The sequence below is a fragment of the Lissotriton vulgaris genome, chromosome 7 (assembly GCF_964263255.1).
Source record: "Lissotriton vulgaris chromosome 7, aLisVul1.2, whole genome shotgun sequence".
Taxonomy (NCBI): domain Eukaryota; kingdom Metazoa; phylum Chordata; class Amphibia; order Caudata; family Salamandridae; genus Lissotriton; species Lissotriton vulgaris.
Window position 1 is genome coordinate 109,488,469 of NC_141695.1, and position 72,089 is coordinate 109,560,557.

Consider the following 72,089-nt stretch of genomic DNA (forward strand, 5'->3'; position numbering starts at 1 on the left):
TCGATTAAGCACCGGCCCCAAGGACACATCAGATGATGGAGACAGGTGAGCCATCTATTAAGTAATGTCATCCACGTAGAGATACCGCCTGAGGGACTGAATGTATTACAAAGTTTTATCATTACTTCTTAGTGTAGACTTAAATACACTGGGGAGGAGGATAACCCATAGTTCTAAATATATAAATGTGTTCTCATAAATTATCTGATTTTTTTTAAGACAACGGTAAGTAGAGACAGGTTACACATACATAAATTCACTAAAATACAATACAAATGTACAATGTAAACATGATTAAAAAAACAAAACAAATTGGGCATTGGAGTTTCCCAAATTCACAAATCTACAGTAGAGTTTATCCCTAGTAACTCTCCAAACGATTTAGTCCTTTTAATACTTCACCAGGACTTTGTCAGCCCGAGATCTGCTCTGGTTTACCTGCATAATAAGGTTGTGTCTTTTTTCAGCATGAAACGCTTGTTAACCAGGCTTTGTTTCTAGGACTAAATTCTCATCACACCAATCTGTGGCAGATTGCATGGTACAATAATAATAATAATAATAATCCACATTTGTAAAGCGCGACAATCACCCGTAAATGTCTCTAGGCGCTGGGTGCCATCATGAAGATTAAGCAGGCTATTGCCCAGAGTCACATGGTGCTGGGCTAACCTGCCGCCGGTGCCGGGGATCGAACCGTGATCCCCAGATTCCGGTGTCAGTCGCACTGGCCGCGGCGCCCCACCTCTCCCCTGTGGTATAGGACTGTGACCACAAATAGGTAACGATAGTTAATGACTTTTTGTATCACATCCCACATATTGCTGAAGGTGGCCAAGCATCATGTTATGTGCTGTGACCACTGGTCACCGCTCATACATCCAACATCCTTCCATCAGTACATTATCCATGTCAGACTTCCTTGAAAGGATCTTTGAATGTAACTCCACTTGCTTGTACCGGAGAGCCGGATGATGTGCTTTAAACTATTTCTTTACACAGTGTTCTGGTTTGGTGCAGATGTATCTCCGAAGAAAGGAGCACCTGGCGCTGCTGAAACCCACATGATTTAGATAGGCGCAATCCGAGCCACCGGTTATGACAGTCCTAAAAATAAAAAATAAAGTCAAAATGTTAGAACAATGTTTAAAATGTTCACAAAAAATGTTTTTTTTCACAGCTACATGATTTATGCATCTATATTTACAGACTCAGAATATAATACCTATTGGACACCTGCCACGGTGTGGCAACTCTTCGTGTGAAAATAAAAGATGGACAAAGAGGATAGCCAGGGTTAAACTGGTCATCAAGCACTGGCAGCAGGGATCCGGTCTGACAGACTAAGGGGGAAATGTTGCACAGTCTGGTGCGAGTGGGGACCTTCACAGACAGCCCGCTAAGTCCACTGGCTATAATAAGGTTCCTTGGCTCGCGTTTGGTGAATAGGTCAGAGCAGCAAGGAAAACTTAGCAGAAAAGTGATGAAATCATGTGTGTATAAGCTACCAATCAGCAGCCACAATGGGAAAAAACACCAATATAAAAACAAGCATTGGCAAAACCAATATGGCTGGCCCTTTTATTATGCATGATTCTACACAAGCAAAACACTTTAAAAGCACACAATACCTTGCACATGAATATCCAATTTACCCAGTCTCTTGCATACACATACAAACACACAAGCAAACCCAATGCCCTTGCACACATACCAAGAATGGAACAAGTAGGACATTTTAAAATGGGTATGTTAAGTAGGGGTGGGCGATAAATTCTGCGCTGCCAGTGGAGTTTGGCCACTCCGCATTTTGCTTGTAATGAGAGTTTCTGCCAACCACCGCGTGGCAGAGTTTTTTTTATGCATGGCTTGCCGACAGTAAGTTGTCAAGCGAGAATCGGCATCCTTAAGCACAATTTTCGGGCAGCAGGAGAACACCCAGCAATATTTTCTCGTTGCAGGCAGTCACGACTGTTTGTGGTGAGAAAACTGCAAAGAAGCAGTGCCCTCAGGTGCACCACAAGGTGCACATTGTCCTGAGTTTGCAGGTCAGAACAAGCTTCCAGTGCTAAAAATCAGAGTGAAGTGTAGACTTCCAGCCAATCGTGGAACTCCACAGAATCTCATGGAGTTTTCATGTAACACCGCGTGGAATGTCCGCAGTGTGCGAGTTCCGGCCACCCCTAGTATTAAGCCCATGAGGCAGTTTTCGGCTCATAAGCAAGTCTCCAATGACTCAATCTCTTGTTAAAATCTTTGAGAAGTGCAATAAATTTGAAATTGAGAAATCAATTAAAAGGAAATAAGGGTAAGACAAAAGTGGGAGGCTGGATGCAAAACTGGTGCACATTACAGATTAAGACCGCAGAGAGCTACACAAAAAAATAACAGATAAAAGTAAATTACACAAGATGTATAGTACGGTGAGGAACAAACAGTAAACATTTGGAGAAAGAGCGATGCCACATTGATACAGAAATATAATTGTTCATAAACTGTGTTTATATGAATTGCCCAATTCTAAACAAAATAAATTAATCTGCAAGAAAGGTATATAAGCTTGCACTATATAAAATAAACTAATCTGCAAGAAAGCTATATCAACTTGCATTGAGTAAAGAAAATAAACTAATGAGAACTATGTATTAGGATAAATCCTTTAAAGGCACATTTAAGAGTTCATATTGATTAAGAGGCTCCAGAAATACCGCAGTCTGTCTTTATAGAACACTCCGAAAAACCAATGGCTGAAAGACTGAGCCAAAGCCTTCTACCTAATTACTCTAGATATGTGTTTTTTTCTGTATTATAAAAGTCTGACAGACATGTACTCTTACCGAAGTGTTGTGAAAGGTCACAAATTTCAACCCGCACAGGGTTAACTCAGCCTTTCAGCTTTCCAAGGGCAACAAACTGAGCACCATTAGGGTAATTTTATCACCTATAGTTTACAATGCTTTATAAAATGCTATATAGTTTTTAAAAAACGTAACTATTAATATAATATATTTTCTATCAAATACAAATCCACTGATGCACAGTAAAAAATAGATCTGGACAGAAACTTTGCCCCTCAAGGGTGTCAAACCTGATGGCCTAGAATAAAAATGTAATAGGTATCAATTCTTGAACTAGTATTTAAGGCTGCATGGAAAGTAAATGAAACAAGCAGGAGTTATCAATGCAGCCTTAATGGTATTTTATGTCCTGTAGTCTATGTTAACAAATAGTCTCTCATATTCCAAATCCTCTTTCAATGGTTTAAAGGTAGTGTTTTGTCACTGGGGTTTTGTGTGTGCTATCACCAAGGTATCTGGCAATGGCACTGTGCTACAGATTGCAATAAAATCAGCTTGCAGTCTCCTCCTTTTTAACACTTAAAAGATTCCTCCTTTTAAAAATCTGAATAATGGTTGCTCCCCAGAGCACACACTGACTCTTTATATCTGAGCTGGGACGTCACTCCTTTTAGTGTGCTTGACTGGTACCCATGCACCTCAGAGAGCAGTAGAAAGCTTCCACTACTACAGCCAGCTTTGAAGCAAAGGGCAGTGGAGACATGAGGTGAAACACCATTCCAAGAGTATTATTTCAGAGCACCTGCACCTCAACTAATTACATTTGTTGTGCATTCATAGTGAACTTTATATCAGTCTAAGCACTCTGCTTGTTTTCTTATGCCTCATATTCTTTTATTCCATAGAACATGTATGGCAGGGTGAAATAGGGGTAGGGAGGAAGAAAACAAAACTAAAAAAACAAAAAACAAAATGTAGTGGAAAATGCAACATTCAATCGAATTAAATGTCCCAAGAGGATTGCATGCATTACCTACTGTAACGTTCAAGCTTGTCCCACTATAAAAATGTGCCCCGCCTACGATGGACAAAAAAAGTTGCTTTCAATCACTGGCATCAAGCCTGCTGGTGTATTAGGCTGCTTTTACAGAAGATGACATCACAATCAGTAATGGGATACAAACTGCACTGATAAATACATGCAGTGCAGTCCAGTAACCACAGAAACCAACCAAATTAAGGTTCCCAAAGGTGAAAATAAAAAGCAGCAAAGCTCCACATATATGTAATAACCTTAAGTTTGGAGCAGGTAAAGATCACAAAAGCAACAGCTTTTTTTTTTTGCAACTACATAACATAAGCCTCGAACCTCTTGAAGACAAGAAATGAGGGATGAACATGGAGCAGCTTCAAAGTGCCTCTAGCTTACAGATATCATTCATCACAAATGGGAAGCACTGGTGAAAAGTACACCACAACTAAGAGAATGCAGGCTTGAATAAGTTGACAACACGTGCTCTTGGATCGTAACCCTCATTCGCTTCCAGTATATCAAAAACCCTTAGATTGTTAAATTGCGTGGGATTCTCCAGGTCTTCCATTTTATGGGCCGTATTCCTAAATTTCACCTCGTGTTTGCCCACTTGAGTTTGTGTCTCTTTTGTTAACTTGAGTAGACTAGCGGATCAAGTCCCAATGCCACTCAAACTCCATATTGTTTTACATTTTCTGCAGTACCACCTGGGTCACAAGATGGGAGGTTTTTAGAGCCACAGAATCTTTCCTGTGCTCATCCCAATGAAGCTGTAAACGTTTCAAGAGAGTGAGAAAGGCTTCTTGTGCCCCACCTCTTACTTCATCAATAGCAGTATCTCCTCACACCGCCTTGAGGATGTTGTTTCATTACTAGAGGAAGGCATCAAGACAGGTATAGTAGGCATATTGGCAGGCCACTAGAGGCAAGGCAACCAGAAAATATAAGCTGCCGTGCATTTATCTTTAGCTCACTGGTAGGTGTTAGTTTGATACCCTCAGGGTCAGAGAGCAGTTTATCATCTTCGGAGATCCATTGTCCACTGCATCCATTATGCAGCCACTGTCATCATAGCACAGAGAAGCTGGTGACTCAATCTGAACTGTTCTATTGCACAGCTGGTGGACATCTTTCTGCTTCCATTATGATCGGGCTTGGGAGCATATCTCAACCCACCAGAGCACAGGTCAAGACTGGGGAGGTGCGTGCCACTGGAAAACTTGTTGCAACTGCTCACAACAGATCAGGAATCCTTCCTATAAAGTTCACAATAGCCTTAGCCGGTATCACCTTTGGAGGAATGAGAACATCACAGAGGCTTTTGTCAGTTTTTATTGGGGGGGGGGGGGGGGTTAGTCTTTTTTTTCGGGCAACTAAAATGTTGTAATCTCAAATAAGATGGAGAGAATTTTTGGTGTGATGCTGCCCTCTTTGGCTACTTTTTGTCAACTATTTTCTATGTGCTGAAGGTTCTACACTTCAAGCACCTTTTTTTATCTTTAAATATTTAGTGTTATTTTTTTTAATTAAAAACCTGTTCATTGCATAATAAGCCAGCAAACTTTTATCCACCCAACAAGTACCACTGCTATATATTTCCTTATGGCTCTGTTTCCTCTTTAATGAACTACATTTTTAAAAGAGGACACTGATCAACCTTCTTGATTGACAATATACTCACATGGTGGTGCACCGCTCCAGTGGTCTCAAAGTATTGTATATCTGCCCAGCAGTTGGCATCCCACAACGGCGGGTGCCGAAGCTGATTGTGCACACCAATTCTGACTATACTACTAATCAATCACTTGGAGAACACACCAAGGAGGGGCAGCTATTGGAGTCTGCCGTTGGTTCTCTTTTCTCATTGTCTCTATAAAGATGCTTTGAAAAAATGCCGTTGGTTTAGGCGCAGTACTATGAGGGAATACTTCTCAGGCCAAATTACACAAACTGACAACTTGGTCAGAGAAATGTTTAAAATTGTCCAAAGCTTTACAAATCCCACTGCTTTGGACAGTATATATGCGCCCTCTCCTACCATCCTACAGTAGCCTGTCAGACTACTTTAAGGAAAAGATCCAAATGATCTACTCTGCCTTTATTCTACCGACACGCCCCTCCTCCCTCTTGCAAAGTCTAACTCCAGATTCTCCCAGCACCTGGTCTGAATTCCACCCTTTGCCTTTCGAGGAATCACTCATGGAGTTGTACAAGTCTAAGTCGGGCTCGCCAGGAGATCCTTGCCTGGCTCTTCAGACTATTGGCCCCTTGGCCTAATCCCCTTTTGAACCAGATTTGTAACTGCTCCCTGAAAACTGGTATTTACCCAGCTTCCTGGAAACAAGCATTTTTCCTGCCTCAACTAAAGAAACCAGGTGAGGATCCAGCGGAGCACAAGAATTTTAGACCCATTTCTCTCTTAGCAGTTCTGGTGAACATTCTGGAGAAGGAAGTCCAGCGGCAACTGGCTGAATTCCTTTAATTGAAGAATCACTTCCATGGCTTGCAATCGGTTTTCAAAGCTGGTTACAGCATGGAGATAGGACTCCTCGAAGTCTCTGAAACCATTTATGCATCTGTGGACCAGGGCACCTCAGAAATGCTCGTGCTGCTTGACATGTCTGCATTTTTTGACACTGTTGCCTTCCCGATTCTGCTGGAGAGGTTGAGACAGGTGTGACTTTGGGGTACAGCTTTGTCCTGGTTCCAATCGTTCCTGTAGAACCGCTCACAAAAGGTGTTTCTACGTCTCCTCCCAGAAACCCCTTGTTTGCAGGGTACCCCAGGGCTCTGCGCTGAGCCCGCTACTATTCAATGTGCATCTTGCCCCTCTGGCGACCCTGAATGGGGTGTGAGGATAGTCTCCTATGCTGACGAAACTCAGCTGGTGTTCTCTTTCAAATAACAGTCAGAGGAAGCCGTTCTTAACTTTAACCAATGTCTGAAAAACATCTCGGCCTGGATGAATGAGAGCTGCTTAATGCTGAGAAAATTGAGGTCCTGTTCTTCAGTCAGGGGGTACCACCACCCTCTAATCTTTGGTTGCCCTCCGAACTGAACCTACAACCGAACCCAGTGGATTCTGCCAGAAACTAGGGGTTCAAATTTGATCACGACTTCTCTTTCAAGACAGAAGTGCACCATGTCTCTTGAAAGTTAAGAACTTTGAGAAAATTCTTACACTTCCTGCCAGAATACTGCAGGAAGGCTATGGCCCATGCTCTGATGACCTCCCAGCTGGACTAGTCCAACAGCCTTTATCTGGTGTTGCCAGCGTATCTTGTCCGCAGGCCGCAGATAATTCAAAATGCTGTGGCCAAACTAATTAGGAAAGAGCTGCTTTGACATCACATTTCCCCACACTTGCTGCAACTCCATTGGCTTCCTGTTAGCAGGAGGAATACGTTTAAGGTGCTCACTTTGGCCAACAGAGCCACCAGAGATCAGGCCAGGGTTATATGAGGCCGAGATTGCAAGTGCACCATCATGACCAGACCCTGAGATCAAACCACCTGCTACTTCTGGGAGTTCCTCGCTTCCATAAAACCAGGATAGGAGGCAGATCCTTCATGGTGAAAACTGCGAAACTCTGGAATGCTATCCCCTCCACTTCCGTATGCTGGAGTCAAACAAGGACATTAGGAAGGCATTAAAAACCTGTTATTTAACCTGTATTACTGACCAGTTTGTTACCCCACACCACAAATCTACAATTTAGCCCCAGGACACCTCTGCTGAGGGAGACGGGCACTCTATATAATTCATTTATTATTATGATTATTATATAATCACCATGCAAACTCACCACCTACCAAACTCCTCAGTCACCTCCGAAACATGTCAACTGGCTCTATGTAATGTAATATATAATTTTCATACTTCAAAGCAACATGCAGCTTTCCTTGATAAATACATCCAGGGGCCTAAATACAAGTTCATAAATGGCTTAGCAAAAAACACTAGGACAGGGGACAGATCTGCCTTGTGCCCCCATATATTGCTGTAACCCAAAAGACCAACCTAATAGGTCTGTATTTTGTGAATAGGTACATCTAATGAACGAGGGATTATCAAAACAATTGAGTCCTCTTTACGGTCGTCACCCGGGTTGTAGCATGCAAGAAGAATGGTGATTTGAGAGTATGTGTGGATCTGTGAAGTCTGAATAAGCACAATTGGATTAATATGCATCATTTCCCAATGATCACTGAATTGGTGACCATGATTGGTGGTTCCAAATGGTTTTAAACATTTGATATGGCAGCAGCTTATCATCAGTTTGCTTTTGATCCATCTTCAAGACACCTATCTTTCGCGTCACCCATAGGCACGTTTCAATATTGCAGGATGCCATTTGGGTTGGAGTCAGCTGATGCCATTTGTCAGAGGATAATGTTTCAAATGTTTAGGGTTTTAAAAGGTATGGTTGCATTTCAAGACAATGTTTTGATTTTGGAGCGAGAAGAGCAGGTCAATATTGTAACAAACGTGTTGAACATAATGCAGGAAAGAGGAGAGGCATTGAGTCAAAAACATGCCACTTTCTGAGAGATAAGGAAGAATATTTAGTTCATGTAGTGTCTGAGAAGGGTGTAGAACCAAGGCCTGTGCTAGTCAAAGTCAGAATTGACGCTTCTCCATCAGTTGACAAGACTGGACCCAAGTCTTTTATTGGTCTTTGTGAGTTTTATTCAAGATTAATATCCAAATACATGTCAAAAGTAAAAAAACTAACCAACACTATAAAGAAAAGAGCTTCCTTTTTATGGGACAAAGGTTTTCAAGAAGCTTTTGAGTGGATCAAGTCTCAATTGATGGAATCAAGGTTTGTGAAACTTTGTGGTCAAAGGCTGCAGTATACGGTCACGGTTGATGCAAGCCGGTTCGGACTAGGAGCAGTACTCTCACTAGTTAAGGATGGTGTAGAAAACACATTGGATATGCTTCTAGAATGTTGAGAGGGTCTCAGATAAATGTTTTCAGTTATTGAAAAAGAGTTATTAGCCAGTTTGTGGGCCATTAGGAAATTTTACCCATACATATGGGGTGACCGGTTTATCTTGCGAACTGAACACAGTATTTTAGTAACCATTTGGTCAGGAGAGTTGTTGCAGTACAACTTTGAGGTTTTGTACCTTCCTGGGAAAAAAAAACCAAGCAGATTAGTTGTCTAGATTTCCGGTTGAAGAAGTAGATGTAGAAATCACTGAGAAAGAGGAGCAAAAAAATTGTTTTTAAAGCATCTTTTGTCTTAAATAATGTGTGTAATTGGTGAGGTTGAATGGACGGAAGAATTGACCAAAGGCATGTCTTTGGTACAAGTTAAGAGTTTTCTAAGGAAAGGGTGGCCAAACGAGAAAAATGTATCCTATCAATTTCAAACGTTTGTGAAAGTTTCTACTTAATGGTCAGTGGAAGATACTATTCTAATGTGAGGTGAGAAGTATGCACCCCAGACAGCTTGAAATAGAGAATTGTGAGTTGCAAATGAGGGCCATTTGGGCACAGCACTCAGTAAATGCAGGGTGTTGAAATATATTGGTGGCCAAGTATGGACAAACATATTAATGAGCTTGTAAGTGATTGTGTGTTAGGCAATAGTTGTGTGGAAGGTCTCAAGACTAGGAATCCAGCGTTGCAATCTATTTAATTGCCCTATGAACAATGGGACAAAGTACTGGATTCAAGCAAGCCTGGCTGAAGATGGCTGTAATGCCAAAAACCGGTCCTAGGAAGCTTGAATCCGGTCCAGGGAAGGCATGGCTTGGCAGTTCGGGCTGGACAATTCCCATGAGGCACAGGGTCAGACTGATTTGCATATGGCCATGTCTGAACTGGGGTGGCAGAGTGGGCTAAAGAACGGTGATGGATTAAACCCAGATCTGTTGACTGGGTGTGAGTGTTTGATTGGTTCAGATGCTCCATCCATCACCACCCCCTTTTGTACCGCTTTGTCTCCATAAGTTGGCAGGGTATGCTCAGACGTGGGTCCCTTGCTCACTTTGCCACTGGATTCAAGCAATCCTGGCTGAAGAAGGCTGTAATGCCAGAAACCTGTCCTAGGAAGCTTGAATCCGGTCCAGGGAAGGCATGGCTTGGCAGTTCTGACTGGACTGTTCCCATGAGGCACAGGGTCAGACTGATTTGCATATGGCCATGTCTGAACTGGGGTGGCAGAGTGGGCTAAAGAACGATGATGGATTAAACCCAGATCTGTTGACTGGGTGTGAGCGTTTGATTGGTTCAGATGCTCCGTCCATCACTACCCCCTTTTGTACCACAAAGTAGGCATTGACATTGTGGGTCGTTTAAATTGTTAGTCACAAAGCAATGTACAAAGTTCCCCAAGGTGGAGTGGTGGAAAACTAGAGTATGTTGAGTGAAGCGTGAAAAAGAGAGGGAGAGAAAAGCCAAAGAAGGGGAATACCCTTGTTGGAACTAAAACCCTCACACACCTAGCAAGCTAGATGTCATGCTTCATCATATGGGTTCTGCTCCTAGTCAGACTGGTGCCGCAATGTCTGACGGGCACCCATAAAGGGGCTCTTTATAGGAGATCTTTTGTTCCGGCCATATGGTGCAAGCGGGTGTGCGGGAAGAAAAAGGGTGTAGTCGTGAGAAAAGTGGTGAAGATTAAAAAAGGTGGGTCAGTCCACAATTAAATTTATTGGCGTGGCTGGCGCCCTTGGTTAAAATGGTGGGAGGGGAGATGTATGCTACGGGTGGTATTTAAGCTGTAAACCTACAACCCCCTGAACAGGTCAACATGTTTCTTGCCCGGATGGCAATTAGTCAGGACCTTAGTGAGACGTACTACACAGTGAGAAAATGGGTGTTCATACAACCTTATTTCTTGAGGTCGTATAAGGCAGGCAAAGCGGTCCTGCTGAGTAGGGGTGACCTAAAGGAAATACATAACAGAAAAGGCATTGTTGTGGTTCTGTTTATGTTACAAGGTCACACAAACAAAAAATTCAAAGACATACTCGTGGGTAAAAAAGGAACAGTGACTGCACAAAAAATGGCAGGGGCCTTCTCAAAAGGAAAAAGTGATTTACGATGCAAGGTTAAAAAAGTTAAAAAAGTTAAAAAGACGCTAAACAAGCGGCACGGGAGTAGAGGCACAAAGTAACAGATCTTACCCTAAGGGAGATCCTAAGGTGCCCCGCAGTCTGCTCCAGTAGGACCTGCACGTAAAGGTCAGGTACCTGGGAGAAGATGGAGAGTAGAGCAATGAATAATGCTCAACAGTGGTAGCCCGTGGTGGGTCAGGACTCACAGAGTGGAAATTGCCGACGGGGTGAGAGGAAATCGGAAAGACCATTTGTGCGCCGGTGTAGCCATAGGGAACCAAGTGAACCTAAGGCAACAAGTAAGCCAAAGTGAGCACCTAAACACTGAATCAGCTCAGGCTGTCACCGCGTACCCGAGCGGGAATCGCTGGGGAGCAGGTTCCAGTCCTGGCCAAAACTACGTCCAGGGCACAACAGAAGCACACGTTAAAAAGGCGCCAACAGTGGTAGCACTCGCGTCCAAAGGACAGTGTCGATCAACTGGAGGTGTGGGATCACCCTCTGTCCCATTGGCAAAACCGCACCCGCCATGAACTGAAGCCGGCTGGGTTCACGAGGCGGGAGAACGTTATAGGGAATCGAAGCAAACTTACCCGGATAGCGTGCGGTCAGCGCCACTAACACCTACCCCCACCGTCTGGTCAGGACAGAGCAGCTGGTAACGAGACCAGCGTCCATTTGGAGTACAAGTAGCTCCTGTCTCGCCGAGTCCGCGTGGGGGCGGAGCTTCAGTGGAGGACTGCGCATGCGTCAGAGTGGAAAGCTTCAGAACACTACAGCGAAGCCATCAGTGATGACAGTCGTCTGAACAAGGCGGCCATCTTGGGGTCGAAAAGTAAGCCGGTACATATCAAAGGGTTAGTATGGATGTGGAACCAGCTGGGTGAGAATTACTGTGACAGTGCCGACCATGGTACTGAATCATTGAGGCTACATGTGTCAAGTTGGAGGCGATGTACCCATCTCTGTTCGATTCTGAACAGTGCCCACTGTGAGATGAGAGGATGGGACTCTAAGACTAACCAGCGTATGTTGTCTGCCTGATGGCCCTGCTGGGTGTAATGTTCATACAGCCTGGTATGTGTCCTGAGACACCTGATGTTACTTTTGTGCTCCATGATGCGTAATTCACTTACTCACCTGGTACTGTTGCAGTTGGTATTACGCATCATGGAGCACAAAAGTAACATCAGGTGTCTCAGGACACATACCAGGCTGTATGAACATTACACCCATCAGGGCCATCAGGCAGACAACATACGCTGGTTAGTCTTAGAGTCCCATCCTCTCATCTCACAGCGAGCACTGTTCAGAATCGAACAGAGATGGGTACATCGCCTCCAACTTGACACATGCGACCTCAATGATTCAGTACCATGGTCGGCACGGTCACAGTAATTCTCACCCAGCTGGTTCCACATCCATACTAACCCTTTGATATGTACCGGCTTACTTTCCGCCCCTAAGATGGCCACCTTGATCAGACGACTGTCATCACTGACGGCTTCGCTGTAGTGTTCTGAAGCTTTCCACTCTGACCCATGCGCAGTCCTCCGCTGAAGCTCCGCCCCCACGCGGACTCGGCGAGACAGGAGCTACTTGTACTCCACATGGACGCTGGTCTCTTTACCAGCTGCTCTGTCCTGACCAGACGGTGGGGGTAGGTGTTAGCGGCGCTGACCGCACGCTATCCGGGTAAGTTTGCTTCGATTCCCTATAACGCTCTCCCGCCTCGTGAACCCAGCCGGCTTCAGTTCATGCCGGGTGCGGTTTTGCCGATGGGACAGAGGGTGATCCCACACCTCCAGTTGATCGACGCCGTCCTTTGGACGCGAGTGCTACCACTGTTGGCGCCTTTTTAACGTGTGCTTCGGTTGTGCCCTGGACGTAGTTTTGGCCGGGACTGGAACCTGCTCCCCAGCGATTCCCGCTCGGATACACGGTGACAGCCTGTGCTGATTCAGTGTTTAGGTGCTCACTGTGGCTTACATGTTGCCTTAGGTTCACTTGGTTCCCTATGGCTACACCGGCGCACAAATGGTCTTTCCGATTTCCTCTCACCCCGTCGGCAATTTCCACTCTGTGAGTTCTGAGCCACGACGGGCTACCACTGTTGAGCATTATTCATTGCTCTACTCTCCATCTTCTCCCAGGTTCCTGACCTTTACGTGCAGGTCCCACTGGAGCAGACTGCGGGGCACCTTAGGATCTCCCTTAGGGTAAGATCTGTTACTTTGTGCCTCTACTCCCGTGCCTCTTGTTTAGCGTCTTTTTAACTTTTTTAACCTTGCATCGTAAATCAATTTTCCTTTTGAGAAGGCCCCTGCCATTTTTCATGCAGTCACTGTTCCTTTTTTACCCACGAGTATGTCTTTGAAGTTTTTTGTTTGTGTGACTTTGTAACATAAACAGAACCACAACAATGCCTTTTCTGTTATGTATTTCCTTTAGGTCACCCCTACTCAGCCTGCCTTATACGACCTCAAGACATAAGGTTGTCTGAACACCCATTTTCTCACTGTGTAGTACGTCTCACTAAGGTCCTGACAAATTGCCATCCGGGCAAGAAACATGTTGTCCTGTTCAGGGGGTTGTAGGTATACAGCTTAAACACCACCCATAGCATATATCTCCCCTCCCACCATTTTAACCAAGGGCGCCAGCCACGCCAATAAATTTAATTGTGGACTGACCCACCTTTTTTAATCTTCACCACTTTTCTCACGACTATACCCTTTTTCTTCCCGCACACCCGCATGCACCATATGGCCGGAACAAAAGATCTCCGATAACGAGCCCCTTTACGGGTGCCCGTCAGACATTGCAGTGCCAGTCTGACGAGGAGCAGAACCCATATGATGAAGCATGACATCTAGCTTGCTAGGTGTGTGAGGGTTTTAGTTCCAACAAGGGTATTCCCCTTCTTTGGCTTTTCTCTCCCTCTCTTTTTCACACTCAACATACTCTAGTTTTCCACCACTCCACCTTGGGGAACTTTGTACATTGCTTTGTGACTATTCTCTTGGACCCCGTTAAAAATTGTCCTTTTACGGTTCCTTCTGTTGTCATAATCCTTTCAATTGTTTACAATCTTTGTCTAGATTTGCTGTGGTCTTAATAGACTACTTCTCAAAGTGGCCAGAAGTTAATTTTATTGGGAATCCTACCTCAAAAAAGTTACGGATTTGAACTAATGTAAGGGGGCACCATGCACCAATCCAGACAACCCTTATGGGGATTTAAGAGTTCTGAGACAACCTTAGAAAGCTATCCTTATGGTAGCTATGGAGAGCAGCCTTCAGGCTTAGTCTTGAAGGAATGTAAAGCAGCTTGTTTTGCCAGAAGGCAATCTTATAGAACAGATTAAATGAAAAGCACTACACCAAGGGGCAGATTTATGAAGGACTTGCGCCACGTTTACGCCGCCGTTGCGTGACGCAACGGCGTGGAAACGTGGCGCATCCCTGCGGCCTATTTACAACGTGACGCATATAGGCAGATGCGTCACGTTGTAAAGCCCTGCACCACATGAAACCTGCGTCAGGTTTCATGTGGGCGTTCTGTCGCAGGGTGGGCGTTCCCTCATAGGAAAGCCCCGTAAAACTGACGCAGTGAAATCTACAAGATTTCACGGAGTCAGTTTTACGAGGCTGCGTCAAATCCTTACGCCTGCTTGAAGCAGGCGTAAGGAGTGATGCACCACGTTATGTATGGGTGGCCTCTGTACATTGCAGGAGTTGCGTCACACTTGCGACGCTACTCCAGCAATGCGACGCCCGTATATCACAAGATGCGTCACGAATCTGCCCTTCCTTGCACCATGGTGCGCCGCATTGTAAATGCGGCGCATCTGTGGTGCCGCAAGGAGGGAATTGCGTGGCGCATCATTTCTGGCGCATCCCTGTTGATTTGCAGAGATGCGCCAGAACTCAAAAATCTGCCTCCAAGTATTTATAAAAATATGGATTTATTATAAACACCCTCTGGTATGTCACAATATCTCCAACATGGACATAAACACAATGTACACAATACTTACGCAAAGAAACACTGTAAATAGCAGGAATACACAGTGGATCCCAGGGGGGGACTAAACCATATACTAATAAAGTGGTATAAGAACCACAAATCGAGTCAAGACAGTGTCGAGAGGTGGTAGAATCGCTGGGGACCCAAGGAACCATCCTAGGTGAGTAGATAGGGACCGCATGGAGAACATATGCAGTGTGAGTACCCGACTGCGTGCTCCATACAACTCTACGGGTAAGTTGCAGTTGGAGTTTTAAAGATTAAGGACCCTTCCTAACGGACACTGAAGAAACCCAGTGGAAGACAGAAGGTTGGAGAGCCAGCCCACCCATGGATACTCTAGTACCCACACCAGGGAAGCCGGGTGCATTGATGTGAAGTGGTTTCGGAACCTGCAGTCAAACCCAATAGAGGACTTCAGGAAAGTGCCACTGCTGGAAGAGGAGAACGTGTCCGTTGGAATCCAAACATGGATTCTAGACGAAGAGTCCCTGAAAGCAGAGGGGACAGAGTCTGGGTCACTTAAGAGGGACCAGGGGCTCAGTAGACGAATATTCCTCGATGTAGGGTGCTTCAGGATAGTTGACGGCTATCTTCACTATGCAGCTGTAAGGACCAAGCTATGGTGAGGATGACCAAGAGCCAGGTACGAGCTGTTCCACGAAGAATGTCGAGTGCTGAGGGGTTGCTGTCCGGAGGAAGCACCAACAAGCCATGGCAGCAGCAAACCATGCAGGAAGTCAAGAAGGTTTACGGTTGGAACCAGCAAGGTCCAGGGGAGAAGCAGGGGAGTCAGGGCAGGCGCAGAACAATCAGGGGAGCCCAAGGAAAACAATGATGACCCTCAGTTGGACCCACAGGCTGGAGACACAGGACTCGGGAGAGGACTTCAAGCAGCTTTACAAAATAACAGTTCATGGAGCACACGGTGTGATGTGGTTGAAGATCTTTGCAGAAGAAGTTGCCATACATTGGGGCTTCTTGGAACCAATGCACTTGTGACAGAAATGCCCACAAGTATTTGCACTTGCAAAAGTACGCAGTGCACAGGGCTTCGAATACTGCAGCCTCCACGGGGGATTCAACCGCAGACTGATTGAGAGGGCAACTCATGCCTCGAGGACATAGGAACCCACCTCCTGTGTTGTTGAACCCTTTGGAGGTGTAGGAGCTCAGGATCAGCATACCCGTCAGCAGTGTTGCGGTGCTTGGGAATACAGGGGAGTGACTCCAAGGGAGATTATCTTCAGGTGTCTTGGATGCTCCACAGGTCCTACACAGATCCTGTACGGTGCATGGGCACAGACGAGGCCGCAGGGAGACGAAGTCAGGCCCAAACTAAGTCCAGTTAAGTCTAAAGTGCCCAGACGGTCACAGTCCTGTCTGGGAGGTGATCAAACCTCCCTGTGACAGGATGCCTATTCTTCCACCTTCCTCTGCTCAAGATTGGCCCAGCAGCAGAAGGGCAGGAATAGGTCTCTGGTTGGCAGCAACCATTTTATGCTGTCCGGATCAAGAAGGCTGGTACCAGGAGCACCAGTGACCCAACGGAGCCCGGTTCTGGTACTTGGAATTGTGGGGGTTTGATTCCCACATGCTTGATACCAAACACACTAGGATTGGTTTCAGCCAGTTTCGAGTTGTGCCCATCTATGTAGTATATGGCTCCTTCACTGACAAACCGGGAGAATGGATTCCGTAGGTTGTAGGAGGGGTGGGGTCCTGCTCATTCTGGGGCACCCTCTCAATTAGAACCCAGCACCCTGCTTTCAGGATTGTAAAGGCCTGCTACAGGGGTGACTTATAGGCTTTAAGTGCAGTGACTTAAGATATAGTAAACCTATATCTTTAGTAAGTGGTGGAAGCACAAACTCACACAGACTGCAATGGCAGGCATGTAGTTCTATTTTGAATGGTCTCTCATGGGTGGCATAATACATGCTACAGCCTATGGGAGACCTCTGGGGTGCTTATGCCCTGGGTACATGGTTACCGTATTCTAGGGACTTATAAGGGTACCCCAGTATCCAATCTGGGATGCACCTAAGTACTTACCACAACAGTTTAGGGAGAAAGCAGATAGACTGGGGTACTGGATAGCAGGATTCCAATCAGGCTAGTCACAAACAGCATAACATCAAGCAAAAAGTGGGGGAAACCATAAGAAGCAGATCCTACTTTCCGTTTCCTACACCAATCAAAAAATACATTTGTTGACAGTAATCTTATGAACTTATGAATAGCCAAAATGGGTTGGTGGAAAGTGATGAGTGTGTTCACAGGGGCAGTCGACACAGGGTGCCTAACCGCGATAGTTAAGTCAATCAAAATGTGGTTACATACATGTTTCTTCACAGGTTTCTTCATATATAGTTATTTGGCCATTGTCCTTATATCGATCTTTTGTAGATATTTTAGGATTAGGCTAGTAAAGTTAATTTTCATATATGTTAGTTTTATGTATGGTACGTTTCATGCTACTTTCACGTACACAATGCTTTTATTTTTATTGTAGTTTTTTACTGTAGGAGATTAACTTCTGTTTTGATACAGTCGATGCCGTGTTGTCATGGTGCACTATGTGCCTTGTCTATGAGGTCATGGTGTTCTGTGTCAGAATGTGAGGAGTCCTTCGTATGAGGAACACCAGTTACTGGTGGGTGGTTGACAGAACAAGAGGCATCTTCGGTGCAGTCTCTGTTATGTTTACCCTCATCACGGCTCGAGTGGTTTCTATAGATTACTCACCTATTGAATCCATGAGACGAGAGGCTAGATCTGCAAAAGTCTACATTATTCCTAGGGCAGGGTAAGTGGCATCATTTGTGTCAGCTACAGCTTGTTGCCTATCCAGGACAGGACACAATAGAGCTATATCTATGCACCATGTATGCGGATGGCAATCTTCTCTCACACGATCCATGCCCTAAGATACAGAGACAAGATGGGCAACAATCAAAGTAAAAGACGCAGTGGCAGCTCTTCCACTAAGGCGGAGGAGCATCGCCCCACTGCTTCAGCTACAAGCGGAATGCAAAAATAAAATGATAAAGTTTGTTATTATCATTTTGTTTCTTGCATTGAGCTTGCAGCTGAAGTCAGGCAGCCGGGCAGGGCTATCCCCCGTATCACAGCGGGAGGATTGTTGGCTGCACCTAAAGTGCACATGATCCTTTGATCGGCCAGACAGGGCCGGTCAAAGCATACTGCGCCCTCTGCTTGTTCTCCTTGCAGGCTGCATTACAGCCTGGGTGGAGAACATGCAGAGCCTGCCAGCCCCCGTCTGAACGCCGAACCATGGTCAGGCCCGGACTGGCCTTTGAGGGCACCGGGCAATTCCCCGGTGGGCCGCATGGTTGGGGGCCGGTTTTGGGCCCCTGGGGCCGTTTTTGTTACAGGGCCGTTATGCTGCAAAAACGGCCCTGTAACAAAAACTGCCGAAAACCGGCCCTGTCACAGAGCGCGGTGGCACATCTCCCCCCTCCCCTCTCCTCCCGGAGAGGGGGAGGGGGGCCGGCCGAGCACTTTGCCAGGGCCGGTTCTGGTTCCCAGTCCTGCCCTGACCATGGTGCTCAGACCAATCAAAACGCTGCTAAGGCAGCACTGTGATTGCTCAGGGGATTCTGGCAGGCTGGGTGCTTCCTGACGAGTGGAGAGGAGGACAGATGATGAAGAGGTGGTGGTCGGCAGAGAAAAGGGAAGTGCATTTTTAAAGTTATTATTTCCCTCCCCTCCCTCCGTCCCCCACCCAACCACCCCTGGTAATTAGCATCCATTACTGAAAAGAGGCAGAGAGCAATATCAGACTTGAAAGTTTTAGTCCAATTAAGTCCACTGTAAAAAATGGGGAAGCAGACTGGCAGTGAGAAATCAATATATCACTAGGGTAGTGCACTTTTACTTCTACCCACTCATTCTGCACCTTCTGAATCAGTACCAAAGCAGTCTCCTGTCTAGAAAGCAGGTCTAAGAGTGGACTTGCACAAGGAAGTCTTGCAATAAAGAGAGGGCATAGTGACCCTCACTGTGGATCTAAAATTCAGTTGGTCCCAGATAAAATGTACAATTACGCCAGCATGATTCAGAAATGTTGTACTTGCTAAGTGAAATACCGCCATAATTGCACGCACTACATAGCAAGATTTTACTGCAAACGCTCAGGAACAAAGTGAGCGGCCAGAATGGGGCACCTGTTGCTCACTGCACTTGTAGTGTTCATGCAATGCGTTCTCCTGTCAAACATTAATGCATTTAGCAGAAAAAAATAAAATAGCAGTTCATATAAATTAAGTGTTATTTCCAAACGTTCACAAAAGCAAATTACAAACCCTCCTGTAATCAATGCACACAGCATTATGGCCGCTGCCCAAACCACGAAAACAAAGCAGAGCGCCAGAGTCAATATTTGCTCTAGTGGAGCATGTCCTTCCTTCTGAAAAACGTGCCCGCACTCCATGAGGCCTAATGCACTCACCTGCCTTCACTGTGTCCTCAGTACATTTTCTACTGAGATTTTTTATTAGGCAACATGCGGATCAGGAGGTTGATGCTGCCTTATAGTCACACATTCATCAAAGTGCTAACACCTCTGGGGTACCTTCGTATCTCGCTCTGTCCACTGCTGAGTCACATTTTTCAGTAGCAGGGAGACTAAACAGTAGAAAATCAGCACTGACGAAGGCCCTAGACCCACGCGGGCTCCTAGCGAGGCCGAAACATTTTGGCACTTTGGAAAAGGGACAACTGAACAATCATATTTAGGAAACCCCAAACTTTTTTACTCATTTATCTAGACACCAGGTACCCTTCAAACAAAGCATATTGTTTGGGTATACCTGGAGGCATTTTTCCTATCACTCATCTGGTTCCCTGCATGACCAGTACTGATTTTATATAAGAACTCCCATCAAATCTTTGGTTGAGTGCGCCCGGGTAGTTCCATCTTACCTGGGTGTGGATAGTTGCCTATGATGAAGCATGTCACGATAAGTGAGTGAGGAGTTTACTCCAATATCTTTGGATACCCGAGGGCCCAAAGATCAAGTAAAGGGAGACCAATATCCCCACCGGGATCCCTCTTTTCTTCCTTATCATTCTTCTCCTTTTGAAAAGACTTGAAATCCTGTTTGAAGTTTGAGCTAGAGCGGTTGCTCTAATGTGATACGATTATAGTCGGGAGATTGCAACTGATCTGCTTATCTCTGTGAGAAGTTGGCCTGGTATGTGATGCTCACTAATTCTAGTGATCACCTTGTACCATGCCAAGCAACCCTTGTGATGATTGGTTGTAAGTCAACCTTATAGACCAGCTATCCTAGTGGTAGCGTGGACAAAGCACTCTTAGACTAAACTCTGAAAGGCATGTGAAGCAAGCTGTTTTACCATATACAACCCCCTTGAATACCAAATGAAAGGACACCACACAGATATATATTGAAAAAATATATATATTTATTAACTACAAATATCCCCTGGACTCTTTATGAGCACAGAAGCACAAGCGTTAAAACAAAACACAGTTTAAATACACAAAAGTTGCACAATATGGATGAGCCCTAGGGGCCACCTAAACCATATACTAAGAAAGTGGTATAAGAGATACCAATCGAAAAGGAAACAGACCTAGGGCCTTGGGAATCACTGGAGCTGATGAGGACTAGCAGTGACTAAGTCGGGAAAGGCCCGCGGGACTCGGGTGCAGTGTTTAAAGTGCACGCACTCACCAATGCAATGTCTATGGTGCGTAAAAGTTATAAAGTTAGTTAGATAGGAACCTTCTGAGTGACCTAGAGGAGCGAAACTTAAGACACAGACACTAGAGGTGTGTACCAGTGTGGGAACACCGGCGTTGCGGAGTTACCTCACCCACAGGACGCGGGTGCATAGGGTCGAAGTATGTCGGGTTTCGTCACGGTGGTCGATGGTGCTTGGAGATGGAGATGCTGCAGGCGGCTCGATGTGAAGAGTTCCGGTGGATCCAAGGGTGGATCTGAAGTCGTGAAGACCTGAAAGCAGAGGGGACAATGTTCAAAGTCACTAGCCAGTGACTACCGTGGAACCAGATTGGAACCAGGCGATGTCGTGTGCAAATAGGAGATGAGGTGTAGCTTCTCTCTGCAACCACGTGGACACGAAGAGGTCGAGGACGTCCAGAAGTTAATCATGAGCTGTCCCACGCAGGCTTCTCGCTGTTGGCGGTGTCGGCAACTTGATTTGAGCAAACAGGCATTGGCTAATGCAAGCCACGCAGGAATCAAAAAAGGCTTATCACTCGGACCAGCAAGGTCAGAGCGGGTGCTCCCTTTTACAGAAGTGAGGGCAAGTCTGGAGCAACCAGACCCACAGTGTAGCTTGAAGGTTTCGTCGCCAAGATGGCCGCTGATCACGTGGCAAGTGGCCAGGATGGCGCGTCGAGTGGCACAATGCAAAAGGGCCCCACGCAGATCGTGGAGATGCTGGGGGGGCTGATCTTCGGTGCAAGGGCTGCTCGGTGGTGGGGCTTCTTAGTCCCCAAAGCACAACGTCGAGGGTGCCTCGGATGCTGCGCAGTCAGCTTCTCGGGGGTCTTTCAAGAGGTCCGGTCCCACATCTCTCGATGCCTCCATGGGTCCCTTCTTTGCAGGGACTGTGAATCGGACTGTGAAAAGTCTGGGAGTCTGGGTCTTGTCAGGCTCTGGGCTCGGGCTCCGGCGGGAGGCGGCGGCAAAGCAGATGTTGAGTTGCTGGATGGTGCCTGTGTTCACAGGGTGGCCACTCCTAGGCCACAAGGGAGATGCTCTTCAGTCTTCTGTGCAGCAGAATGTCGAAGTCCAGTTGTCTTCTTAGTTTCAAGTTGATTCAGGATGATCTGAGGTGCTATGGCACTGCTCCCACTCTTATTCCCAATCTGAGGGGTGGATCATCTGCTAGGTCCCTCCTCTGGGTGGGACCAGGAAGGGGGGCAGTTACACCCTCTTTCCTTTGTCCAGCTCGTTGCCAGGCCTGGGTCTGGAAAGTCCCAGGAACGGTTTGGACTGGCTTATGCACGAGGACACCTTGTGTGCCCCGGGCATGTCTCAATCTATTCAGCCCTGTCCTACCCAATACACAAAATCCTGTCTGGGGTGGTGCTCGCACCTCCCAAGGCAGGAAACCCTTTGTCCAAGCCTCCCTCGCTGGAAGGACTCCCAGCAGCAGGAGGTCAGACTTGTGTCTGTGGTGGCAGCATCCATTTTGTGATGCTGAGGCTCTGGTTAACTTTAACCGGGGTTAAGGCTATGTACATGTCGTGTCCCTCTAGAAGGGTGGAATGCTATCCCGGTCGACAGAACTGTCGAGGGGATAGTATTCCAAATCGTATGACACCTTACCTCGACATGTTTTGATAAAGCCAAACCAAAGTTTGCATATAACCGCGAGGATTATAATGCACTTAAGAGTATATGGTATGGCAATATCCCGGAACAGCTAAGGGAGTTGTTACTGACAGCTGCAGACAGGCTCAGCTCATGCTAGAGCACCATCTCACATGAAACCACGCACTTTGCCCCCAGGATTTGCAGGGGCCTTCCATAGGAATGGCTTATAGGTTAACATGTGTCCAGTTAAGGTTAGATATAGGGATACTATATCTAAGCAAGAGGTGATTACACCAACTTAGGCCCAGCTGAGTGATCAGCCAAATGTGTCAAATATGGAGGCCAGGCCAGGGGTGGCACAATACATGCTGCAGCCCCTGGTAGGCCTTGGAAACACCTATGCCCTGGGTACCTAGGGTACACTGTTACAGGGGCCAATAAGGTGAACCAGTTCCAATTCATAATGCACCTAGAGTGCATTGGCAGTAATTTAGAGAGAGAACAGCAGGCTGTGGGTCTGATTAGCAGGCCCACAGCCACATTAAGTCATAAACCAGTGAAGCAAAAAGCAAAAATTTGGGGTGACCATAGGATAGCAGACCCTACTCTCCTACAATCTCTCACTCTCTTTTGTGTAAAAGAAACTTGTGGTACTGCCTGTGGAAATCATGGGGAAGGATTGAAAATCCAGAGGGAATGGACATCAGTATGACCTGCTTTAAACTTCTTGAGCCAAGGAGGCCAGTCAAAAGGCATTTCCATTAAACTTGTGTGGATATCCTGTAAGAAGCATTTTGTCAAAACAAAGCGTGCCTAAACACCACAAAAGATCCCTTGGCTATGGCCACCAACTTCAATGTATCCAAAGTAAGAAAAAATAAGCAATTGATGAACAGAATGCTTAACAATATCTAACATTCACCACGGTACAAACAGCTGGGCCTAAATACATTGTTTTATTTGCTTCCCATGCCATTCCAGTTTGAACCCAGCCATATGCAAATCAGTCTTGACCCTGCTCCCTATTGGAGCAGTCCAGCCCGAACTGCCGGGCCAGGTCCTCACTGGACTAGAAACAAACTTGCTGGGATCGGTTTTGGGGTATCACTCCACAGCAGCCAGGCTAGCTTGGGGTGGCATAGTGAGTAATAGAACAATAGCTTCAACCCAGATCTGTTGACTGGGGGTGAGCGGTTGAAAAGTTTCAGCACTCTGTCTATCATCATGCTGTGTTTGCTATGTTTGCCCTAAGTGGCAGGCGTGGGTCACTTGCTCACTGTGCCACTGTATTCAAGCCAGCCTGGCTGATGAGGGGTGATACCCCGAAACCTGTCCCAGGATGCTTGTTTGTGGTCCAGAGAAGACCTGACATGGTAGTTAGGGCTGGACTGTTCCCATGAGGAGCAGGGTCAAAACTGATTTTTATATAGGCTGTGTCCAAACTGGGGTGGCATAGTGAGCAAACAACAATGGATTCAACAAAGAATAGTTAACTGGGGGCGAGTGGTTGAAAAGCTTCAGCACCCAGTCTATTATCTTGTTGTGTGTGCTTTATTGTATCCAGGAACGCACTGAGGTTATGCTTTGCAGCATCCTGTTGATCTATGACCAACTATTTGAAGTGGATCAGGAATAGGAAATGTTACCTCCCTTAAAGGGTTTGAACGATACTTGCCAATTTTTAAGCACACAAATTAAAAAAACATACCCATTGGCCAATGCATTTCCGTCAAGCCACATCCATTTCCCATCTGGTCCTTTTTTCAGGCCAATCCAGTGATTGTAATCCTGGGTCTTAGAGAGGGCAAAAGCCTAAAAGAAGAAAAGCAAATGTCAAACTTTGCAAATAGTTTCACGTTACATGGGTCACATTTTTTGCCTGTGCACATTTATTCATCGGATTCATCTTTAGTTCTTGATCTACCACATCAAGACCATGGGTGCTGGGTGGCAGAAGGCATTACAACATAGTATGGTAGGGTACAAGAACTGATAATGAAAAAACGGACTGTGAAACATGAATGAGGTCAAGGGGTAATGACACGCCCAACGTAACAGTTCCTACTAATAATTGTACATTATCTGCCTGAAACTTGATAATTGACATGTACCGATTAGGTAAGGCCTTTCGGAAATCTTTCCTGGAGATCCCACTTAATGACAGAGACATACCCTATCATTGGTGAATTGCAACAGCATCATTGTTTGAAAGCGGAGGACGGTCTGGAGTGTCCAACATGAGCTCATACAAAAACTATCACAGGAAAAGTATGGTGTCAAATTCTTAAGTATTCCCATAGATTGGTTGGAAATGTGGAACTGCACGAGTGTAAAAGTAGGTGGGGTCATCCCTTCACATGAATATGCTGGACTTTTAACCAGACATCACTGATGTTCCCAGAGGCGTTAAAGAATGTAGCGTGTCCAAATTCTTCAGATTTGGCAAGTTTAGATCACCATAGCCAAGTCGCCAAGGCTAGTGTCCCTTAGCTTCAAACAATAAAGGGCTTCGGTTATTAAACTAGAAAAGACAGAAGTGAATTTGAATCTATTGAATAAAACATTACTGCAGGTAGGGTAAGGAACACATCTCCCTAAGCAAGGAAACTTTTGCTCAAACACAGATACATCATTTAACATTGGTTTCTGTAGCAAAGAGGTCTACACAAGTGGCCCTGCTTTGGATGCCACAACTAAACTAATTAAGATGATTGATGTGCAAGCTCAGGACTGCCTGAGCCTTCATAAGACTGAGTCGAAGGATAATAAACTTGAGCGAGACCTCATGGGCTTATTCAAAAATATGATCATTAGAGAAAGCGGAAAGTAATAGGAAGTTCGAATTAGACTATTTTGCTTATGCCAAGTCCTAATCAGCAGGAGGACTAACATAAGGCCATCCTCGGACGAAAGCTCAGGAAAGAACGAGTACAATCAGTCAACAGACTGTCTGAGTCTGCCTACAAGTAAACCAAGTGAGTTCAAGGATAAATTAGATACAGTCTAGACTGAGTTTGTTCAGCTAAGGCCAGGAAAACTCTGGCTCATCTCAAAATGTACTTGGCTTTTATAATATTTCAGGGTGCAGGGGCTACACATTTATGGTATGATATGACATAACTGGGTTGAACAAGCAATGATCCAATCTCACAAACCAGTACAATTCTGGTGAACGAGACATTTCAGCACCTAGTTCCTAAGGGATTTCATTGGTTAAGCTATGCATAACTAAAGAAACAAATTAACATTTTATGCAACCCAGAAATACAATGGCTTCTTCAGCTAATGAATGGCATACACAGGCATCGGGGCAACCATGCAAAGTGCCAAAGGTAAAACATCCTGGATATTTCTTCTTCAGGAGAAGACAAATATTACAATTTATATATCTGTACAGCCACCACAGGTGGGGCTTAATTGTCAAGGATTTAAACACACAGAGAAAGACTTGCTCACTTAAAATAAACTTTCACTATTTTCCTGCAAATATGAATGCCTGTCAATGCAAGCTGACTGTGGCCTAGGCATGTCAACTAAAGCAGATTTAAATTAGGTATTCTTTTCTAACACGTAAAAACTTTCCTACAATTAAGTAAAAGAGAAAAGATAACCTTCTTGTGGATATCCATCCTAGGAACAGTGGAGTGGTCTGCATACACCGGACTTTCAAGTGACCGAAGGCAGATATCCGCGTACAGTCCACTCCCAGGGTTCGACTGCCTGTTCACACTACAGAGGAGTTTGTAGCTTAAGACAGTTCAAAAAAGTTGCAATGGGTCCTGGTGCAGGTTGTAATATTGTAGATCTGGATTCCAGGGACTACACTGGTCTGAATTTCATTTACTTTTCCTTGGGCTCAGACCTTAGTACTGCTGGTTCCCTGTTGGGTAGTGGCGGGGGGGGGGGAGGGACTGTTGGGGACGGGAGGCATCTGCACTGCACATACAGGTCATATTTATCCATTAACCCTTCGGTTCAGAGAGTTTTGTATCTTGCCTAGTGGGCATTTTTTTACATATTCGCTCCATTTACGTTTCAGCTTCCATGACAGTTATTTCACGCCCCTGGATTGCTGTCAACATCTTATTTATTTTTGTTTTATTCAATGCATTTTTATATAGCTCGTACTTTACCCAAAGGTGTCAGAGCGCTTAACAATAGAACCAGGTACGTTACATGAGGAGAATTTTGCATATTTACACGTTACAGATACAAATGAGAAAGAAGAAAAAGTAAAATAAAAAAATAGATGGTGTTCACACAAAAAACACTTTAGGAAGAAGATTGTACAGGAATAGATTACAAATTTACAATATTGAAAGAACCTCCTTGAGGGACATGAAAAGGGATGTTTTAGTTCTGGAAGTGTCTTTGGAAGAGAAGAGATTTGACGTCAGTTTTGAAGGTCCGGGTAGAGGTGGTGGTACGGAGTAGTGGAGGAAGCGTGTTCCAGATTCTAACCGCATTGCCTGAGAAGGATTGAGCCATTGATCTCTCTTTTTGAAGGTGGGGGGCCTCAAGCAGTACATTTTCCGCATTACGAGAAGGTTTAGAGCCTCCAGAGATTTTAAGGTTATTCGCCAGATATCGAGGGGAGGAAGTGTGCGAGGCTTTGTGGGTGATACAGGCAGTCTCGTAAACTGATCTTGCCTCAAGGGGAAGCTGTCGAAGACAAGACAAAATGGGAGTGATGTGGTCACTTCTTTTGGCCTCAAACACAAAATGAGCCGCTGAATGGAGAGCGGATTTAAGAGGGGAAAGGTGGGATTTGGAGAGGCCAGCAAGAAGAGAATTGCAATAGTCCAATCTAGAGAGAACTAGAGATTAGGCCAGGGTTTTTAGGTCTTGCTCCAGAAAGCAAAGTTGAATCCCCCAGAGAAGGCGCAGTTGGTAATGTGCATTCTTTGCAATGGAATTGATGTGGGAGAGTAGATTGAGCCTTTTGTCAAGTATGACACCAAGGGATTTTGCGCTGTTGACAACGATAGGTTTATTGTTGACTAAATTCAGCTGATCCATCCAAGATTAAACAGGAGGGGAAGAGAGTGTGGTAGAAAGGAGGAGGAATTCAGTTTTGTAAGCATTCAAAATGAGTTGATGAGCTAACATCCATTTTTTATTAAAGCGGAGAGTAGAGTGGAGGATTGAGATATCGCGCGCGGAATACACCTTAAGGTAGATTTACGTGTCATCCGCATACAGATAGTAAAGGATCACAGATATACTTAGATTTCCCAATGGTTCCAAATCAAGAACAAAGTGGGTGCAAGGATAGAACCTTGAGGTATGCATTGACCTACCGCCAATGAAGGCGAAAGACTGTTCGCTATTTTGATCATTTGTTGATCTGTCCAAAAGGAATGAGGCGAACCATTTAAGCACTGTGCCTTCCAATCACATTCTCTGTTGAAGAGTGTTAAGGAGAGTGTTTTGATTAACAGTGTCAAAGGCTGCAGAAAGGTCTAGAAGAATCAGAAGACAAGATTCCCCCACATCGAGTTCACACAGCGCATCCTCTATCACTTGTAGCAGGGCTGTTTCAGTGCAGCAGTTTTGAATGAAAAAACACTGGAAATTGTCAAATAGATCATTATCCTTAATATGTAGGGAAAGTTGTTTCACTACACATCTTTCTGTGATTTTCGTAAGAAAAGGGAGGTTAGCGATGGGGCGAAAGCTGCTGGGGTTGTGTTGGACTTGGCCCTTCTGGCAGGTTCAACCCTAACTTTTTGCTTTTAATGGTGACCTGGTGATGGGGATTTTTGGATTCTGCGCACTTTCACTGTGTCCCAGTGGAAAGTGCGTGCGCACTCTGAGTGCGTGGAGTATGGTTGGCCTGCCCTCCCATAGGAATGCATGGGGAATGTATGGGTCCCTGGTAGTTCCTGATGCGTGGGGTGTACAGGCTCGAGTCTGGTATGTGCGGACTCGTGTGGTTGAATGCTGCGAAATGATGTATGCGGCGTGTATGTGTCTTGTGTGGAAGTGCCACTTCTAGACATGGCTGTGTGTGTGCTGTAAAAATGCTGGCATGTGATTGGCTGGAGCTGGCTGGGATGCCAGGCTCCAGGTCTCTGTGTGGGTCTGCCCCGGTGGTGAATGGAGAGAGTAGCGCCGGGAAACCTCCGGGTAGCTGTGCGCTTAATAAATGTAATAATAAATAAATAAATAAATTAGCATGCTGATGTGAGGGGAGGAGTGCACCTGGGTCCTGAATGAGGCTGGGTTATCCTCCCACAATGCTGGCTCCGCCCCCTGTGGTGCGTCTAATGACCCTAGGCCTGCCAGTGAATAGAGTGAGGGGCTGAGCACATCAAGGGTGCTCCAAAACCAGCTGCGACTGGTTTCTTCCCCAACCTGCACCTAAAGACAAAGGAATTTACAGTATAGGAAGGGGCTGTGTCCCCTTACAATTTGTTCTCTTCCAGGATCCTGAGGGGGCTGCTGCTGTTGCTGGGAAGGAGGACCGCCACTTGGAGTGCCTCCCTGCCTGGAGGCCCAGTGAGCTGGCTCTGGGCCCAGCCTTGCCCCCCCTGCCTACCTAGGAACTTTGCTGGAACCCTGTTGGGCTTATAGTGCCTGGGAGCGCTGTATTTGCTTTCTAGCGCTGAGAGCGCTGTACTTTTAGCCCCTAGCGCTTGGGAGCACTTTGCCTTCACCCCTAGTGCTGGGAGCGCTGTGAATTGTTCAGGAGCACTGGGACTTTTATCTGCAGCCCGGAGCTGCAGTCCGCCTTCTGGAGGGATTCCCCGGCGTGGGGATCCCCCCTTCCGCTTATTTTCGGCGCAGGAGCCCACTCCGCTTATTTTGCCGATTTTTGATATCCCCGGCGAGTGCCCACCTCGCAAGGGACCTTGTGTCGTTTTTTATGCCCCTCAAGCGAGTGCCCACCTCGCATTTGTGCCGCTCATGGCACTTCGCTCTTTATTTAATTCCCGAGGCAGCCCACCCCTCGAGAATCACCGCCGCAGCCCAGGAGTATTGAAGCCACTGCCTAGAGCGACCCGGAAGTGCTGCCTCCACCCCCCCAGGGCCGTGCTGCTATTGGCTGCTCTCAGCAGCACGACCCGGAAGTGCTCGCAGACCGAAGGAGAAGAGCCGGCGAGACCAGGAAGAGGTGCTGACACGAGGACAGGAGCGGCGCCGGCACCCGGGTCCCCCACGAGCTAGGGAAAGCCCTGGGGTGCGGCCAAGAAGGACGTCTAAGCATCCGGAGCACCAGAGGAGAGCCCCGTCGCAGACCCGGTGACTGGAGGGCCCCGTACTACCTTGGGAAGAGGGGGGAGGCATCGGGGCACATTGCCGGTGCCCTCCCCCCCCCAACCCCCCCTACTGGTGCTTTGTTTTGGAGCCCCGAGGCTCCTGGGGGCAGATTTGTTGAGCCCTGCGAGGCTCCCCGCCCATATGTGAAATTCAGAGCCCCGAGAGGCTCAAGCCGCATCTTTGTTCAGAGCCACGGAGGCTCGGGGCATTTCTTTGATTTATGAGCCCTGAGAGGCTTGGGGACAGAGTTGAAGAAGGAGCCCACAGAGGCTCCACCCAGGCCCATTCAATTTAAGAGCCCAGAGAGGCTTAGGTGACCTTGCTGTGTGTAGAGCCCAGAGAGGCTCAGGGGGACATTTTATTTCTTCAGAGCCTGCGAGGATCCCACGTTGGCCCCATCATTTCCCCCAACTGCCCAGCACTTTGTTGGCAACTGCTACTTTTAGGCCCTCGACTTTGGGACACAGGGCATCCTAGCCCCTGCGAGGCCAGTTGGCCTAAGGACAGTCACAGGTGGTGACTTATGCGAGTTGGCGCAATTGTTCTTTTGCTACACCTCTGAATGTGTTTTTATGCATCATGTGCCTTGTTCTTGAACCTCTGAATGTGTTGTTGATGCATCATGTGTATTCCTTCCTTACACCGCTGAATGTATGTTTATGCATCATGTGTTATATGCTTATACCCCTACAGGTATTGTGATACTTAGGTGGTTGTTCTTGCTAGTACAGGTGGTGCTAGTGAGGTCCTAGTTCCCTGCGTGACATGTTCCTAAGGTGGTTAGGGTTGCGGAAGTGGTACTTACCTGTTACCAGTAGTTACTGGTTGTGTGCTAAAGTGATTTTATAGTCTATGTTCTAAGTGAAATTCTACCAAGTGCTGAGTTCTAAAAGTGCTGATTCCTGACAGTGGTCCTGGTGGCCCTGTCTTGTATATATCCCCTGTAAATTCTGCCCATGCCTGTTGGCACATTGTAAAGTGTGTGTTTTTATCTAATGTGTTTTGGTGTAATAAAAAGGCTATTTTTATGTATAACCTTGTGTGGAGTTTCCTTTGTGGTGGGCCTTGGGTGTTGTTGCTGGGGGTGCATGCGCAAACACTTAACTCACATCGCCTCAAAGTTTAGCCTTACTGCTCGTGCTACGTTACCAAGGGGGTGAGCAGGGGTTATCTTGGCGTGTAACTCCCTTGCCCTGACGTGTAAGTGGTGTTCTCTGACTGACTTTGGCGCAAGCCCTGGCCTGCCAGGGATCCCATTTCTAACATGGGTTTTGTTTCGAGGATGCATTTGAGAAGGGCATCTTCAGAGAAGACGTCAAAGTTCTACCACATAAGGATTTGCGCTCATCAAAGAGGGTAGGATGAATAACCTGATCCACCAAGGATTTAACTTTTTCATCAAAGAATCAAGCAAATTCTGCTGCTTTCTTTGAAGAATCGTCAGGCTTTGTGGTTGAGGGAGAGCAATTAGGCTTTTGGAGGTCAAATCGTTTTTAGGGTCTGTTTTTGGCTGAGTCGAGGAAGGTTCAGAAGTGTGATGCTTTTTTCACGGAAGATGTGTTTGTGGTATTTTGATCCTGCTGAACGTAGAATAGAAAGATTAGTCGCGGATGGAGATTGTCCCCATTGTTTCTCTAGGATGCTCAGGTTTTTCCTTTCTTCATAAAGGGATTTATTGAACCATGGTGCTGAAAAAATAGGCTTTTTCGTTTTGCTTAGAAGTGGAGTGACATTATCAATTTCGACTGCAAGGACTGAGAGGCATTGGGAGGTAAGATCGTTGACATCCAAGTTAGGGTCTAACCTTGGAAGTGATAGCATAGCAGAATCACAAAGAGGGTCAAGGTCAATGTTTTTGGTGTTATGGAACTAGGTAGTAGTCCTTTTAGGTTGGCCAAGACTTATAGAGTGTGAAAGGTGAAGAGAGAAGGGTAAGTATAAGTGGTCAGACAAGTCTACTTGAATAGGGATAGCAATAGTAGGCATGTCTGCTTTAGATATAACACGGTCCAGAATTAGCCCTTAGAGTGTGTTGTTTCAGTGCAGTGTTGGAAAAGATCATTTTCTTGGCGAAAAGTGCAAGCCTATTGGCAGAAAGAGCCCCAATGAAGATTAAAGTCTCCCTGGAAAATCTGTTACTTTGCGAGTATTGGTCGCGGATGAAGTCGGTGAGTTCCTCCGAAAAGAAGAGCAGTCACCAGGGGGTGATAAATGGCATGAAATATGAAGGAGAAGCAGGGTTGCACTTGAAGCTCCAGAGACAGGGATTCAAAGGTACAGAAGGAGCTGTTAGGAAAAGCCTTAAGTTGAAGGGAGTTTCTAAAGATGATTGCAACACCTCCCCCATCTTCGTCTGTTCTGTCATTTCTAAAGATTGAATAGTCAGTGGGTAACAGAGGAGCAAACATAGTATGCGACGTGTCGTGAACCAGGTCTCAGTGAGGAAGAGAATGTAAAGATTGTGGAGAATGATGGGGTCAGAAATTTCCAATTTGTGTTTAATTGCAGATCTGCAGTTGTGGAGCAAACAGCGCAACTCTGACGAGACTGTTTTGGTGACGGGGCGTTTGGACTTTTGGGGGTGATAGGGATATTGTTCTTGAAAGAGGATACTAGGGTAGAATAAGGTGGATGATTAGTTCGGATAGAAGAGATGGTCAGAATAGTGCACAGAATAGACTTACCTGGAGAGGAAAGTGAAAGAGGGGTGGCGTTAGAAGTCTTGTAACTAGCCAGTAAGTTAGCCATGTCTGCGGAAGACAGATTGTGATTGGCTTTTTGGGGTGCGGGAGCAAGGTACTCCTCGGGAGTTTGGGGAAGTGAGTATTTGCTAAGGGAATTGGGTTGTTTGGAAAGGTGGATATCTTAGTGCTTAAGAGTGAGATGGTAGCTTCAAGTTGGGAGATAAAGAAGATGAGAAATCCTAAATTGTTTTCAAGAGAGAGAAGGGCTGAGCACCGAATGTTAGGTGCTCTATGGATACAGGAGGGAGCGCAATTGGCGAGGGAGAGCAGGGAGAGCAGGGAGGGGTGCGGGGGGTATTGGGGTGCAAGACTAAAAGGTGGAGATAGATGGAGGTTGAGAGAGGTTGTTGGTCCATCTGAGGTGGAAAGAGTTATCCTTGCTGATGTTGAACAGAGGAGAAGAATTGAGATAACATTTAGGAGGAGACAGGTGAGGAACGAGGAGGGAGGTCGGAATGCAGGGAGAGGAAAGAGGGGAGTCATAGAATGGCAGGAGGCTTGGGGAGAATAGAGGAGAAGGGGCTGGAAAGGTCACATAGGCTAGAAGAGGTGAATGTATCAGGACAGGAACCAAGCAGGGTGGGGGGGGGATAGGGCTAGAGGGTAGTTGGTTCTGCTAGGTCCAGGGGAGGAAAATGGAAGGGATTACCAAGGGGGAATAAAGGGTTGAGCAGCATTACTGGAGGAATGGGAGGATGAAGAAAGATGAAAGGGGTTTGTGAAGAATTCAGGGTACAAGGAGAGGGGAAGAGCGGGTAGGGGAGAAGAGAAGGGGAAGGGGGAAAGTATGGGAAGTTAGCTGGGGGATCAGGTTGTAGGAAAGGTGGATTAAATAATGGGGTGGTGGGCAGGATTAGAGGGGAGGAGGTAACATTGGAATACAAAGAAGGTGCAGAGTGGAAAAAGAGGGTTAGCCAGAGTTATGGCTGATGTGTTGAGGGGAAGTTCTCATTGGGAGAGGGGAAGAATGGGAGATGAGGGAGCATGGGGAAGGGAAGTGTGGGGGGCAGAGGGTCGGCCTGTGCCTCCCGGGAGAGCTGCCTATTGGAGTATAAGGGGGTCAGGGGAGGAGATCGGGAGTAAAGGCAAGAGCTCGATGAAGAATCAAGGGATGAAGAATCAAGGGAGATCACAGTCGCAGGAGTGGGGATTTAGGGAGGGAAGAGGTGGTTGAAGAGAGAGAGACAAGTGTCTTTACCTTGAATCAAGACAGTACCATTGTTATATAGTGAAATAGTGAGTGAGCCATTAAAACAAGTAGAGGGGGACATTTTTAGCTGCTGCCCATGTGGGATAGATGAGGAGGAGATGACGTTGAAGGAGTTATAGAAGCTGGTGGACGGTGAAGGGATGTTGTGAGTGAAAAAAATTAAGTCGTTTTAGAGCCTCCCATAACAGCCATTATGGAATTGGTCAACAAAGGGGAAAATCGGGAAATTGTTCAATGGTGTTATGCTTCGATCATTTTGCTGAAGCTTTAGACAAATTATGGTGATAAAGGATTTCGAAACAGTTATGTCCAGACTTAACTCGAATGGTTGCTATGTTACGAAAATTAGGAGGGTGGTGGCACTATGGTAGTGACAGTGAAAAGAAGTAAAAGAAGAAGTATAAGAAGAAGAGGGCACGTACTCCGGTAATCAAATTAATTATTTGATTAATGTGAGGTCACAAGGCATCAAGGTTAGCAGAGTAGAAGTCTCTGGTCCAACCAAACATTTACTGCAGCATCAAGGTGGGATATTAGGCCCTCAGTAATGCAATTAGGGGACAAGGGTCACAGTTTGATCATGCCAACATTTTGGGTTTAGGCATAATTGAGAGAGTGAGGTAGGCGCTCAGTTGGAAGGGAAACAAAAAACTGTAGGGTTAGCAGGAAAAAGTAACTAGATTGTCCCGTATATCTAATGGCAAAATCATTTTTAGGTGGGTAGATGCTCAGAGGACGCCTGTCAGTAACACAGTTGCGAGGAAACGATCTTTGGCCGCCATTTTAGGTCCAGGCATTTATAATGCCCTGGTTGAGCATAAAATGAGAAGATAGTAGAGCGTCAGAGACGAGTGACCAAAGTGGGGAGGATGACCAAATTCATCCCACTCTTACAGAAGTAACAGGATGGGTTGAATGTCAATTTGTAGTTAGATCCCCAGTGCCCCCCCAAAAGTATCTTTCACATGAGAAGCCCCACAGCTGCCCCAACAACATCAAGGAGACGGTACAGGGACTCCGATGGTTTCCTTAAAGTCAAGAGTGCGCCTGGTGTCATTCAGAATGGACACAGGCTGGTCAAAGGTACATTTCATAACCGTTACAAGATGGCCACCCCTTTAGCCATAAACAATCTGGATGGCAGAGAGACAGCCCTCCTTTCGTTTCTAAGGCAGGCATGGAGATTTCGTTTTGCTGCAGTGCCCTCCTCGTGGGTGGAAGGGTAGAAGCACCCATACGATTGAGGGTGGTTGGACCCTCAAACCCCCCCCTCCCCGAGTGTCCCTCAAGTGAGAGACCACCAACTGTCCCCATCAACACCATCTGCTCACCTGGAGAATATTTTCACAGCTAGCCCCCTGCTCCAGGCTGGGAATTCAAAGTAAAAAAATGCCCCTGCCAGCTGGTTCCCAGCACCCTTATCAGCAGAGGGCCAGCAGGAAAACAAGGAGAGCTAACTCACTCGTCGAGCCTCCACCCAAACACAAGAGACGAGTCAGGTCCTTAGCAGCAGGCACATAAGCGGATGCGAGCAGCGTGCCCCCACTGATCTAGTCAAGATCTCTACCGAGAGCCAGCATCAGAATCGCTCTAAATGACGGCCTGGTCAAGAAGGCCAAGACTCAGCACTCTGGAGGCTGTGGGGGCACTCAGTCTGTCGAACGCGCCTCCACGCTCCTGTCAATGATGGCTAGAATAGGCAGAGAAGTAGATGCTGCTGCAGGGTGGGTGCGGACCAAATTTATGAGCGCTCTGTGCCAGGCCGCTCTCAGGCATGCAAGAAAAAATGAATTGATTATTCATCCTCTTGAATTGGGAGGAATTTTAGGGGCCTCTTAAATACAACCAACCTTTAGACAGCTCCACCCTAATCTTGGTTTAGGGTACTGTCTTCCTGTGGGGTCCTTCATTAAGCTGCATTTAAAGGGGCAGCTCAATTCTTAAACCCAGACCAGGCTTCTCAGTCACTTACAGCTTGTTTCCTGTACCCTAGCAGTCTGAATAACACCCTTCCGGCCACGTGACTGAAGCACGCAGCCACGGTCACGTGACAGAAGCACGCCGCCACAGGGGCCTGTTCATGGAGGCCCCTAGAGGCATACACTTATTGTTGCATCTGAATGGACACAGGAGGAACGTAGCAATGACTGGCTGTCAGAAAAAAATTGGGTTGCTGATGCAGTAGCCAATGTACTGGGGTGTTTTCACACCCTTTAAAGACATTGGCTGCTAAGTGTAGATAAGCACAAGCTGGAAACCTCTCTGTGCACTGGTTCCAGCTTCACCTCCCTGTCACCGTGTGACTTCAGCTCCTCGCCTGGTGACCGTGTGAAGAGAGACTAAATCATGACACACAGTGGCACCGTGTGAGTTGGCAAGTCTGGAAGTATCCAGAGCCGGAGGGTCGTCTAGGATCTGTTATGGCTGTAACTGAACAGGTTTTTCAACAATCATCAAAAATCACAGGCAATAGTAGATAATAGCGAAGATTAGATGAATGCCAGAACAGGTTTTTTGTTTATATTACTACAACTAGAACAGTACATTTGAAACTCAACAATACACTGACAAGTGGAGGACATCTAATAAATATTGAGATGAGATCTGTACACAGTAATTGGGAGGGGTGAGGGCAGAGAAAACTTCTAGGTTATCCATAGGCAGAAGCATCACAGGAGAGAAGGCCACTCCTGGACTTTCATACAACTTACCTTTTCTTCATTACTTTTAAACACAGCCAGACCTGAAGATCGGGAGGCACATGTATTATTGGCAAATGGCCAGCTTCCTTCATCTTCAGAGAAAAAGAAACACATGCCCTTGTACCGGAACCATCCAGCCTCACACTGGCGGTCTTCTGTGCTGTTCACATCAATTGCAGGGGCAGGTTTATTAGCCGCAGAGTTTCCTTATAGTAAAGTAAAAAGGGACATGTAAATATATAACTTAAAAATAAAAAATATTTGTATATTAAATATTAATATAACTTACTTTTTGATATTTTAAATATAGTACATAATAAAAAACGCTATATCACATTAATAATATTAGGCACATTTATAAAGCGCATGGTTACACTCGGCCAGTGTGTCCCTGCGCTGCAACTGCACAGATTGTCACATCCAACGTAGCCAGTCCTAACTAACATGGGGGGAAGAGATGTGTTTTTAAATTTTTCCTGAAGGTGCCCTCCCGGGCCTCCAACCGGAGACTCAAGGGAAGTTTGTTCCATTACTGGGCAGCCAGCAGGCGGAAGGAGCGCCACCCATTCATACTCTCTTAATAGCGGGAACGCACACCAAGCCTGTCCCACCTGATCTCAGTTGGCACGTTGGGACATAAGGGATGAGTATCTCCGACAGATAGGAAGGAGCCGTCCCCTGAATTATACAGTGGCATACGCACAGTGCCTTAAACAGGACTCTCTCTCTTATCGGCAGCCAGTGGAGAAGAGCAAGCGCTGCTTTCAAGGAGGCCCTCCTCGGGCGCATGAGAAACAGATGAGCTGCTGCATTCTGTACCCCCTGGAGTCTAAGCATACACTTTGTTGTTGCACTTAGGTATAGAATGTTGCCATAATCCAGGCGGAATGTCACCAGGGCATGAACCATGGACTATTAAACTTCATTTTGAAATAAATCTTTAATGGAAATAGAATTCAATTATTTTCTGACATCTATATTCAAAAATAAATTTCCACCTACAGAAAAAATATGTCATATTTTTTGACCGGTCAGCCTTTGAGTGTTCCTCTACCCAAATGTTGCCTTCCGCCTTCCTTTTTCTGAGATCATTTTTGCTAGTATTAGGACTCTGAGAACTTTACCAATGCTAACCAGTGCTTGTGCTCTCTCCACTAAAGCATGGCACTATTGGCTTATCACCAGCTGGCATTTTAATTCACTTAAAAGTCCCTAGTAAAGTGCAATGCATGTGCCCAGGGTCTGTAGATTAAATGCTACTAATGGGCCCGCAGCACTGATTATGCCACCTACTAAAGCAGCCCTTTAAACAGGTCTCAGACCTGCCACTGTGTATCTCAGTGTGTGCAGTCTTAAAACTTCCATGTCCACCTGGCAAAATCTTTTTTTAATACATACAAGTCACCCGTAGGGTAGCGGGATGTGGATTTTTTTTAATGTACTTGTCCAAGGGGCAACATGCTACAGAAATCTACTTGGCAAAACCGAAGGGGATGATGGACGGAGAGTTGAACATTGCAAACACTCACTCCCAGTCAACTGATCTGGGTTTAATCCATCATCATTCTTTAACTCACTCCGCCACCCCAGTTCAGACATAGCCATATGCAAATCAGTATGACCCTGTGCCTCATGGGAACAGTCCAGCCCGAACTGCCAAGCAAATGGCTCCCTGGACCGGAAACAAGCATTCTGGGACCCGTTTCAGGTTCATAACCCTCATCAGCCAGGCTATCTTGAATCCAGTACCAAAGTGAGTAAGAGACCCACGTCTGGGAATAACCTGCCAACTTAGGGCGAACAAAGCAAAGCCAAAGGGGACGATGGACGGAGTGCTGAATCTACTTGCCCTACAAAGACTTCAAATTGCCAAGCCTACTGCTTAAATCAATCAGATGACATTCCAAAGAAACTGCATATTACTTGTAGTGAAGATTATGGCACTATTGACGCTCGAGTGGGAAACCATTATTGGTTTTAAATTTAAATGATGTACATGTAAATGCAAACACAATATCACAATATATATTTTGCATTAGATATTGGCAAATAAAATACAGCAAGAAACATTTTAGACCCAAGCTGATCTCTACAAAACATCTGTGATGCAGCCCCAAGTCAGAGATGGACATAAATGAGATTCGTCAGTAGCCCTCAAGTAGAACAATGTTCTCTTCCGCAGTGCAAAGGATGGGTTTTCCAATTCATCAGTGAAGGGCAGGAGTCAGAACTTCCAAGAGACAGTTCCGCAGATTTAAGTCCAATGAACATCAAAGCATCGTCCCAAATGATGTGAAAGATTTTCCTTTGGGGGACTGTGACACTGCAGCACAGTGGTAATAAAGAACCCTCTTGGGCCTGGGCACATGGATGAGCAGGGAGTCATGGAGAGAAGCTCAGGGTTATGCCAACGGTAAGGCAGTCTTACCAACAGTCCTAAAGAGAGGGCAACTTTAAACATGGTGATGAGTCAGCAGGTTCTTCCACAAACCCCGATTTGTGTTACGAGTGCACAACCTCGATTTCCAAGTCTTCCCATAGGAAACAGTCGATTGAAAGTCTTGGAAGGCTTCAGTGGATTCCAGAACTGGATGTATGATGCAACAACGACACCATTGTTCACGAATGACACTATATATATTTAACCTATTAACCCACAATCCCTAAACCCTAAAATTAACATTGGCACCCAAAAACCCAAACCCCCCTAAAATTACCCTTACCAACCTAAAACTCCTACTCACCCTAAACCCTAAAATTACCCTTGCCAAGCAAGAGAAGGAGCAGGACACTTCAGACCCATCAAACTCCCCCCACAACTCAAGACAGTTCTCCAGAAACATTTTTAAGAAGCTCCTTTTCTTGGTCAGGTATGTTACAGGGCGCCATTTGGGGCTTGTCTGAGATATACAGCCCTCTAATTGCACACTATACATCATGTTTGTTAAGATGTAGCCTAGTTGCTAGATTAGTAGAGATCAAACGAGGGCACCAAATTTCTAATGCAGATCCACTTACCTAAAATGTGTGATCTTGGTCAAATATTCTATTTTCATGGAACTCTATTCATTTACCTGTCAAAACTGCTTGAACTTGGCTAAAGGCCAACTATGTGTTATTCTAAATTGCTTAACGTTTACACAGGTACTTAAGAACACAACCCCATGTTTAAAACCGTATTTAAATGGTTTTCTGGAGGCCTAAAGTTACCCAGTTTAAACCACTGCGAGGATCGGGCAGGCGCCTATCCTGCAATATGAACAGCCATGATGTAGCAGATATTGACACAGCTGTCAGTTGCTGTCCTGCCTCTGCAAAGGCATGCTTGGCACTGCATTGAAACCCTTACAAAGTCATTAAATGTGTTGAATACATGGCATTTACTGGAAATACACTATCAGAAAACTGCCTGCAGGCAAACCTGTAAAGGTGTGTGCTGCCTTTTCCTGTTTCCTTTAGCAACCCTTTTGTTTATACTTGCTGCTGAAGTGAGAAGGACTGCAGAATAATTTGTTTGCACAAAGCCACTGATTTTCTGCTGATTACACTCACTGCACATAAAACCTAAGCAGGCAGGAAGCACAAGATGGTAATGGGAGCACAGCGCTTGCTTCAGGCTTCGTCTCAGATATAATGCCCACGGAAAGCAAAAGGTAACGGAAACGCCCACTACGAGCAGACATGTGCAGACTGCAAGAGGCCCAGAGAGCAAAGGGCCAGTGATAGGCCCTACGGGTAGGCAGATATATGAAGATTCTACAAGTAAGCCTGGGCGGAGATCGCAGAGTTCCGCCTGTAAAAAAAAAACTTCTGCCCCGCTACGCAGAGCTCCGTAAGTGGCGGAGTGGGTTAGAAAAAATGCAGTTTGCAGTGATTTTCAGTGCCAGGTGTTTGTCTGCACTGTGCAATCATTGCGAACAGCACCATGTGCAGCGCAAGCAGGCGCCGCTTCCTTTCTGCCACTAGAGGAGATTTTTACTCAAGCGGCAGCTTTCTGAACGCAAACGCACAGTTTCTCAATGCGAGCGATTACGAGCATATGTGACCACTTGCAATGAGAAATCTGACCGCCCGTGTTGAGAAATCTCGCTGGGAGGCTGATTTTCCACCCTCGTGCTCGCCAACTTGATGTTGACCATCGCGAATGAGCAAAAATCTCGCCAGGAGGTGGATTTTGCTTGCTCGTGCTCGCCAACTTGATGTTGACGAACGCGAGCGAGGAAAAAAACTCTGCTCTCCATTTTGTGGGAACTCCACGAGCTCCACGTAATGCGGAGTGCAGAAAACTCTTCAAACTCCGCGAGCGGAGTGGAGTTCACCGCCCAGACTTATCTACAAGGCCCAGAGGGAGCAAGAACCAGAGACAAGGCCCAGGATAATGCACGAGGCACAAGGGGGAAGCAAAGGTAATCGGGCAGAAAACCTAGGGAAAGAACTAAGCGGGCCTCTAAAACACACACACGCCTCTTACCTGGCAGTCTGATGGGAGCTGTGCTGCCGGGCTCCATGATGTGCTTCTCGACCTCTGAAGAAAGGCAGCTCCCATTATTCTCCATTTCTCATGTAGCAGCCTAGATCCCGTCCTGAGTCCCACCCTCTGTCTGGGTTTACCAATCAGAAGCAACGTTTTAACTGGGGGCGGATTCATGGTTGATTCAGCCAGTCTCAATAGGGGCTACATTCAGGGGGCTTTAGGTGAATCATAGGACATTTAACATTTCAGTTATTGAAGGCATCTGAGCTTTGGATGTCCTGGTTAACTGCTAGCTCAAAGGAGCAGTAGCTCGGTCTCTAGTTTAACTATTATCAAGTCTGCTTGTTCTTTGGATAAAATATACATTTGAACTTCTTGCCCTGAAAACAAATCTAGATGTTTCGGGCATTGGGTGATCCAAATTCCCTAATCCTGGGGTAGGCCCAGTGCAACCCAGAGGGCAGAGTGCAATGTATTTAAAATGTTGGACATGTACTTTTTAGTTTTACTTGTCCTGGTAGTGATAATCTCTGAAATTCACTTTTCACTACTGCAAGATCTAGCTCTCCCATAAGATAACATTGGAGTTGCCTTATTACACCTTTAAAGTATAATTTGTATGGCTTCTTTGGAGTCACAATTTAAAATCCTAACTTATGGGAGGTCAGATTTTAAATTGCAATTCTGACAACGCCACTTTTAGAAAGTTGGCATTTTTTCCTGCCTTAACCATTTAGTGTCTGCTGCCCATCTCTGGTTGCATGACTGGGTGTAGTTGGCAGTTGGGCTCTGAGTATTCCCACTAGACCGCCACATACAATGGGAGCTTAGGTGCGACTTGATGGGCAATCCTGGGTGGGAGAAGAGCTGGGCACAGCCTTACTTACACCTGAATGGGCTGTGCCCTGTCACCACTAAACAAAGGGCTACATACCCCATGTAGTTAGTCTGGAGGCAGGGCAGGGAGGAAAGGACATCTGTGCACGTTTAAAGGCATGTCTTTGAAGTTTCCCTCACTTCAAAGGCACCACTGGGTACAAGTACTGGACCTCAGATGCCACCACTTCATTATACTTCTGGGCCTGAGGATACTCTGCTAGGAAGAAGGACCACTATGCAGATGAAGGGCTGCCACTCTGCTGGACTACACACTGCGGTACCCCTGCTTTGCTGTGCTGGCCTGCTGCCCTCTTGCATGTGTGAGAAGTACTGGACATACAAGTCTCTTGAACCCCGAACCCAGAGTGAGTACATGGGCTTCTTGGCTGGCCTCCTGTTCGAAAGACTCAGGAAATAAAAAAAGTCTAACTAAACTGCTTCTGCACCTGGGCTCTGCCACATGTGGGTCTACCCTGCCAAGTGGTGCCACCCTAGTCCTGGATCCTTGGAAGTAGGCCTAAGATGCTTGCCAGCGAACTGACACATCGCCTCTGCTGATTGGTGCATCCTCAAGCGGAATCGTTGCATCTCCTCTACGGATCGGAGCATCCAAGCAGAACCGCCACACTGCTGCTACTGCATGGAGAAGACCCATCGCAAAAGACTCACATCACAGCAGCACCTAAAAAGTGCAATTTGGCAAATGGTCTTGGAGGACATTGGGGTCCATGTCTTTCAGCAGAGTGGTAATCTGACCATATTTGAGAAGGGAGAATGCCATTGATGAGTATGAAGTAGATGGTCCTGAGGATATAAAGACAATGTGTCCTGCATGGAAATGATCAGGTTTTCCAGGATGAGATGGTCTCTGTGTCTAAAGGCTTAAGTGGATGTGATGATTTGTAGGAAGGAAGCCATGTCCAGTTTTTTAAATGTTGCCCAATCTGAGACATGGTTCAGACCCTCAGAAATCTGAAGGACAGATCCTGTTTAATGATCAACACATAGTTTATGGTTTTGATTGGTTTCTGTGAAAAACTGCTGTATTGATGGTCAAGCTCAGTGTTGTGAAGATGGTCATGTAGGCAGCAGGACACTTCTTAGTAGTTACAGGATAGATTCATTAAGTTACAGCAGACCAACACACCTCGCCAGCTGACCAGACCATCAACTGACAAGTGTGGAACATTCAAGTACAACATATAATGTACACAGGCATTCTGGGAGGCTTAGTAGGTAGGAACAAAGAGGAAGGTGTAACAACAGCAGGTGGCCATGTTGGGAGGAGAACCAGTTTACCACACTCAGGCTTGATGGTATTTGTGAACTGGGAGTTTCACGTTTCCAGTTTTTCCTTTGTGGGTTAATGTTGATAGATGGTATTTGTTGATATTCTAGGGGAAGCTGAAATCACCATAAAAAGGGTTAGTGGATAACTGCTTAGCCATATAATTAGTAAGATAACTGCAGTGCCTAAGGAAGAGGAGTTATTACATGGTGGCGGAAGATGGTTTGATATTTTTCTATGGTTTGGTCTATTGATGATGTATGGGTGCTTGACAGATTAATGTTATAAGACTAGACTGTACAGGGCCATAATTTCCTGTGAATTATATACATTTGTGCAGAGTCTGTCTTTATGTATGATGGCAAAGCCTTCAGGAACTCAGATACTGTAAGGCAGATGATGTTGGGGGGAGGGTGTCATGTTTTTGTGATGAACAGGAGGCCTAAGGAGCAAGATGTGATAAGGTCCATAACTTCTCATGCACGTGAAAACTATACAAATTGTTAGACCCCGTTTAGGGGACCAAAGGGCAGACTGGTCCTACTGTGAACCAACCATGGTACTTGATATTGTTTGCGACCCATGTCCAGAGGTATATCCTAATAGTCTGTACAAAGTAGGCAAGTACAACAATTTACACACTCGACTCTTGGTAGCAAAGGAGAGGAGGCACGAGTTCTTGTCTCCACACTACAGCCCTGAACCTAAGACAAAATAACATTGGGAAGCCCAGAGGGATTTTGTTTTATGTAAAATAAAATACACTAATCTCACAGAAGAGCTGAATACTGCCCATTACAAAAGTAATGCAATACAGGGGTGTAAGCAAGGATGTGTTCAGTGAGACATCCCCCCATTCCAGATATTCTTTTTTCCAGCTATGGTCACGATCTCATGGTTACATTCCCAACACATCACAGGCATTGATTAGGCACACGTCCAGAGGAGTCGAATACTCACAGGTCAACTCATTTCAATGTCTTATTCTAGTGTTTCTCAGCAAAATGATTCAAATTACACAACAGACTTGTCTGAGCATACTAGCCTCTTGTCTCAGGTGTAGGCCAAGGCGTGGGTTTATCTTCTGGTTATTATTGCTGCTCTAGTGGTGTGGTTTGCACTCCCACCCTCAGAAAGGTGCTACCTCTTCTATTGGGGTTGTGGGAACATCCTCAAATCGAAAGAGTAATTGCAGGATGAAGTCCGCATGGTGAACCTGTGCTGCAAGACTCGCCTGCAGCGAACAAGTGCTCCAATTCAGCTGTGACAGCCTCGAGGTAGAGTCATCCATGGTGGTGGTGTTGCATCCTTTGGGCCTGGTAGGGTTACCCAACTTCAGCAGCGATGCAGCTTCTCTTCCCATCATCAGCAGCACCAGTCTCTCGAGTCCAAGGTGGGTTGCCAGCGACACAGTGTTAGTTTATCTTGAAAAGTTTTAAGTCTTAATGTAGCTCACAGAGGAGCCAATGAGACAGGAGGAACCACTTAACTGCATGGGTCACTGCTGGTTTTGTTCTGTATGGTAGTCTGGTGCTCCTCACACTGAAAACACACTGACATTCTCCTGTTTTATAGTCTCTCCTCCTGCAAAGCCAGGTATGCTCCTTCCTTCTCTCAGCAAGCAGGATTCTAGGATCTTCAGGAAAACCTGTGGGTCCTCCAATTAAACCTAGGTGATGTCCCCTCACATCTGGGACACTGACCGTCAGGCAGATTTAAATGCAGGTTGACAGAAGCTCTTCAACTTCTTGGCAAACCAATATCTTTATTAGCCAAGAAGACTTTGGAACTGGAGTAAAGTGAAAAGCTTAGGATCCCACTTTATACACACTTTTCAGCCCAAGGATGTGGATGCTTTACCTAAGGCTTCAGAATAGGGTTGGGATGTTCTCTTTAAAATGTTTTTTTTTTAATGTTCCACAGACTGAGCCTTTGGATAAAGTCGTGGCTCCCACAGAAAGTAGCAATCGGGCTGGCTCCAAGCAGAAGTACATAAAACATGGGTACAATAAAGGGACAGTTCTCTGCACCTCGCCATCATCCGCCTTTCTGAAGTGGTAATCAGAAAGCCCCTGAGCCTCACTGCTTCAGGGGCTGTGCTGTGGACATCGCGCACCCCTTGTCATCTTGTAATCCCCCTGCCTGCCGCCGCCAGAGCGCCCCACGCTGAGCGTTCCCTCCCCCTCTGACGGGCAGGTCACGAGGGCGGGGACGGGCGTGGCTACCACCTTTGGCCGCTCTCTGGTTCGCGGTGCAGCTCCTCTGTCCCTCCACCCCCTGCCACGCCCCTGCTACTACCGGTCCCCTACTTATGGCACTTCTATCCCGGCCGCGCAGCGGGCGCGACGAAGGCGTGCCGAAGTTGCGCCTAAGTTAAGCCCGTCTGCGCCCGTCCGCGACGGGCCGGGACCAGGGGCCACACCCCCTGCATCATCATTGGCATACACACCTGCACAACTCCTCGCCTGCACTGCTAATGTGCCCCTTCCCCATTCCCTCATGCAGCACCTTGTTGCACTAGATATCTATGTCCCCCACTCAGGCTGTGTCATTTCTCCTCGCTCCACACTTCCCTTGCCCTCTCAGGACACCAGACTTCCTCCCATTAGATCCTCATCACCACCTCACACTGCTTCTGCCTATCTCCTCAACACTCGCTCGGCAGGCAAGCACCAACTTGACCTGTTCAACCTTCTAACCACTGACTCCCCTGATATTCTGTTTTTAACGGAAACTTGGTTCTCTGAGGCTTCTCTCCCCGACATTCTAGCCATCCTCGCCGACTCTTATTATGCCCTCCGGGCTGACCGCCCCGACGGCAAGACCGGGGGGGGTGTCGCCATAATTGCTCGTTCCACTCTTCAATTCCAGCTTCTCTCCCAACCATCTATAGCTGGGGTGGACTTTCTGGTCGCCCGTTCCACTAATCTTTCCGTGCCTCTTACTGTCGTCCTTGTCTATCGCCCTCCCCTGAGCATGCCTCTGTTTGTGGCCTCCCTGCAGGAACTCCTCGCTACGCTCGTAGTCAACAACTCTTCTGTTCTCCTGCTAGGTGACTTTAATTACTGGCCTGGCGACCCCAGGGAGGACTTAGCGTCCAAGGACTTCACGGCCACTCTCTTATGTCTCAACCTCAAGTCCCATGTAATGATCCCTACTCACAATCTTGGACATATTCTGGACCAAGTCTGGTCATCCCAGGACATAGTTTCCCCCCCCAGCATCCTCCCTTGTACCTGGTCCGACCATTCCCTCATTTCCTTCACCATCAACATTGGTTCCCCTCACAAACCCCCTCGTCCCAAGAATGTTTTTTCACGTAGCTGGAATCGCGCTGACTTGCTTTCCCTTTCTCATTCCCTTGCTTCTTCCCCTCCCGATCTTAATGGCATTTCCCTTGACTCACAGGCCGCTGCAGTTGGCAACTGGTTATCTTCCGCTTGCGATCTAGTAACCCCTCTCAAGTTAGTTAAGTCCATTCGTCCTCACGAGGCTCACCGTTGGTTTAACTCTGAACTTAAGGCCCTCAAATTGGAACTTAGACGCTCTGAGCGCCTTTGGCGCCGTAGCTACTGCCCCGACCTCAAGGCCAAACACAAATCTCTTCTTAGAGAGTACAAGAAAGCCATTCTGGCGACAAAGACCAAGTATTTCTCCGAACAAGTAATCCTTTCAGCCAATAAATCTAAAGAGATCTTCTCCTTGGTCAACAATTTGGCCACCTCTGATCGTGCTTGTCCTAACTTTATTCCCTCCCAGGCCCTCTGCTCCTCTCTAAACGACTTCTTCATCGGGAAGATCGTTAAACTTAAATCCAACATTTCTATCATTCCTTTTACTCCACTTCCTCCTGTCCCCTCTGTGTCTAAATCTTTCTTTTCCTCTTTCCCGCCCCTCTCCCTGGATTCCTTCTTAGCTCTGCTTACAAAAATCAAGTCTGGCTCTCCCACTGATTGTGCCCCTGCTCGCATTCTTAAAACTCTCTTTTCTTCCTGCCCTGCTATCCCTCTTTCCCTCCTCAATGCTTCTCTTTCTACTGAACTGGTTCCCTCTTCATTTAAATCTGCCATTGTTTCCCCCATTCTTAAAAAACCTGGTCTTGATTCTTCTCTCCCTTCTAACTTCAGGCCCATCTCTCTTCTTCCCTATCTTGCCAAAATTCTGGAATCCTACGTCACCTTCTGTCTCTCTACTTGTGTCGAACAGAACCAACTCCTTGCTTCTCACCAAGCAGGTTTCCGCTCGGGTCATTCGACCGAATCTGTGGTGCTCGCCGTTCTCGACGAGCTGAAAGCCAAGGCTGACACCAACTCTCCCCAAGCTTTGGTTCTCCTCGACCTGTCCGCTGCGTTTGACACGGTCGACCATAACATTCTTTTAGACCGTGTCAGCGCAGCGGGCATACGAGGCCCCGCCCTTTCTTGGATCACGTCCTTTTGAACAGGACGTTCACAAGCTGTCCACCTCCCCGGCTTCTCTGCTCTTCCCCTCCCGGTGCCCTGTGGGGTTCCCCAAGGTTCCTCCCTCTCTCCTCTTCTTTTCAATCTTTACATTCATCCACTTATTTCTTCTCTTCTTGAGCTGGGGGTCTCTGTGTATAACTACGCAGATGACCTCCAGCTCGTCTTTGATCTTTCCTCTCCTTCTCACTCCCTATCTTTTTTTCGCTCCACCATGGTCTTTATCTCTGGGTGGATGAGCGCCAATCACCTCAAGCTCAATCCAGATAAGACTGAGCTTGTCCTGACTGGCGGCTCATCCAGCCCCTGGTCTTCTGCCTTTTGGCCCCCTACTCTTGGCCCCCCTCCCACCCCGGTTCCCTCCGTTAAGACATTGGGCATTAAGGTCAGCCAGGGCCTGTCCATGCATGGTCAGGTCAGTGCCGTAGTGTCCTCCTGCTTCCTCTCCCTTCGGCTGATCCGGAAAATTTCTCGCTTCTTTTCTCTTGACTCCCTTAAAATCATCATTTCTGCCCTTATCACTTCCCGCCTTGATTATGGTAATAGCTTGTTCGCAGGTATCCCTGCCTACGAAACCCGCTGCCTTCAAGCAATCCAAAATCAGGCTGCCCGCCTCATCTTTCACTTGCCCAAAACCCATCACATCACTCCTGTCCTCAAATCCCTCCACTGGTTACCCATCCTGCAGAGATCCTTGTTCAAACTAGGTTGCCTTGTTTATCGGGCCCTTGATCACTCTGCACCGGCTTTCATCAATTCTCTGATTTCCCTCCACACCCCTATCCGCACTCTCCGTTCATCTTCCTCTGCCCTCCTCACTGTTCCCCGTTTCCACAAAACTCGCACTGGTGGAACTAGATTCTCTGTTCTTGCACCCCGGTTTTGGAATTCCCTTCCTCTCTCTATGCGCTCTATCCCTATCTTTTCACACTTCCGTAAAGCGCTCAAAACTTTTCTGTTTGCCCTGGCCTACCCCCGCTAAACCTCCTGGCCCTGTCTGTTCTGTTCCCTAGAGCTCTCAGCGCCAGGAAGCCGTTTTGGCCATTGTGCGCTCTACAAATAATTTCATTCATTCATTCATTCACCGGCAAAAGGGCACGCCCTGGCTCAAAACATTCTCATTATCCACAAAAGAAACTGAAGTCCAGCACCTCAGCCATACCATCTACCAGTTGGCAGCGCTACTGAAGCATGAATCCACTACTTCTTGCTAACAAGGTCCACATATCAAAGGGATTCCTTGTCTGGGGGACCATTTACAAGTCACAGCATTCGAGGCAAAGTACTTGCACTGTCTGGGGAAGCAGTCCTCGTCCTCCTGCTGGTGCCATGCTAAACGGGGAGCACCAAGAACTGGACCCCAATGGCCACAGTATTCAGACTCAACACACAGCCTTACTAACAAACACATGCTACATATTTAGTTGACATGCACGCTATTGGCACGCACCAGAGATGTCAGCGCAAGGTTCGGGGTTTCATATATCCTCACATAATTTTACACAACAGTAGAGTTGCTTCTCCTTAACAAAGAGAAAAAGGTATGAAGCGGCTGGAGATTCACAAACATGTACTCTGCAACCACTTTATGTGATGCAATCAAGGCATGAACAGTAGTCCAATGTACATCAGACGGACATGCTCTGTGCCCACCTCCAGGTCACAGACAGGTTCTGCACTTTGTAATGCCATGGACAGGCATAGGACTGTGTGTGCTGGCTATGTTAGCATGACACTAGGACCAAATATAAACGTCTGCATGCCAATTTCACATGCAGTCAGGCACTCTGGCATTGGTCCAAACCAGCTTACAATACATCAGGTATATCTGTCCCTGCACAAACGGACAATGGTGCCAGGCTGTGACGAATGGGCTTGGCACTACCCTTGTGTTAATCAAAGCAGATGCAGAGTACTGAACTGTGGATCTGTCTTTTACAGTTATTAATAAGGTGGAAGTCTGCGCTCAAAACAGAATGATAGACAGATTCAAGTAAGTTGTGTAGTGTTTGGCCTTTCTTAGGAAAGCCCAAAGTGATCAATGACTTAATCTCAGTTGTTGGCAATCACTGGGAGGCAATTTGAAGTCCATTCTTTTTCACACAGTACCATTCCAGACATATAGACTAGCCATATACCGTGGGCATGCCCTATTTGGAACAGCCCAGACCTAACAGAGGACTAAAAGATGGACTGGAATAAGACCTGAGTGATGCCAGGGAGGGGAGGCTTTCTGCCAGCATCAGGTGGACTATGGTCATAACCCAGGGAGTATGCTAATTGTTGTTGAAAATTATTCTGTAGAGTGCCCGTTGTCCTCAGTCTCAGGGTATACTCAAGAAACCTTCTGTGTGGAACTATTGAAGCTGGAGTACATGAGGTTGCACGTCTTGGCGTACATGATGGTACCGATAAGACTGATGTTACGTTACAAGTTTAGCTCATCTGAGTAAATTCAAGCCCTACAAGTCCTAGGACTTAAGAGTCCAATTTAACATCGCCATCTAAATGTGCCCGTTGATGCCATGGTCTACACTGCTATACTCGATGGCTTAGAGGCCGCAATACTCGATTGAACTTGGACTGTTGGCAGGGCCACTGGAATTATGCGTCACAGGAGGGCCAAATTACGTGGCAGGGTTGAGCAAATTACGCAGCAAGAAATAGCAAATTATGCGGGGTAATGGGGTGCATTTTGTGATCGTATTTCATTGTTTTGTCATTTTTGCACCTGTTAACACTGTCTGGGCATTGATTTCACCTCATTAGCACCAGTTTCACACACAGATATAGAAATAAGCAGCAGAAAGGTGATCAGTCAACCTTCGCAAAGGGCCTTCCACCACGCAACAATATGTGCAGCTGCATTTTTTGTAACTTTTAAACCATCTGAGCGAGAAACACATTTTTTTTGTTAAAACCTGCTAATTCTGCAGCCAAATGCGGGCAATCTATAATTAGGCGAGAAACATTGTGGCAACACAATTGCATAATTCCAGTGGCCCAACTACTGGCAATCACTGATAGATATGTGTTACAGCAAACAAATGATGGACGGAATGCTGGCAATGCAAACATTCTCCGGCAAGTCAAAAGATCTGGGTTAAATCCATTGTTCTTTTGCCCAATACGCCACCCCAGTTTGGACCCAGCCATATGCAAATCAGTCTTGGCCCTGTGCTCCATGGGAACAGTCCAGACCGAACTGCCAGGCCAGGTCTTCCCTGGACCGGAAACAAGCATCCTGGGACCGGTTTCAGGGTATGTCACCCTTCTTCAGCCAGGCTAGCTTGAATCCAGTGGCACAGTGAGCAAGGGATATCACTGATACATAACCTCTTAATCTAGAGGACGTTGGATTTCTACAGACGACTATGTAAAGCATGCTTCTCCTGCGAAACTCTCCTGTGTGCAGTTCTGCCTAGCAAATAAGAACTTTCTTTATTGAATGTATACATGTACACCAAACAAGAAAACCATATATTTAAGATGAACATTTATTTATTTTCAGAACTCATTAGCAGATGCTTTGGAGAGAAATTGTTGAATTTCCAAAATATATTTCGAGCTGATATTAATAGCCCAATTATAACGCGGTGTAGAGGGTTATTAGTAAAATTATTGCCTTGGTACTAAGTGCTCTGCAGGTATAGCTGTGATGACTACCCACGTAGAAGCAATTACACCTATAAAGCCTTTTTAGGTCGAGCCTGGGCAGCGCATGCACTGCTGTGCAAGGCTTGCAGTATTCAGGTAGGGACTTGAAGCTCCACCCATGTTACGTCCATCCTTTCTATTGGCTCCTTTTACGGTCCTTTCTAAATCATTGCTTTTCATTCATGAATAGGATTATTAGTCTCTCCTTTGTACCGCTTTGTCTGCATTTGTAACTTCCCATAAGGACTGGACAAGGCTTAGAATGGCCTTGCTGTGGCAATGAGAATGAAACACATTTGTTTTGTGCTGCGAGTTGAAAGTGCTACTGAATATTTTGAAAACAAATAAATGCAGAATTATATGCGCTAGAATTTAAACTCCTATCCTGGAGTGGATGAAGGGGCCATTATCCACTGTGGAGCTCTGGTCATTCTCTAGATTTTCCTGCATTGCCTTTCATGTATTTCAGGGCAGACACGGACTATAGTTGTTGTGCATTCCCCGCAGCACCCCCGCCCCTTTGAAGATCTTGCATACATGCACAACTTGACCCTGTCTCCCGCACGCACTGTTCCTTCTTCAGGGCTGCGGCGCTGCTTCTGAGCTTCAAGGCTTTGGAACAAGCAGGCTTCAAAGATTTCATTTCATAAACTGATAGCGACTTACTTGAAGGGATCACAATTGCAATGACGAGGATGAGGATGACCAAAAACACCACAACAGCAGCAGCAGCAAACAACCGCCAATGATCTCTGAAACGTGTTAGCAACTGGTGGAAAACTGGGTCAACTGAAATAAAATGAAAGAAAAAACAAATTAATGAGTTTACCTTTAAGGTGATTCCTTAACTTTTAGCTGCGACGCTGCTCCTATGAGTTTTTTTGGGGGGCGTGGGGGTGCCTAGACACAACTTTAGGTGCAGCACCATCAAGTAGTAACAAATACCACACACACAGATGTGCACATGCACCACCAGAGTGCACTTAAGTGCTAGAAACAGTGGGTAAGTATGTTACCAATGTTTTTCCTTCTATTCTTTTTTCATTTTGTTATCATCCATTTGTGTTTAAGTCAAGTCATCAGGTTACAAAATAACCAGTAGGACCTTTGCGTTGCACCAATAAGAACCATCCTTTCCTGTGAGGTGCATCACAGCGAAAGGATTTCTAGATCAGTTTAACATACCCACGCTTTCTAGGGGCATACATTTTGTTCTATTAGAGATATATATATATGCAAGTATATGGCTATCACCTTTAAGTAGTGGCATGTATTCTTTTTATTTAGAGGCATTATTGCAATAAAAAGAAAAATAAGGAAATTAGCTTAAGTTAACGTGCAACTCCGGAAAACCTTTTAAAAATCTCATTTCTACATCCTGCAGGAAACCGAAGCTTGGCGGTGCTAGTGGGGATTTCTTCCCACCTGACCCACGGCGAAGCATTTTATCTGGGCCTTACTTACTACAGCAGAGCTCCAGACTGCACACAATGCCTCTGCCCACTTGTTGCTCTGCTCAGCTGGCACGTCTCAGGTGTGGCGGCCATCATACCACTGAAGTCGTTTTTAGTCTGAAAGGGTATCCCTTTTAACTTAGAGCCTCCTCCATGACTTTTCTGAAAGTAGAGAAGCTCTATGCGCGAGACAGAATCCTGGCGCAGCTCGTGGTACTCCTGGAATCGCAAGCCGAAGATGAGTCGAGCCTTCAACTGGCTTCTACTCCCCATCTTCTATCCTCAATCAGCACATCTCTCGCCTCCATTCCACACCAGTCCTGTAGGTGGTGCTGTGTACCCACTGCGTCGTGTTCCGTTTGAAAATGATTTGATAGTAGAGGCAACGCAGAGTGCAGTGAAAGTACTCAGACAGATCTTATACTAATGATTTTTCTTGTAGCACTTTGGCAGCACTCTACCGGTCGTGAGGACCAATGATGCTGAAATGCCACCCCCACTGAAGGGAAAAAAGTCAACATGGGTGGTGGCTGTTGGTCGAACTTGCCTTAGTGGCTTTTCAGAGCTTGCAGATCCCTGGCACGTGGGCACCATGCTCCCCCAATGGCCAGGGCGTGTTCACATTCTCATGCTACAGACATGCACGCTCAGACGCCAGTGTTGGAGGGCTGAAGCACTGTCATTGTACAGCATGGGAGTGTGGGGATGTCTGACAATCCCACAAGCTGCACCTCTCAAAGGAACGAGAGAGACTTGAACATTACCTGGCATTTAAAAGAAATTCTTGTTGGTTAATGTTTTTTTTGGGCCTTCCACACTTGTAATGCACAATGGACGCTCCTCGATTCAGCACCCCTCCTCCCAAGCGCTGCCCCCCTCTCGCGCCGCCTCCCCCGCCCCCCTTCAGCGCCGCCCCTCCCCCCCCCCCCCCCCCCTTCAGCGCCGCCCCTCCCCCCCCCCCCTTCAGCACTTGTGAAATGCTACAAATAGAAAAGGGCTCTGGGATAGCCTTCTTACGCCACTGGCAATTGTTTTGTGCATGTGTGAGTGATGTGTTTGTGTCTCGGTTAAGTGGGCGCACAATATCTTTTGTTATTTATGTGCTCTAAAGTCCATATGTAATGTAACCGATTCTTTGGTAAAGCGCTCTGACACCTTCGTGTAAAGTTTGCACTATATAAAAGCACATTTAAAAAAATCGCTGGGAGGGTTGGCCAACCCGTCATCCTCCTCCCTGCTGTACACTGTATTTTCATTTACTGTTCACTGCCTACATTTCCAGCACGCTGTCAGCTTCTTTCATATACCAAGCATTTCCAATGCAATAAGAGTCGCACCTTCAGACCGTGTTGGCGCTTCACCATCCTCACTGTATAAGTTCAGATTTCTGAGACCCTGGGGACAGTATTAAAGGTAAAACTACAGCTTCCAGAAAGTATCGAAGTTTATAGTAAAAATCAAAGACTGGGGCGTTGGTGAGACCATCTGAGAGGTTTGCAAACTCACCTGTCCTCCGAGCCCCGCCGGGGGCAGGGTCTCCTCGGGGGGGCTCTGCTACCGCTTTGAACCCCGCTATGGGCCCCCAGGCTTCGGACAGAGACAGGTTCACCTCTTCCATCGCTGCGGACAAACTTCTCGCTCTAGCGCGCAGACAAATGTTCCATGGGCGGCCGAGGCGCTAGGATTCTTACACCCTCTGCTCTGACCGCTTCTTCCCCATTGGTCAGAGAAACATTGGTTACAGACAAATTGCTATTTTTTTAGAACTGACGCTAACATCGGAAGAACGTTTTTACGCTTTCGCCGCCGACATCAAGGTTTTCCGCAGGTCTTCAAAGGATCAAGAAGGTTCTTTTCTTGCAGTTTTACACAGCGCAAACTTGACCCGAAGGTATTGGCGCGCTGTACACTAGCACTAGTTACATTACACAAGGACACGTTCATTGGGAGGGAGGGGTAGGGGGGGACAGCAGACCACAACAGTTCTCTGTGTGAAAAAGACCGCTTTATTGAAACAGGTGCACATTAACAAATTACAAACCTCTGCAACGCCTTACAAAACTAAACCTCACTAAATAACATATTTCCTCAACCCCCATATCCCCGCCCCCACCCTTAACACGTCATTGGCCCCGCCCCCACCCATACATTACAACATTACACAATACCAACAATGCAAATTCCTGCATAAACATTTCAACTTAACAAATCCCCCAGCCAATATCCAAAATCCCTGTCTTGTCCCTTAACCAATGTCGTTCACCCAACCCCAGGAACCCACACAACAACTTAACCTGCCCAACTCACCCTGACGATGACCCAACCAAGCAAACGAACAACCACAATCCTGTCAATCCGGGCAAGACACCACTGATCCCCCGCCACCCAGGAAGAGGGAGGGAAGAATTACTGCCCTCCCACTTTCTGCCCCCCAAAACAGGCAAAGAAGCAATGAAAAAACCACTAGCGCCTGGACTAACCTGCAACGATTCAGAAAAGGGGGTGGTGATGAACAGAGTGTCTGAATTAAGCAGACCACTCTTACCCAGTCCAAAGATCAGGGCTTGATCCATCACCGTTATTTAGCTCACTGCCCCATCCCAGCTCAGAACCTGGCTATATGCAAATCAATCTGTCCCTGGCCCAGTGCATCATGGGAACAGGGCAGACCAAACTACAAAGCCAATTCTTCACCAGAAAGGAGACAAGCTTCCGGGGACCGGTTTCTGGCATTTCAGCCGTCGTCGGCCCGGCTTGCTTGAATCCTGATGGAGCAGTGAGCAAGGGACTCATGTCTGAGTATACCCTGCCACACCTATAGTGGCCAAAAACGATTCAGAAAAGGGGGTGGTGATGAACAATAACCTGCAAACTCCTGTACTGTTAGGCAACGAGACAAAACTTCCTTGATCTCCAAGAGATATAAATCCATACCCAACCTGGATAGATGCACCCCATTCCCTTAAAAAATTCCACCGCATCAAATGAATGGCTCTGTAAATAACCCTACCCAAACCTAGTCCCCGGCAAAATCTGGAAACCTCCAAATGTATCTTCTTACATGCCTTATCCATCGCTTTAGGTTTAAGTGTGCCTCACCAAACCCTGCGTGGAACCAATTCCGACCAAAACACCTGGAAACCTGACCATTGCTCCTTCAAAAGTGTAAGATCTCATTTCATGGCCCGCAATAAAACCACACCTTTAGTTCCACACAAATCATTTTCGCCTAAATGGATATGTAAAACATCTGGCACTGGCCCCCAACCAACCAAGAATTAAGAGCAGGAATCAACTCTCTCCACAGCATCCCTTCTTTACCCTTCCACACCACTTTAAATAAACGCTCGTTAAAGCATAAGAAAGAACCAAAATAACTACAACGAGCTTGAACGTGAGCCCATTTTATGAAAGAGTGCCCCACAATGCAGATGGTCATTTCCACCGCACGGGGCCAGGCACAGAACCTGAAATGAGAAAACCGTATCAGACTTAAGACAAAACAGATGACGCAGGCGCCTCCCCCACAGATCGCACATATAGCTGAAAGCAAGTAGATGACCAACGCCCTAAGCGCATTATCTCCTGTCTAGTCCAACCCCTATGATGCGCCTCTGTTGCAGCCCCAATGCGGAATGAATGGGTCCCATACTGTGACCCATCAAGGCCAATGTTCCGCAAAGCTTTACGAAGCAACATGCAAAGTTGGAATTTCATGACTCGAGCCCCATCGGCGTGTTGAAAAACACAGGATTCCAAACACCCACCAGACAACACACACCAACGCCGTCCCCACTGTAACGGGCACGTCTCAAAAGGGCAGGACGCCACTAACCAAATGCCCATGCCCCTACTCCTCTGATCTGTTTTTGCTCTATTCAGCCAAATATTGACACCTCTTTCTAATAAATGCACCCCTTGCCACCTCAAACCCTGAAGTAACTTGGAACACAATAACTCTGAAACTCGAAACGCCTCAAAAAACATCCACACCAAGAGCTTAGAAAAAAGACATGCTTCAAAAGCATCACTGCACACTGACGGAAACACCTCCCCTACCCTGGCTAAAGTCTGCCAAGATAAAGGCGACCGGACTGACCGTTCCACTCCCCGCACCCAGCCAAACTTTCCAGCATTCTCTTCCCCGACCTCCCCAGCAGTAGGAGTATAACCCCAAAGGAGTTTCCCCAGAAATGCAATGCCTGCTAGCTTTCCAACTATCGTAACTCTGTACAAACCCTTATCCATTAAAACAAGAATGAACTGTACTACATTCTCAGACCTCTGTCAACCAGATCCCATCTAAGAGCGCCCGAAGCCAAAAAATTTTTCCAAGCCAGCGCATAAGCGGCCCAAGTGGATGCTGACAAAGAACCTACCACCAATTGTATGACCCTACGTTGCCTACATACCACAGATGTTCCGGCATGGGTTCGGTGTCCTGTCCGCGTCATTGGCAAGCCCATGGAATCTCTCCCACTGCGAACGAGACAAGGCATCCGCAATGTCATTGTTCACCCCGGGGATGTGTAAAGCCCTAAAACTGATGTCAAATCTCAGACAACCTAACACAAAGGCTCGCAACAACTTCAAAATCTGTTCATACCTGGCTGACTGTCTGTTAATGATGTCTACCACTGCCGTATTATCAATGCGAAACAGTACCATCTTATGGGTCAAATCCTGACCCCAAAGTGTTATGGCTACCAACACTGTAAAGAGTTCCAAAAAGGCGATGTTCCTACCACCGTCCTTCCACTGGTCTGGCCACTTCTCCGCGCACCACTTGCCTTGCCAATAAAGGCCAAAACCTTCACTACCCGCAGCGCCTGAGAAGATTTAAACAACCCAAACCCAATCATCCTCCCTGACCAGAGGAACACCATTGAATGAATGCAAAAAGACTGACCGCATTCTAAAATCCTCTTTGACCCCAGCCGACAATCTGATACGGTGATGGGGCACGTGCTGGCCGGACAATGCTTGACCCAGACGTCTACAAAGAGTTCTTCCCACCCTGACCACCCGGCATGCAAAGTTAAGATGGCCCAATAAAAACTTGCACTTCTTTCACTGTTACTTTTGTTCCTGCAGCATGGTCTCCAAAAATTGCAACATTTCCACCTTCTTTCCATCGGGCAAGCGGGCATGCATTGCCACTGAATCAATATCAATTCCCACAAAAGACATGGTCGCGCAAGGACCCATTGTCTTTTCAGGCACTAATGGTACTCCAATCTCCTCCATGGGCTTCTCGAAACGTGTCCCGAGCTGCTTGGCACTCCGTGGAGCCCGGGGACCTAACAAAAAAGGAATCAACCAAATAGTGCGTGACCAAATCATGGCCGCTGCGTTGTGTGAAAAACCATTGCCAGAAGGTACTAAATGGTTCGAAAAGGGGACAGGACATTGAACAACCTATTGGCAACGCTTTGTCCATGTACCATTTTGCAGCAAAATGGATCCCCAGGAGATTCCAATCTTCTGGATGAACTGAAAGCAGTTTAAATGAAGATTTAATATCGCATTTTGCCATTTCCGCAGTTGCGCCCGCGGTCACCACTAGTGACATAACAATGTCAACCGATGAATTGGGAAGCGTTTCAATTAAGCACACTAGAATGGATTACTGCATTGAATACAATTTATGAGAAATTCTACGGGCAGATTAACTAACATTCCAGGTTTGGTCACAAAAGTGACGCAAACTAACGTAAAATGTTTATTTGGAATTTACTTTGTAGAGTTCCAAAGTTGCCTGAAAGTCACACAAAGCAGCGCTTTTTTCTGGTTTGCTTTACTTTGCGTCAAGAGGGTGTTCCACGGGCAGTGCACAGGTGTCCCATGGGTTTTGATGCAAAGCCCTTTCTACTGATAGTAGAGAAGGTTTTGCACAAAGAAACGCCTGTTTGAAGGGAGTTTTAACAAGCATTTGCAATGCAACCGGTCTCGCCTTCGGGGGCCTTATAAGTATTGGGCCAGAGCTATTACCTCTGCTAATGTGGTTACGTTAAGTTGGTAAAAAAAAAAAAATATGTAAAAGCTTCTACCAGTCGCCATGACAACAGTCTTATTCGTGTAAGAATTTTCCTGTTAATTGGCAGATTCTGGGATTGGGAATGGCGAAATGAGGGAGTACGTTGGGATGGTCAAGGTACGATTCAGCTTAAAAACAGTTCCCTTCATAAAGCTGTTTGGAGTGGCAGGTCCCTTTTTTTCCACCCAACATGGCCACTTCATTTCAAGCTTGTTTCAGTGCGATGTGAAGCCGAGATGGCGTATTGGCTGTCTAGTTACTTAGGATCACATCAAAAAGCCCAACATGGCTGCCTCCAGAGGAAATATGTGGCTAAAAGGTACAGACCAGACTCCTGGTTTGGCAAGAAATCAATGAAATCACCGCCAATTAGTGTCGTGAATAACACGTGGTTCACAGACGGTCACTCCCAGACCCTCACACTCACTCACCCAGCACCAACACACAGTGCCACAGGTACTAGACCAGTCCTTACAGGTCACTTTGGCTCACATACGCACACAACACCCTAATGTAATGCAACTTATACCCTGTAGGTCAATGGATGTCACTCTGCAAACCACATGGCTCCAAGTCTCTAACCACCTTCCAATCCATGCCTACTGTCCTATTCCCCCAGAGGGAAGATTATCAGCCCCTACCTGCAGATAAGAGGATGCATGCGGCCAAGGTCACACTTAGTCTGGGTGCCCAAAAAACAGGTGGATAGATAGCAAGAATAAACAGGCAGACGTAAAGGAGGGAGTTGGCACCACACGCACTCGGGAAGTTCACCAAGTTGCGAAGCAGAAGCGGGCTGAGGCACTAATCAGTTACCAACAGAGGTGCATCAGGGCCTTCTGGCACCAGCCCAGTTCTGCAAAGCACAGGGGAGTCATGCAGTCCCTTGACCTGCAACCAAACTTCCTCAGAAGTGTTCCTCCAGCCTAGTCAATCACTCGTACTCTTACCTGGCACCAAGAAGTCTTCGGGAGAGGTCAGGTGGTCCATCGTGATGGGGCCAGAAAGGGAACAAGCAATGAATGGGGAATAACACAATGGGAAAAGTTCGGCTTGAGGTGGCACCCCATCCAGTACACGCTGATCTGGGTCATGTCTAGGCAATCCGGGCACAAGGTCTGATGCATGATGAGACACTTCAGGTCACACGACAAAGAGTTGCAAATTCCACAGATCCCTGGAAATGAGGCACCCTGTCCAGTTCATGTTGATGTAGGCTGCACCAGACGATTCTGGTCACGCACACACAGGTACAAGTTCATCAATATCTCATGAGGTAGAGGGAGAAACTGCAATGGGTACAGCCCCCCCTCTCCGAGGGTGACAACGAGTGAATTGGACACCGCACGCAATGAGCATGCAATCAGTGTATCGCAAGAGAGAGATGTCGCAAAACCAACGAAGAGGGCCACTTTTGTTCCCACAACTGGTGAATCTGCTCATGACCAAGACGCTTATGAGAGCTGAGGTCCCTGCGGTACTGAGGCCACTTTGCCTTAGATGCAGGCAAGGCTTTGGAGCTCTGCACTAGGCACTCCAGTGTCCAAGCCCAATTCTTATTCCAAGCTCACGCCACACTGTCAGTGGAATTCAGCAGGCGATGTGGGCACTTAAGAGGGCAGGGTTCTCCAGATGTCACTGGTAGATAGTGTGGGTCCCTGGTAAGAGAGCTTTGATGTCCCTGTGATCTCCAAGAGAACAGGGGACCAGCCAACTGGTCTTTGGGGAGTCCACTTCAGGGTGGCACACTTCATCAGGTAGTCAGCCCAGGCCCTCCACTAGTCAGGATGACCACATGGTCTTATCCAATGGCAGTAATCCTCCTTGTGCACAACAGGTTCCTCAGGCAATGTGCACCACGCAGCCCAAGTTCTCCGGTCCTGCGTCCCCACAAGCAGATCTCTCTCGAGTGAAAGAGGAGCACCGGTACTTATACTGAAGAAGGCCTTTGAAGTTGGGGTGGGGGTGTGTTCAAAGGGTTTCCCTTGGAACCACAGTCGTGTCCCCTCAATTACGTCCTATCTGCCATGAGGTGACCGAATGCAGGTCTCTATCTTTAGGAGGGCCATGAACTGACTCCAGAGGCCAAGTGTCACATCCTCTTCCTTTCATCTATTCCACCATGCCCACAAATGGCAGAGGTTGGCTATTCTGGTTGCATGGCCAATGGTTTATGGCTGTCATTGCGGGGAATGCCCAGATGTGCTCCCTGGCCTCTGGTGTTGACCGTCGCCATGCACCATGGCACAGAGTTTTAAAGCATAGAAATTTCCTGAGTTCTATAAGTGGCATTTCTAAGCAAGCTATGCCAAGTCCCCCTTTACCACTGGAAAGGGTTTGGCATTACAAATTACATTTTCAGGCTGTGCCACTGCAATCCACTATTGCAGCTTGAAGTACTCCATGCTAACCTAGGGGAGAAGCGATCCTCATAGGTAGGGGAACACTCATGGGTATTCCCTGGTACCTGGCCAGGACGCACATGTGTGTACCTGCCCAGCCCTTCAACTTCCACTCAGAGTGCAAGGAAAAGGGCCCCTCAGGATGGACAGTGCTTTTGAAAGTCCAGCTTGAGTACACGTGCAATGGCGCCATCACCAACTTGCAGTGGCAGGCTGGACAAATGTTTAAAAGCACAATACGTGCAAGTGCGCACAATGGCCTGAAATGGCAGGCCAGACACCGGTCTCTAATGACCACTGGTGCCCGTACACACAGGTAGGCCCTTACATAGCCGACCTGCCACGTGGTTAGAATCCCTATTGATGCCCATGCATGGTTCGGCCAGCAAGAGCGGGTCAGAAGCCTGCAAAGCTCATCGTTTGGGCCCGACACACAACGGCCTCTGATTTGCAGACATCATTGGTGGTAGTACGCTGTCCGGCTTGCAATGGCAATCCGGACACACCCTAAGCACATCATTGGTGCCAGTGCGCACACCAGCCTGCCATGGTAGGCTGGTGGCCTGGGAAACATTATTGGCACGTTTACAGACCGGCTTGTAGTAGCAGGTCGAACACACCCTCAACACATCATTGGTACACGTGTGCACAGCGCTGGCAATGGTAGGGGGTGGATCGGTTTCCCCCCACCAGGTAAGCACCACTTCCTACCATGACGTGGAGTCAGAACTCCAATCTAATTTACAAAGTCAACCGTTTCCTTGTGTTTTTGGTAGTACATCTTTTGTCATCTTTTTGACTAAGGAAGCATTCATAGGTTGCAGTATTTATCTGTCAAGGCGCATGTTATACGTGTGCACATGGGTTTTGTTTTATATTCACGTTTGGGGCAGGTTGATGGCACTTGTAGACTCGACATGTCGAATGGCATGGTCGTTGGACTGAACTTTGAGATTTTACCATTTTTAACATTTCCCTTACATACCAACTGTGGGTAAGCCAATCTTACCACATTTAAGGAGAGAGCACAAGCACTTCATCCTTTGTTAGCAGTGGAGAAGTGTACAGTCCTATAGCCAACAAAAACCAGGGCTCGACAAATCCACTCGCATTAGCGAAGGAGTATTGATTAGGACGAGCTATTTTTAGGTCCTACTCGCCCTTTCTGGGGAGTAGGAAGAGAAACTAACTTTTGTCCTTGGTCTTTGAAAAAAAGTGACAAGATAACAAGATTTAAAGGCATTTTCATGCTCACAAAGGGAATGAGCAATAATGATGCCTTTAAATCTTGTTATCTTGTCACTTTTGCTCTGTTTTTAGAGACGGAGGTCAAGTAGGTTGCAGTTAGGTCGAGGGGATTTTCCAAGCTACTAGACCTGCAGGACTAGTCCCATTTTTCGAGCCCTGAAAATCAATTCAACAAAAAGTGGAGGAGGATTACAAAAGGTTTAGGGGTGACCATGCAGAAAGGGCCATTTTCAACAGTGACTTTCAGAAACCATTGCAACTCTTGCCTCCTACTCAGCTTCACTGTCTTCTTGGGCATGATATCCTTTTTTTTTTTATTCCTCAGCCTTTTCGCCACCCTTTTCTATAAACGATACCGCCCATGGGCTTTTTATCTCATATACCAGCTTTAAAGACAAAGCGTTGTGCAATACTGCTACGTGTGAAGGAGCTCTTACATAACATATTCCTATGTATACCGACAGGGATTGAAGATTCTTCCTCTTAGAGCACCGCTACCTTGTCTGCTTGTTTCCTGAGTGAGAGGAAACCGCCGGTGAGATAGGCCAAGGCCATAATCATTGGATTATTATTATTTGATTAACCTGATCTCAACCTAATTTTTCTCCCTCACCCAAAACGTGACAAAAAAGGTACCCAAATCTACGCATTTTCTTTGTCTGATCCAGGGTGTCCAATTTAGCAATGTGTCTCATGGCTCGTAACCAGTCCAAAATTGTAGGGGATATTGGAGAAACCCATAGTTTGCAGATCTTCCTCCGGGCCAACAAAACAGCATAAAAAATAAGTTTGGCTTTATCATCTGTGCCTTTACTTTGCAAATCATGTCTACCGGTTATAATTAATTCAGGGCTTACCTCGATCTTCTGGTCTGAGACTTGTGACAAGCAGTTACTTACGGCCTCCCAAAACTCTCTGATGTTCGGACAAACCACAAACACATGCAGGTCGTCCTCGTTGGGGCTTTTGCATTTGGGGCATTACACCACCAGCCTTAAATTTCGAAAGTCTGCGAGGTGACCAATATGCCCGGTGAATCGTAAACAAATGGTTCCGCCTTAAGTTTGCAGATTTAACTATTTTATATAACATAGCCATAGTTACTTGCCATTGATTCTCAGTAGCGATGTCCGGCAAGCAGTCACGCCACAGGACCTCAGGAAGTAGAAATGGGCCGTCTTCCATCTCAAGTATCAACTAGTACCAAAGGGCAACTTCTTTTTTATAGGAGTGAGCTGAAAAGAGTTTTTCTATACAATCATAGATCTCGGATAGATTATTTTTTGCTTGACTCCAGACTAAAAGATTATGTGATGATGGTGGGACAAGTAGGGCTTCATATCTCAGATCATTCAGCTATTTCACTGACTCTGAAGTTAAGGATGTGCAGATCGGATTCAACTTGGAGACTAGATCGAATGGCCCTTCTTGATCAGGAAAGCTTAAAAACTTGAAATGAAGACTTAGAGGTTTTTTGGGAGAAAAATCTGGGCACGGCAAGGATCGAGATAGTCTGGGAAACTTGCACGGCTTTTATGAGAGGGAGATTGGGAGCTCTGGGAGCAAAGAAGCAGAGATCCTATTATAGCAAAGTGTCAGAGTTAGAAGAAAAAATTCGCTTGAGTGAAGCTAAGATTGTAAGCAATGGCGAATCTGTAACAGGAGAGCAGGCACTGTATGATTTGGCGATGTTGAAATCAGAACTTACGGTAAAAGAACGATAGATAGAAGGTTATACGCTTGCGCTCAATTGTCATAAGTAATTAAGGAACTTTATGAGGCTGCTACTAGGGATAGAGATGACGTCTATCAAACCGTCACCATTAGATGTAGGGATCCACATCCACAAAAATATACACGTTGTACCCCGAGCAAATTAGAACAATCGAGTTATGCAAATTATGAGTCCAGATAAAACATTACAATCCAAAAGAGTGTTAATCTTCTTCTTTAATGTTCAAAACAGCATCCTTTTGAGTTCTAGCCAACACGTGTTTCGTCTAGTTAGCAGTATATGCATATAGACTTCATCAGGGCAACACATGCGTGACCTGACTATGCCCTGACGAGGGTATTGACAACCTTTTACTCAAAGTGTTAGCATTACGTGGATTCCATTCTGAATATTTATTTAAATTTCTAAACGCGCCTCTTGTAACTGGTAGTCATTGGCGACGCCAGTATCTCACTACATTTGTTGCCCTGATGAAGTCTATATGCATATACTGCTAACTAGACGAAACACGTGTTGGCTAGAACTCAAAAGGATGCTGTTTTGAACATTAAAGAAGAAGATTAACACTCATTTGGATTGTAATGTTTTATCTGGGCTCATAATTTGCATAACTCGATTGTTCTAATTTGCTCGGGATACAACGTGCAGAACTTACAGTAGTTTTAACTCACAGAATTAAAGAAAAATGGGAAGCTAGTCAATTGGCCCATTTTAGCTACGGGGAGGGATGTAGTAAACTCCTAGCATGGAAAGCGAAAAAATATCAAGTTCGCAACTACATCAAGGAAGTGAAAATTGTAGAGTCAGACATCACCATTAAAGACAGTAAAGGAATAGCAGATGCTTTTTTTGATTATTTTTCGAAAGTGTACAGGGAAGATCTTAATCCTGAATCTTCAGCAATAAGGGGTTGGCTACACCTCATGGATCCACTTCCAGTTGAGTTTAAGCAGGTTTTAAACAGTAAAATATCTTTACTGGAAGTTGTAAGGGCTATAAAGTCGGGAAAGAGAGGCAAGGCTCCTGGAACCGGATGGCCTTCCGACTGAGGTGTATAAAACCTTGATAGGTACTATTACCCCTATAATGTCTCAACTATTTAACAGCAGTTTTCAGGGGCAGGCTGCATTGCCCGATTCATGGAATGAGGCAACCATTATTTTAATACCAAAACCAGGGAAATCACCTAAATACTTGGATTCCTATAGGCCAATATCGCTACTAAATTGAGATTACAAACTCTTTGCAAAAATGATGGCGGATAGGTTAAGTTTGGTTATCCCAAAATTAGAACATGATGACCAAAAGGGCAGATTTTTAAAGGAGCTTACTTTCTCACTTATATGTGCAATGGATATGGCATCGGTCTACAAACTTCCCTTGGCGGTAATAGCACTTGATGCCGCCAAGGCTTTCGACCGAATAAATTGGTCCTTTCTAAGGGCACTTTTAGGTCATCGTAATTTAGGGTCATGCTTTACCAACTCTTTGTTATTCCTATATCACTCACCTACTTCTAAAGTCTTGGTTAATGGGATTTTAACTCAGTCTATCAAGGTGATGCGTGGGACAAGGCAGGGGTGCCCTCTGTCTCCTCTACTGTTCGATCTGTATATAGAACCTCTTGCTTGCAGGATTAGAAATGCGGAAAAGATCCCCCCTTTTGTTTTGGAGGGGTGGTCTAAGAAAATAGGACTATATGCAGACTACATAATTATTTACACCCCTAAATTGCAGCAGTCAATGCAAGGTTTATTAGAACTAACCAAAGAATTTGGGCTTGTCTCAGGTTATGAGATAAATGAAGACAAGACCGAGATTATGTCTTGGAATCTTGATACGGAAGGGGTAATATGCAAAGCTGAGATGAGATACTTGGGGGTAAGGATTACACATAACATTGGAGAGCTTACTAAGATTAATTTTTTGAAGGTAAAAAGGGAAATAGTTGCTACTTTGCGAGGATGGGTACATCTACCGCTTACTCTGTATGGCTGTACGAATTTGGTAAAGATGGTGATTTTGCCAAAATTGACTTTTTTGTTTGAAACAATTCCCCTGGCGTTTAAAAAAGACTGGTTTAATAGGTTACAGAGCGAGATTAGCTCTTTTCTATGAGCCTCGAAAGGATCTCGCTTGTCCTGGAAAAAGTTAAGAAGAAAGCTTGTCAAGGGTGGACTGGCAGCCCCTGACTTTCAGATGTATTCATCGGCCTTCCAGTTAAAAAATCTCAGAATGTTGTTGGGTACCCCGACGAATTCAACTATTGGAAAAATGTTTAGTGTAATGCTTAAGAGTTGCAATTACAATGAACACGGTTTTTTGTGTAAGTTTGCTGATCCAAGGTTTTTTAAGAAAGTCAGGCTCAAGACTTTGCGTGAAGCGGCGGAACTCTGGTTTAAAATCAGGAGGGTATTAAAAATTCCCTATTATAGCTACATGGCCTCAATATGGAATGCTCCAGGGTCACCTCTCTGGTCTAGGGACGCATTGGCTATCCCTTTGAGAGCGGCGGGTCTTGAGCACTGGGGTGATTTATTCCCAGATGGAAAGTTGATTGCCTGGGGGCAAGGCGAGTTGATGTGGGGTCAGAGTTTTTCAAAATTTAAATATTTGCAAATTCACAGCTGGGCGAGCAAAGTGGATAATGTTGTTGGAGTCCAGGATGAGTTTGGGGCATGATATCCTGGGTTACTTGACTTTAAAAGGGCAAATGGTGCCTTTCTACCTTGTTGAGGTGAAACCTGACCCAAGGTGCCAGAAAGACTGTCGCTGCTAGGTTCCTCTGGTTCTGTAACCAACCTGGGGCGAGGACTTGGCCTAACGGCTAGGGCAGTCGACCTCAAATCTGGGAAATTGGGTTCAAGTCTCTGCAATGACGCTGAATATCCTGAGATTCTGGGCAAATCTCCCCGTGCCTAACAAAAGTTAATTTGTGTCCTCATGTAATGTAACTGGTGCTATGTAAAGCACCCTGATACCCAATTTGGGACAAGTTTGCACTATATAAAACTGTGCAAAAAAAACAAAAAACATATTGCCTTTGCAGTATAATGAGCTAAATGACTGGATATGTGCTCCTGTTTTTTTTCTGGACTCTTGTAAACACAAGGAGATGATGGATGAAGCTCTGATACTTTTCAGACACTCACACCCAGTCACAGATCTGGGTTGAATATATCATCATTCTTTAGCTCACTTCACCACCTCAGTTCAGACCCAGCTATATGGAAATAAACCCTGCGCCTCATGGGAACAGTCCAGCCCAAACTGCCAAGCCCGATCTTCCCTTAACCGGAAACAAGCATCCTGGGACCGGTTTCTGGGTAACACCCTTCATCCGCCAGGCTAGCTTTAGTCCAGTGGCAAAGTGAGCAAGGGGCCCACGTCTGTGCATACCATGCCAACTTAGGGTGAACCAAGCAAACACAAGGAGATGATGGACAGAGCGCTGAAACTTTTCAGACACTCGCCCCCAGTCACAGATCTGGGTTGAATACATCATTGTTCTTTAGCTCACTTTGCCACCCCCCTAGTGACGCCGCTTTACCCCTTCTCTGCCATGACATAATAGCGGTGTCACTAGGGAGGTGTGGGGGGTGCGGACCGCACCGGGTGACACCATCACATGGGGTGTCACTAATCTGGTTAGCTGTGTAACACAGCTCCGCAGACGGGATGGACAGACGAATTACCTTTTATACCGCCCGGCCCTGGTGCTCAGCGTGCTTTTGTCATTGGCCCTGAGCTGTTTGCAGGGTTGCCTGGGGGGGAGTGAGCACTTGGTTAGAGGAGATAGCTGGGAGAAAGAGGGGTGTGCACAGCTGGGAAGAGTGTTGGAGCACAGTTATGGAGCGTAGCTGGGAAGGTGCTTGTCTTGTCTGTACTAAAGAATAGACGATAATCACGAACGCCAATAGTTTATGTAATTCATTATGAGGAGTAAAGAAGCATCGTTCATTTCAGGAGAGTTGGCCGAGAAGCTTGGTTGGCTCTCACAGGGAGAGTTTTACTAGCAGGTATAACTTTGCAGTAGGTGCTTTAACCAACGGAGCTATCCCACAGCGGTAGAATGTTCTCGCATTGGGCGCATCTGGGAGTCCAGCCTCCCAGCCAGACAGGAATAAATCACCCCAGTGCAAAGATCGAACTATTGCAGGACAATATTGCTATCCCCCCCCCCCCCCCCCCCCCCGGCGCTTTCTTTTTCTTTTTTCCTTCCTTTCTTCTCATGTATGCTCCATGTAAATATATATTTTTTTATATACAATAAAAATTACAGAAATAAAAAAAAAAAGGGGCTTTAACCCACTGAACTATCCTACTGCAGTATAGTTTACTCACCTCTCCTGCCCCAGGATCTCTAGAGTACTCTGCAGCAGGTGCACTAACCCCTGAGCTATCATTCATCATTGGACTGTCTCAGTCATTGGGTAACCATGGGTGTGGAACTTCCATGTCGCCAGAACCACGGCAGTCTACTTGCACTCGGCAGCAGCTGCATTAACCAACTGAACTGTGCTCGTCAGTGGCCAGAATACAGACCCGGTACCCCAGGCATCAATGCATTTCACAGGCATTTGCTGTATGTACATTAACCCACTAATCTATCAACGCCATGGATAGCTCCTAGACCTAGCTTTCACCCCAAGCATTAAGTTTAGCAAGCCCCGGTGTTGTTCATCGGCTCTTTGAGCATCACGCCCCTCTGATACTGCAGTAAAAGTCCATAGCCATTGGGCAGAGCTCTCCCGAGCCGGGCATCTGCTCCATTGGAACGCGCTCCCCGTGGCTTGTGGGAATTATCCAGGGTATCCTCCTCGTCGCAGGTCTGCACCGGCAGCCCGACAGCCTGGAGCACTCTGCAGAAAGTGCACGAACCCTCCTGAGACGCCCTCGTCATTGGCAGCCCCCAGTTCCCGCGCTTCAAGCGTAAACATGTTTCTAATGTCATGGCAGAGAAGGGGTGGCAGAAGATGCCTGGACATCAGAGTACCTGCCCAGTCAAAGCGGTAGATGGACCCCAAACTCACCTGTCTTCTGATCCTGGCTGCGTCGGCGGGGGGCTCTGGGGGGCTGGTGCTCCGCCGTGGCTGCGGAGAGGAGCGCGGTCTGCTCTGGGGGCACTGCCACCCTCTCTGATCCTGCCCCATGCCCCGGGGCACCCTCGGGGGCCAGGGTCTCCTCCGCCACTTTGAACCCCGCAATAGGCCCCCCGGCTTCTGATAGAGACAGGTTCACCTCTTCCATCGCTTCGGACACACTTCTCGCTCTAGCACCCAGACAGATGTTGCACGGGCGGCCGGGGCGCTAGGATCTGTCCCGCGCCGGCTCCGAGTCTACCTTTTAAAGCTGTATGAGTAAGTAAGGCAAGGTAGTGAATGACTTTTAGCCCAATCAGCGCTGCGGGGGCGGGGCGGCAGCGGGAGGTTAAGGGAGTTCAGTTTGCTCAGTGGAATCTGTTGGTACCGTGACGGCTAAACACAGTAGCGGCTCTCTTAGGGCGGGGTAGGGTAGCAAACCAGGGCACAAGTCCTAAACAAGCAATGGAAATGCAATAGAATCTGTTGGTACCGTGACGGCTAAACACAGTAGCGGCTCTCTTAGGGCGGGGTAGGGTAGCAAACCAGGGCACAAGTCCTAAACAAGCATTGGAAATGCAATAGGTCTCGCATTAGAAAAGTTGGAGTTATTGGTATTGTAAATGACATATGTTATTTATTTGTTGGTTTTTAAAATTGCTAAATTGATGGCTTTGTCATTTACAATGCCAATAGTTATAGCTTTTGCGAATGTGACACCTATAGCATTTGGAATGCAACATATTTTGTATTTACGTGACTTAGATGGCAGCTCTTGTCGTTAGGCCACATCTCTAGAGCAGGAGAGTGCAGCAGGGTAGAGAAGCACAGCAATGCAATAGGTCTTGCATTAGGAAAGTTTGAGCTATTGGTATTGTAAAGGACACATTTTTTATTTATGTGCTTGTTTTGAAAATAGCGAATTAATAGCTTTGTTATTTACAATGCCAATAGTTTTATCTTTTGCAAATGTGACACCTATTGTAACACAATATGTGTTGTGAGGGTGAGTGAGGGTGAGGGGTTGAGGGTGAGTGAGGGTGAGGTGTTGAGGGTGAGTGAGGGTGAGTGAGGCTGAGTGAGGGTGAGTGAGGGGTTGAGGGGGAGGGGTCGAGGGTGAGGGGTCGAGGGTGAGGGGTTGAGGGTGAGGGAGGGTGAGGGGTTGAGGGTGAGGGAGGGTGAGGGGTTGAGGGTGAGTGAGGGTGAGGTGTTGAAGGTGAGGTGTTGAGGGTGAGTGAGGGTGAGTGAGGGTGAGGTGTTGAGGGTGAGTGAGGGTGAGGCTGAGGGGTTGAGGGTGAGTGAGGGTGAGTGAGAGTGAGGGTGAGTGAGAGTGAGGGTGAGTGAGGGTGAGTGAGAGTGAGGGTGAGGGGTTGAGGATGAGTGAGGGTGAGGGGTTGAGGGTGAGTGAGGGTGGGGGTGAGTGAGGGTGAGTGAGGGTGAGGGGTTGAGGGTGAGTGAGGGTGAGGGTGAGTGAGGGTGAGTGAGGGTGAGTGAGTGTGAGTGAGGGTGAGTGAGGGTGAGTGAGGGTGAGGGTGAGGGGTTGAGGGTGAGTGAGGGTGAGGGGTTGAGGGTGGTTGAGGGTGAGTGAGGGTGAGGGTGAGTGAGGGTGAGGGTGAGGGGTTGAGGGTGGTTGAGGGTGAGTGAGGGTGAGGGTGGGTGAGGGATTGAGGGTGAGGGGTTGAGGGTGAGTGAGGGTGAGGGTGAGTGAGGGTGAGGGTGAGGTGTTGAGGGTGAGTGAGGGTGAGGGGTTGAGGGTGAGGGGTTGAGGGTGAGTGAGGATGAGGGTGAGTGAGGATGAGGGGTTGAGGGTGGGTGAGGGTGAGTGAGGTTGAGGGTGAGTGAGGGTGAGGGTGAGGGTGAGGGTGAGTGAGGGTGGGGGTGAGTGAGGGTGAGGGTGGGTGAGGGTGAGGGTGAGTGAGAGTGAGGGTGAGGGTGAGTGTGAGTGAGGGTGAGTGAGGGTGAGGATGAGGGGTTGAGGGTGAGTGAGGATGAGGGGTTGAGGGTGGGTGAGGGTGAGTGAGGTTGAGGGTGAGTGAGGGTGAGGGTGAGTGAGGGTGAGGGTGAGGGTGAGTGAGGGTGAGTGAGGGTGAGGATGAGGGGTTGAGGGTGAGTGAGGGTGAGGGGTTGAGGGTGAGTGAGGGTGAGGGGTTGAGGGTGAGTGAGGGTGAGGGTGAGTGAGGGTGAGGGTGAGTGAGGGTGGGGGTGAGGGGTTGAAGGTGAGTGAGGGTGAGGGGTTGAGGGTGAGTGAGGATGAGGGTGAGTGAGGATGAGGGGTTCAGGGTGGGTGAGGGTGAGTGAGGTTGAGGGTGAGTGAGGGTGAGGGTGAGTGAGGGTGAGTGAGGGTGAGGGTGAGGGTGAGTGAGGGTGAGGGTGAGGGTGAGTGAGGGTGTGTGAGGGTGAGGGTGAGGGGTTGAGGGTGAGTGAGGGTGAGGGTGAGTTAGGGTGAGGGGTTGAGGGTGGGTGAGGGTGAGTGAGGGTGAGGTGTTGAGGGTGAGTGAGGGTGAGTTAGAGTGAGGGTGAGTGAGGGGTTGAGGGTGAGGTGTTGAGGGTGAGTGAGGGTGGGGCATTGAGGGTGAGTGAGGGTGAGGTGTTGAGGGTGAGTGAGGGTGAGGGTGAGTGAGGGTGAGTGAGGGTGAGTAGGGTGAGTGAGGGTGTGGGTGAGGGTGAGGGGTTGAGGGTGAGTGAGGGTGAGGGGGTTGAGGGTGAGTGAAGGTGAGGGGTTGAGGGTGAGTGAGGGTGAGGGTGACTGAGGGTGAGGGATTGAGGGTGAGGGGTTGAGGGTGAGTGAGGGTGAGGGATTGAGGGTGAGTGAGGGTGAGGGTGAGGGTGAGGGGTTGAGGGTGAGTGAGGATGAGGGGTTGAGGGTGAGTGAGGGTGAGGGTGAGTGAGGATGAGGGGTTGAGGGTGGGTGAGGGTGAGTGAGGTTGAGGGTGAGTGAGGGTGAGTGAGGGTGAGTGAGGGTGAGGGTGAGTGAGGGTGAGGGTGAGTGAGGGTGAGGGTGAGTGAGGGTGAGTGAGGGTGTGTGAGGGTGAGTGAGGGTGAGTGAGGGTGTGGGTGAGGGGTTGAGGGTGAGTGAGGGTGAAGGGTTGAGGGTGAGTGAGGCTGAGGGGTTGAGGGTGAGTGAGGGTGAGGTATTGAGGGTGAGGGGTTGAAGTTGAGTGAGGGTGAGGTTGAGTGAGGGTGAG

At 46.9% G+C, this 72,089-nt stretch overlaps 1 protein-coding gene across 1 annotated transcript; it reads right to left on the minus strand.

Annotated features, from left to right (window-relative positions):
• Nucleotides 1-844: 844 nt before the first annotated feature.
• LOC147700931 (C-type lectin domain family 2 member B-like) lies at nt 845-52,674 on the minus strand. The gene is made up of 5 exons (XM_086929271.1): nt 52,500-52,674; nt 51,614-51,736; nt 36,199-36,395; nt 23,979-24,082; nt 845-1,107 (listed from the first exon to the last, which is right to left on the minus strand). Exons 1-5 carry the CDS (start codon nt 52,672-52,674, stop codon nt 987-989), a joined length of 720 nt encoding a protein of 239 aa, XP_086785397.1. The 3' UTR covers nt 845-986.
• Between the last annotated feature and the right edge of the window lie 19,415 nt (nt 52,675-72,089).

What these genes read in the sequence shown, in the direction of transcription:
- LOC147700931 (XM_086929271.1), bottom strand. Translation starts at nt 52,674, where the DNA reads ATGGGGAGTAGAAGCCAGTTGAAGGCTCGACTCATCTTCGGCTTGCGA. An exon ending in GACTAAAAACGACTTCAGTG is followed by an intron (nt 51,737 to 52,499) that starts GTATGATGGCCG and finishes ATTTTATTTCAG; the next exon opens with TTGACCCAGTTTTCCACCAG. An exon ending in GGAAATGCATTGGCCAATGG is followed by an intron (nt 1,108 to 23,978) that starts GTATGTTTTTTT and finishes TTTTATTTTTAG; the next exon opens with GACTGTCATAACCGGTGGCT.